Below are 72,089 nucleotides of genomic sequence, written 5' to 3' on the forward strand. Positions count from 1 at the left end.
ATAATAAAGGCAGTAGGAGAAGTGGCGGTATGGCATACCACCGTGTACACCTCCACTTCAACCACTGACTATTGGTCAATTTATGTATGCTTCCATCATTTTTCATTATTTTCAGTTGCAGAATTGAAGGGCTCTCACCCTGCTAACAACACAGAAATCTGTTTATAAGTTTTGTCTTTCCCTGGGAGATAGTTTGATGAATTTCATAAGTAAATTCAGTACTATAAGGTTGCTATGAGAAAACTGGAGGTCAGTTATACACACCTCATAGGTGCACTACAAAAAAAGGTGCATCAGTATACCTTAATGGTTTGCAAATGAAGATGCACTTCTCCTCTTCACATACAGAAGCAGTCTCCGCAAGCTAAATGTTTTCCTTGATGTGCAGAGATGCTTTTAAGAGGTGTAAAGTGTAAACATCACTACAAATGAATGAAATAAACTTATAATTTTTGTTTCTCCTTGGATGGTGCTTGGTTTAGCCTTATGGGAGTGAGGTGACATTGGGAATGTTTTATTACATATCACTTTTGTGTAACAGAAAAAGAAGAAGAGGAACTAACTGCTTTTAGTAAAATTATATAAAAAGATCCCCAATCTCCCTTAGCTCTTTGTTCAAATACTGCTTAATGTCCAGAACTCTCAAAACCCTAGCCAGAAGAGAGTGCTAAGAAGGATTAGAATATATATATATATATATATATATATATATATATATATATATATATATATATACATATTTATAAAAAGTCCCAATTAAATTTCAAATATGGTTTCAGCCATGACAGTCTAACTCAGAGCCGTTACTAGGGTGGTGCGGGCAGTGCCGTCACCCAGGGCACAAGCCCGAGGGGGGCGCAGCAGCCGCCCACTTACTTCCCCTCTGGCACAGAGTAAAAAAATAAATAAAAATAAATATTTTTTTTTAAAAAAAAATATTGTGGCCCCTCCACCGACTTGTGGCACCCCCCCCCGACCGAGTCGGACGAGGGGTGGGGGGGGGGTTGGATGCCGCGAGAGGGGGGAGGGGCTAGTGTGTTGGCTGGCTGACGTCCACCACATGACACATGACCCATGTGCTGCAGAGAGCGTGCGGCGCGGATGGGAGGTGAGTGTTAGTGTGTGTGTTTTAATAAAAAAGGGAAAGATAAATTATCTGTACAGTTGTAAATCCCATCTTATTCCCGCATTTGTGCACATTTATCCAAATAAAAATTGATGATTCTGTTGACAGCTGTTTAGTATTTTACAAGTCGATTGATGCTATCTATAGTTGTCCCATTTGATTGCTGATTGCATCAAATTCATTGTTTGATTGTTGCTTTTTTATATATAGATTGAGTGTTAAGTGCATAAAAAAACAGCAGAAAGAAAAATTTAAGTTTAAGTTTTATAATGGACATCACAGGTAATTTACTTACTTGTAAGATATGTAGCATACCTACTTTTCCACAAATATGTATATTTATTCGTAAACATAACAAGATCCATGCCAAAATTACGCATTTGGGAACTTTTTCCATGCACACATGAGTTTGCATGACCATTACTGGCGTTGTGGCACGCATGGGATTGTGCATATTAAAAAAAAATACAAATGTCAGTTCTGCCTTCTTTATTACATTTTCAGTTTTTCTCTTAAATAGCTGTGCGGATTGGTGTAAAAGGGAGGTTTTGAAGCTCTGTGAATGAAAAGAGTTGATTATGTTATGTTTTGTCAATGCAGAGTGTGTGGTCAGCATATATATGTGTGTGTGTGGGGGTCAGCATATGAATGTAGCTTGTGTGGGGGACAGTGAATTAATGCACTGTGTGTGTGTGTGTGGGGGCCAGTGAATTAATGCACTGTGTGTGTGTGTGTGGGGGCCAGTGAATTAATGCACTGTGTGTGTGTGTGTGGGGGCCAGTGAATGAATGTAGTGCGGAGGGAGGGGGGTCTTAATATAATGTAGGTAGGCTATTAATTTAATTGTGAAGTGCACGTGGAGGCTAATTATTGGGTGCTATTTTATTTGTGGGGTGATGTTGGGGCTATTTAATTTAATAGTGGGTCCTATGAATTTAAGATGGAGTAATTGGACCTTTAATTTAATGCTGGGGTGGTGAGCTATTAATTGATTGTGGGGCTGTTTGGTGAGAATGAGATCTATTTATTAAATGTGATTATTAATTATTTAATTCCTGGGATTGTTGTGGGAAATGCTCTCTAATGTCAGGGTTGGTTGGAGAGAAAGAGATCTATTTAGCAAATGTGAATATTAATATTTTAGTGTTGTGGCTGGAGGGAGGCCTAATTATAAAACGTGAGTGCTATTAATTTAACACTGGGACTGTTTGCAGTTTTCTAAATTTTATGTACCCATTTTTTTTCCCCCCAAATAGGGCCTCCAATATTCCAGAATGCAGACAACCAGCAAAAGAGCTAAAGACACCAGCAGCCACAAGTGGTGACAGTGACAAGAACAGGTAGGAGAGAGCAGGACAGTCTGCCAACTGTCCTGAATCTGGTGGGATAGTCCCGAATTTGGGTGACTGTCTCGCTTAGAACAGTTGGGAGGTATGTCCCGCTTCACCGTGTACTGCTCGTGAAGGCAGAACTGTGTGCACCTAACAGTAGTGCACACTGTATTGCCTGTTTATTTGTCTAAAATGATAACCCTGCTACATCATAGGAGCCCCCCTGCCTTAAGTGCCCCGGGCCCCCCAAAGCCTTAATCCAGCTCTGTATGTGAGGGGCCACTGTGTGTGTGTGTGTGTGTGTGTGTGTGTGTGTGTGTGTATTATGTGTATGTGAAGGGCCACTGTGTGTGTGTGTGTGAAGGGGGAGGCCCAAACCAATATCTTGCCTAGGGCCCCATGAGGTGTAAATCTGGCTCTGATAGATATATATATCATGCATTTGCAAATATGTGTAACAGAATTCTTTCAGTAAAGTTCTAGCCACACCCCCACATTAGGTTGGCCACACCCACTTGGCAAATGTCACTCCCACTTCAAAGGGGGGCGCCAGTGCCCTGTCTCGCCCAGGGCACCGAAATGTCTAGTTACGGCACTGGTCTAACTGTTCCAGAGAATAGGCTCACATGGCACATATGTTCCACACAGTGGTAGAAATTAAACCGACTAATGAAACCCCAACAACACTTACCCCGCCATGGTCAGTGCGAACCTTTGATTCACAACATACTGCTAATCTCGACTGTTTGAAAAACTGACCTCCAAAAATTGCTACCCATGAACATCCTGGCACCACAGAATAACATCACATTCAAGGGTGACACTATTATTACTGCTGTTAAGGTGGCAATGCAAGGAGGCGCCAACTATACAATTTTGTTTACAAAGGCTTGTGTACTGAGTAGGTGACGGACTCCTTGCAATTATCCCTTAACAGCAGTAATAATAGTGTCGACCTTGAAAGTGACGTAATTCTGTTGCGCCAGGATGTTGATGGGTCGCAGTTATTGGAGGTCAGTTTTTCAAACAGTTGAGATTACCAGTATGTCGGGAATCAGAGGTTCATGCTGACCATGTTGGGGTAAGAATTGTCGGGGTTTCGTTAATTGGTTTTTAGTACCCAACCCGTAACACAATTTATTGATTTAAACTCCAATTAAAAATACTCCATTATTTTAAAAAAGTCATAACATTATAAAAATGCAATGAGTAGCTGAATGAGCAAATTAGCTTCTGAAGAGAAGATGTGTACAGTAAAAAAGGCAGAGAGCCAAGAACAGAGCCTTGCTAGATTCCAAAATGTAGTAGTAATGGAGGCGGAGGATGTACCAAAGGTAAAGATGCTTAAGGTATGTTTCGATACATAAGAAGTGAACTGGAAATTAACTGTGCAATGAAGGCCAATTGAGCAAATGGTGTGCACGAGAAGAGGGTGATCAACTGTCTTGAATGCAGCAGAAAGGTCCAAATGGATAAGTGTGGACAAGTGACCCTTAGAAATGCTATAAGGGGAGAGCAATCTGAGTGGAATGTTGGGGGCAAAAACTTATAGCAGAGAGTCAAGAATGGAGCAAGAAAAGATAAACTTAGATAAGTAGCTGTACACAAGTTGCTGAAGGAGTTTGGAGCCAAAATGGAGAAGAGAAATAGTCAGTATTTGGAGAAAGAGGCTTGGTTGAGATAATGTTTCTTTAGGATTGGTGAGATGAGTCTGTGTTTAAGAAGGATGGAAATGTGACAGTTTAGAGAGACAGGTTGAAAAGGTGAGCTAGAGGTGCACATGCAGTGAGGGTGTGAAGAGGTTGGGATGGAATAGGGTCAAAGAGATAGGTTGTAGACTAAAGTGATAAAATGAGTGTAGAGACCTCGTCTTCTACTACAGATTTTGCGATCTATATTGTTTCACGCCAATGATCTAGGGTCTGCATTGTATCACCCCCACAGTTTTTGAGGTTTTTATAGCCACCAGATAGGACCAACTATATAGGCTTTTGCTCCACTACAAAAACTGAAATAATGTTGTAGGACTGAGTGAAACCTTTTTAGAAAATATGGAAAATTATTTTTTATCCTTTACTAATGTACAAGTTTCCTCCAATGCCATAGAAGATAGGTAGGGCAGAGGAGCTAGAATTATGCCCCTTCTAGATGTTTTCCCACTTCCACCTGTGCAAGGGACTAGTTTATTTGTACCACAACACATGAAGGGGAGACTTGGAAGACCTTGTGGTCACTAGATATCTAACTCTTATGCATTATGGTTCTTGTGCCACTTTTGCAGAATGACCAGTGCTTGAATTAAACCTGACACTTACAGATCTGTAGAATTTGATAGAAAAGTAAGTGTGTTTTGAAAACCCCTACCCCCATTGAAAGTTAAAGTAAAGGAGTGATATTACAATCCCCCCAATACAATTTTTTTTTTAGAATACTACTGGTTGTATTATTGGGTAGAACTTTATTTTGCTAATAGTCAGTGTTCAAAGTGAGGGGATCACAGAGGTATGCAATACCGCCACTTCTCCTACTGCACTAATTGAAAGACTACCACTCACTTACATTTTTTGTATATACTGCCATTTCTAAATATCCATGGCAGCACTGCTATATATCCATACTGTCATTTCTAAATTTCTTGTTGACCACTGCGAGTAGTGCAATATTACATTTAACACTTATTACATGTTTCATCAAAAAAGTTATGTTTTTTATTAAAAAAATAATGCATAGTAATCAAAATTATTACTTTAAATTATGGTTATGGTAAAGTATTGATAAATCGTGGTCAATAAGGTTCATTTAAGATGTAACAACATAGTTCATTAATCCCACAAACAGCAAGGTGATAGCATGATTTAACATGTACAAGGAGGTGCAAACTTAATGAAGCTGCTGTTCAAATTGAGAAATTTCTTCTGTTCCAAATTATGATACTAGCTCAGATAAGAATTTAATTTACTTTGCCTTATCATGATCATCACTTATTTATTTAGTTCCATAAAGTCTGCAGTGCTGTACAAATATTTCACATTCACATCAATCCTTGCCCATACAGTCTAAATTCCCTAACACACACAGACTAGTGTTAATTTTGTCAGAAGCAAATTTGCCTTGCAGTATGGTTTTGGCGTGTGGGAAGAAGCCAAAGCACCTAGAGGAAACCCACTCAAACACAGGGAGAAAATACAAACTCCACACAGACAAGGCCCTGGTCATGAATTGAACTCTTGACCCCAATGCTGTGAGACAGAGGTGCTAACCACTGAGCCACTTTGCTGCCCCTGCTTTAAAAATTGTGTCAACAAATGCAATATAGCAGCTCTGATGCACTAACATTGACAATAGACAAGAGAATGCAATGAGAAAGAAGAAAAACACTCGCCAGCCTTCTTTAACACTATAAACATGAAGGTTTCAAGATATCAAGTTCCTTTTTCAAGCTATATATATTTTGCAGAATTTTAAAATCAAAGTGAAGAAAATATCCCCTGGTTAGTAAAATACACTAAACTAAATAGGTTTCAGTTTTCCAGAAGAAAATTTTCTATGTTGCATTTCAACACTGGCCTTAATAAGACAGTTTTTACCTTCTGTCATTGCTGTGAGATTCTCCTGATAAATGGATGTGAAAACGTATCAGACATCTATTTCATTCAAAGTCAGCATGGATACTAAAACACCTAATTTACTCACAGGCAGGCAGCATTTATCAAACCTGCACATTTTAGCTGTACAACATATAAGAATAGGGATTACAAGATTTCCTGTGGGGGAGATTTGCATGCTTAGCAGTTGATTTACCCATGTTGCTGCTTTTCATAAAAAAATGCCCATAAGAATTTTTTTTATTTATATTGGATTATACTTTAAGGAACATTTTGATAACTATAGTTATAGAAATATATTGTGAACAATCTTATTGTTTGCTTAGTGACATATTTTTCCTGACAAATTAGGTATTTTATGAACTCATTTACAGTCTAGAAAAAAAAATACAAATGTTCTTTGCAATCAGATATATGGTATTTCATATATACACCTGAAACAAAATCCACAAAATTCAGAATATGATGATAAATATCCTACTTCATTTGCAGTATTTCAATGTATGCAAATAAAGATGATCAGAAACTTCTCTAAATTAAGGTCATCTTTCTTATTCAGAGACTAGGGGCCGTCAACAGGGATTCTTTCACTTGTCCAATTTTCCACAATAAGGGAACTGAAAGCTCAATTCTGGGCTTTCAGTTCTACTGTGCAAGCACAAGCTGGCTTGCCCATGCGCACATCAGCAAAAGCTGTCCCACCAAAGTGGAAAGGAAACCCTTAACGCTCCAGGCCATAACTTATCGGCACAATCTGAGCTCTATTAATCATTAGGTCCCTTAACCACTTTAACTGAACACAGACTTTTATTTTATTTTTTAATTTTTTTTTTGCTTTGCTCTGTTGCTCTTTTTCTTTCTTATATTTTGCTCTGTGTGGAGAGATTTTAGTACAGGCTGAACATTAGAGATGAATAATATGATACAGCAAAGATCACATTCCTATGAATTTAAGTGTTTTTCAAAGGTTACACTGACAATTAACTTATAATTTGCGACAAAATTACTTAAATAAGATTGTATGTCAACAGCAAAATAGTAGAATTTGGAACAAAACTGTCATCTTATAAGGTTGTATGTGAACAACAAAATGTGTGAAAAAATAAAAAATAACACATTGAACAACTTTGCATCACAAATATTTTCTGCACTGTTAAAGTATTTTAAATTACTTTTGTATTTGATTGTATTGAATCAATTTACTAAAAGTAAAGCTATAGATCTAATATCACGACCCATAACAAATTTTCTCATTGGTACTAAATATTCTCATGAACTGCAGTTGCAACAATGATGCATAAGAAGTACTATGTAACAATTTATGCAGGAGGATAATCAGACCAAGAAATAATGTATTCAAATGTTTTTTAATTTTACATTTTTCTAAAGTAAAATATTCTAATGTTTAATGTCATACTTATGACTTGTATCATTAAAGGGTTTGTCTAACATTCTTCTTTATATGTTAGAGTGCATACACAATGCAGAATTGGAACAACATTGTATCATTCCTGAATGAGATTTTCAGCTCAGTTGAACAATCTCATTCAACGATATTATGTACTTTGGAACAAGAATTGTTCATCGATCCAGGGTACACACTACTGTGATATGGGGCCAATCAGTCGTTTATCGACTGATTGGCCCAATCATCCTCAGAAAACACTATAGTGTGTACTGAGCTTTACTCTATACTTTTGAAAGCAATTGGTGGGAAACATTTTGAAGGGAAGGGTAGGGGGGGTGAGGATAATCAGTGCCAGAGATTGGTTGTGCACACCCTTTAACAATTTACTGACTGCCTATCTATGTCTTCTGGTCAGTCTATCTATTTCCACTCTTCTATAGAAGGCATATATAGGCATCAAGTATTGATCAGCGGTGGGCACAGCTCCTGAAGAAACCGGCAGAGCTCAAGGACTGAATCACCAGAGTTTCACTCCTCTGCAAAATGGCCTGTTATACCACAAATCTAGTTTTGCTTCAATTTTGCTTATCACTAATTCCAAGAAATCTTGCAAGTTGAATGAATTGAAATATCTGATACAGAATTTATTTGTTCTAACTGTAATTCTAGGCAGGATGCAAGGTTAGACACAACCAATTCAGAGTTGCTTTTACAGTATATTAGATGGAGGGATCACTATTCACATCTGCTATGATAATATGGCACAGAATTAAATTTTATCACAATTAACTTTTTTATTATTTATTAACCAATAACTAGGAAATTAAAGTTTTTTTATTCTTTAAGAATCACAAAGAACTTTACTATGCAATTGAGAAAAGTAAGTCATAATATCTATGGAAGCTGTGGTCTTATTTAATCTGGAAGAAATAAAACAGAATTTCAGAATATTGTATTACAGTTTAACAGCACCTCATCAGGTGCAGCTCCTGATTAATAGCTACTTGCTAGCTGATTGGAAAAACCGTAATGGGCATTATGAATGGAACCCGTCTGTCTCTCTCCATTAATACCCCAGAGACCCTTAAACCGGATCTTCCCACAGCTAAATACAATCTTTTGGGAAATTACCTGGGCCCATGGAGATAATGGGGCCTGCTTCATGGGGAATTAGCGAGCTGTGGGTCCCGCTTCCCTCCTCTCGCTTCCCTGCCCATAGATCGCTAGTTCTGCCTCGAATTCCTACGGTTGTTAAAACACAAATGATAGAAATTCAGGACTTCTATACCTGACATTTACTACTTTCCCAGTACATATATATCTATATAAATGTGTGTACATTGTGAAAGATTATCAAATCAATGAGAATGCAGACTGCTACAAGTAAAAGGAGAAAACCAGAATTTGGGGCATATTTAAGATGCAAAAACTTATTGAAAATGTGTGTTTTCTCTGGAGACAGGGCTTCTCCCTACACATGAAGAGCTACCTCTGTGCTATCACAAGTGTTTGCCCGACGGGCAAAGATTCTTAGGCTATCACAATGCAAAGTAAAGACAGTGGGCCTGATTCATTAGTGATCTTGTCTGCCATTTTTTGCTTAAGCAAATCCACTCTGTGCATGCTCAGAAAAGGGAGATAAGAAGCAAAATCCACTGCGTAAGTGAAGAATTTCTTAAGTTAAGATGAAAATCCATCTTAACTTCATCTTATCTCCCCGTTTCTTCTTAAAAATAAGCATCTTAATTTTTGCACAAGATAAGATCACTAATGAATCAGGCCTTGTGGCACTACAAGTACCACCACAGCCCTCTTTTTGCTATTGCCATCTGAGGGTGGTGATAGCAGGGAATAATGAGAGGAAAAAACATTTTATTCAAATAAATATCTTTTCTAAAGGGAACTATTTTAAAATCATTGCTTTTTGCTATTATTTTTATTTTTTTCTATTTGTTTTCTTTTTTTTTTTCCCCAAGTGGAGCTGGAAGCCCAATTCCGGGCTTCATGATAAATCTTGGCAATAATATATTTTCTATCAACGCAATAAGCTGCAATAGATTATTTATGCTATTGTCACACATTGAAGAAAAGGGACCTTAACCTTAAAAAATATCTGCATATTTATATCTACTCAGCTTTTATCTGCACAATTATAACTAACCTGTTATGCACAATTTATAGCTAACCATTCAAAATGAAATCCACTACAATAGAATTTGCTGTACTTTCAAAGAGATTCCCACCTTCAACATACATGCTTTTTTTAAGTTGTTGCTTTATTCGTGAAAATTCTCAATATTGCACAGTTCGCAAATCACTTTGTAAAGTTGTCTCAGACAAAAAATTTGGAACAAATTTGGCTTTTAATGTGTTTTTGAACAACAGATTTTATTTTTTTTATTTTTTTTAAAAAGAATAAATAACAAATTTACAATTAAAATTATAATTATTCATGCAATTTGTTGAGGCAGCGTGTAGGCAGTTCTTGGTCCATCAGAATCCTATGTCTGCAATCATTTTTTTTTTTAGGAACTTGAAATGTCTTTGCCCACTACTAATTAGGAACATCTCTTCTTCAAATTAACTTTTCCACTGCTGCTCTTATCTTTGTCTTCTCAGCTCACATCAAATAAAACAAAACAATATAAATATGAGCTGATTGTATGAATATTTGTATTTAGTTTGCCTTGAATTGGCAATGTGTATGACCTGTTCACATTTGTACCTCTTGTATGACAACATATTTTACCATGGTTTTAAAGTTTATCTTCAAGATTTATATGAACTAGTAATCATTCGCATAGTGTATTCACATTTTATTCTATGTATGGTGTATTTACAGCTAGTGCTCAAAGTGGGGCAGTATGATATATCGGAACTTCTTCTCCCGACCTACGTTGGGTTCTACCCACAGAGAACAGGAACAAAAGTTGTTGTCTTACAGGAGGAAGAACTTGCCTAGTTGTTAGTTATTGAGAGCTTAGTACCTAGCTGCAATTATGTCCAAGATAGTTATTTTATTATAATATATATATATATATATATATATATATATATATTATTAATATTAGTATTATTATTATTTATGAGACACCACAAAGGGTCCACAGCACTGTACATAGAGCATGGAACAACAGTACAAGGTACCAGTACACAATGGGCGCCACTAACAGGATCAAGGTAAAGTTGGAGATGTAAAGGCAGGGGAGAAGAGGAGAGACAGTGGCAGGAGTAGAGTGATTAAAAGGAGAAAATAAGAGGACATAAGGATGGAAGGCCCTGCTCAAGGGAGTTTACAATCTAAAGGAGAGCCAGAGACTGATAAGAGACACACTGAGGGAAGAAAGGGTGAGGGGTTAAATACTGTAAGGGAAGAGATGAGCATGAGAGAGAAGGAGCAGAGGAAGAGTGAGGGGGAGAAACAGAGGAGAGGCAGGAAGACACCTTAATGGAAGGGGAGAGAACAGGAGAAGAGAGGCAAATTTTGGTGTCTACAGCATAGAGGTGACGAAGGAACTGAAAAGATCACCTCAGTGAAGAGATGTACAAAAAAAAAATCAGAGGGCCAGAAGAGGAGCCAGAGGAAGAGTCAGAGAAGCAGCAGTTAGAGAGATAGGAACTGAACCAGGAGAGGACAGCATCAGAAAGTCCCAGGGAGCAAAGAGTGTCAAGCAGGAGAGGGTGATTGACTGAATCGAAGACTGCAGAAACGTCAAAGAGAAGGAGAAGGGAGTAGTGGCCTTTAAATTTGGCAAATAAAAGGCCAATACTGACTTTAGCTAGGCATATTCTGTGGAATGGAAGGGACGGAATCTAGACTGGAGAGGATCGAGGAGAGAATTGCCAGAGAGGTGGCTAAAGATAGGGCTGTAGACTGATCAAGTAGTTTAGAGGCAAATGGGAGGAGAGAGATAGGGCGGTAATTGGACAGAGTGGTGGGATCAAGATTTGTTTTTTTAAGAATAGGCAAGACTATAGCATCAATGAAGGATGAGGGGAAAATACCAGATGATAGTGATAAATTGAAAAGGTGGGCTAGATGGGAACAGGCAATGGGCGAGAGGGATCTGAGGAGATGGGGGGGATGGGATCAAGTGGACATATGTAGAAGGGAGAGGATAGAAGTGAAAAGTGGACTTCCTCACTCGAATTGGTGTGGGAGGACTACAAGGGATGAAGGTTGGAGGGCAACGTAGGGAGTGAGGCAGGGGGGAAATGAGAATTGTGGGATGATGAGATTTTGGTACTGATAAGTCGATTTTGAAGGAGAAAAATGTAGTGAAGTCAGAAGCAGAAATGGAGGATGGGAGATGAAGAGGGGATAGGGGAAACTAAGGAATTAAAAAAGTAGTGAAGAGGCGGTGGGTTTGGATGACTGGGAGATAATGAGAGATTTAAAGTAGGATTGTTTGGCTAAGGAGATGGCAGAGCTGTAGGAGGAAAGGATAAACTTAAAGTGGTGATAGTCGGCCAGGGAGCGAAATTTTCTTCAGTGACGTTCAGCCGTCTGTGAACATAATTTGAGATAATGTGTGAATTTAGAGTTTTGGATTGGCAGAGGGAGACAGCAGTGGTGGGTCAAACAGAGTTGAGGGCAGAAGAGAGGGTGTGGTTGTAGAGGGAGTTCACCAGGTTGGGACAGCTCTGAATCTTTAAGGGGGAGAGAAGAGCTTCAAGGGAGGAGGAAAAGACTGCAGGGTCAAGAGTGTTAAGATTACACTGAGTGAGAGTGTGTTTAGAATAAGGGAAAGGTAAGGGAGACAAGGAGAGGGAGAAGGAGAGGAGGCAATGGCCAGAGAGGGGGAACAGAGATATTTCAAGGTGGGAAAGAGTGCAAAGGTGGGTAAAAACAGTCAAGAGCATGACCAAGAAGGTGGGTGGGGAGGAGGCACATTGTGATAGGTCAAAAGAAGAGGAAAGAGTAAGAAGTTCAATGGAACCAGGGTCAGTGAGGTTATCGATGGGGATGTCAAAGTCACCCAGCATCATGGAGGAGAGGTCAGATGAGAAGTAGTTGGGGAGCCAGGCTGCAAAGTTATAAAGGAATTGGGAAGTGGGGCCAGGGGGGCAGTAAATGACTGTGACACAGAGTTGTAAAGGAAGGAAGAAGCGGATGGAGTGGACCTCAAAGGAGGAGAACATAAGGCAAGGCTCAGGAATGATGACGTTGAAGGTACACATAGGGGAAAGGCGGAAGCACATACTACCCCCAGGATGGTCGCCAGTGGGTAAAGGAAATATAGAAGAAAGCAGCAGGGGAAGCTGTATCAGAGGAGAAGAGCCAGGTTTCAGTTAGGGCAAGAATGTTAAAAGATTTGGAAATTAAAATATTGTGAACGGAGGGCAGTTTATTGCAGATGGATCTGGTGCTGCAAAGGGTGCAAGAGAAAGGGATAGTGAGAAGTGGGAAATGTGAATGAGATTGTCAGGGTTACAGGTGCACAAGAGTGTACAAGGTTTGGGATGCAGACTAGGGCAGGTAGAGATAATGGGTATAGGAAGTGAACAAAGAGGAATGGTGAGAGGAACAGGAGGGGGTCAGAGGAGAAAGGGGGAATGAAGAAGCAGAAAAGGAGGAGATGAGAGAGAGAGATACGGATGGAGTAGCGTTAAGAGAGTGATATCGCTAAGAAGATCTCTAGGGTATGGGGACGCAGTATGGAGGAAGAAACAGAAGGAGGAAGTGAAGAGAGGCAACAAGGGAGGGATGGGGGTGAGAATAGTAATGAGAAGATATAGAGGTTAGGTATATGGTGACCATTGGCTAGTATCAGACAGTGCAACATACAGCACAGTAAAGAGTGGTAAATTAAATATGGCAAACAATTATTTAAAGTGCATAAATGAGTACTTAATCAAACAGTAATATACAGAGCAAATGACACATTTTAACTCTTATGAACAGTATATCCCTTATCGTCCACTCCTTCCTTACCCTTTCCCTTCTCCACGCTATTATATGATGCCTCTTAAAAAAATGGCTAGATGTCCCATCATAGATATTAGGGAAGTATTCAATCCAACCTCCCCTCTCCCTAGCCCACGGAAGCTTTAATTCCACCTTTGTTTGTGTTTACAGTATTTGTATGCAGCATACAAAAACATACATTTTCTGACAGTGCACTTAGCTTGTCATTTGCTAAGCTAAATTGATTGGCCTCTTTAACTACATATATACTTTCATGTGCTTGGACTACTGTTGACTTTGGTTTTCTTGGTTTCTATGTTACTGTCACCACTCCTCACAATGCAGAATCATTGTCATAAGAGAAAGCTATGATTCCATATGTGGAGCAATGTTGCAGCAAGAAGACACTATGTACATTACTACCTATAGGTATTAATTGAAAAACAAGAAATCTACAGGAAAGGGGCAAACAAAACAATCAGGTGCAGTATACCATAGACCAGAAGTTACCAAACTGTGCGCCTCGGCTCCCAAGGGTGCCATGGCGCTGCCACAGGGTTGCCGCCGAGGCCAGAAAAATATTCAGTGAGAAGCGTCAGGAGAGAGGTGGATGCTAGGTCACGGGCGCCGCCGGATTGGTAAGAAAACAGAAGAAAAGAGAGAAGAAGGTCAAGTATGGTAAGTAAGGAAAGGGGAGGGGAAATGGTGATAGGAAACAGCAATGGAGGAGCAAAAGAATAAAGGAAGGGGCAGAGTGAGGATGAAGAGGGACAGAGCAAGGATGAAGAAGGGCAGAGTGAGGATGAAGAGAGGCAGAATGAGGATGAAGCAGGGCACAGAGTTTGTGGATGAAGGAGGGCACAGAGTGTGTGGATGAAGGAGGGCACAGAGTGTGTGGATGAAGGAGGGCACAGAGTGTGTGTGGATGAAGGGGGCACAGAGTGTGTGGATGAAGGAGGGCACAGTGTGATTTTTGTACATGATGTTGTTTTATTTAGTTTGATCTTATTCCTCTTAATATTAGCTGTAAATTATTCTTTGACAGAAATATAATTGAAAATATATATAAAAATATTGTTTTCCCTTGGATTTATGTGTGTTAATTTTGCAAACAACTTACTAAGTATTTCTGTCCTGACCTACATACTTATTACGTTATTTTGAACCAACTACTTATAAAACAGAACTGCTCGGTAATTATTTTGGAGGGGTACCTTGAAAAAATTATGGAGACTCTAAGGGTGCCGCAAACTGAAAAAGTTTGGGAACCACTACCATAGACATATGAACCTTACTCTGCCCCTCCCAATTTTGAGGGTAACTGGACCCTGTTTATATAAGCTCATTGCCATAAATACAACAAAAGAAGTGCTGAATATGGTTAAACAATGCTTGAATTTCTAAAAAAATAAAACAGTAAAGGAAAACTCTAAATCCTGGATCAAGGACGCATCTAGGAAGAAAAAGGTCAATACTCCTTTATTGTATAATCCAGAACTGAACAGCCCCAATCAGTGTATATCTACACCCCATATAACCAACTCACTTCTTAAATTGGACTCCTGTGGTCTCAGAAAAAGTCCCAAGTAATGTACAGAGATATCCACTTACAGATGTTAATATGTCACTGTGTTAGGTCATCAGCAGTGGAGTCAAACTTACATAAGTCAGGAAAAGTCTGTATCAGACTACTACCCACACCTCAACTATATTACCCTCCTTCTGGGGATTAAGATGTTAGTACTAGCACTAGGGTCCCATTGTTAGCAAATAGGTTATCATCTAAGTAACAGTACTGTGTGCAGATATGCAACCATATGGAAATAGTACCAGATTTCAAAGGGATAATCAGAAGTGACACCCACTTGTATATTCTCACATTTGCCCCCACCATCTATTCTCACACATGCCCATCTGCCCAATAGCGTTCCTCAAATATGCCCCCTGTCCATTTGCAAACCAGCCTTTTCTCACATACCCTCTTGCTTAATTTAAATTTTTAAATATCACTTAGGTGAACTTTCAGTATTTATCTGCATGCTTAATGTTTTCCGCAGATTTAAATGAACTACTACAACAGACGAGACTAATCTACTACAACGGAGAAGACCCAAATAATGGGCAAATATAAAAAAAAAGTGGGTACTCAACCCTAAAGTTCCTTTATATTAATGTGTTTCCTCGGCCACCGTGCTGCCCCCCCCCCCCCCACACCCCCAAGACCCCAGCACACTAAGCAGTTACCTAAAGCTGCATAATGGTGGCGCCGGCCCTGAACATGAAGTGAGAGGCTTAACTGACTTATTATTCCTGTGTCAGGCATCACAAAGAGATATATGTGCTACCTTTAGATGTCCTCTCTGCAACTGGGCCTGGACCTTAGCTGCTGCTGCAACTTCTCACGCTGGTCCAATATAAATTGGCTCTCATGACTTTATCTGAAACATGAACACAAAGGACAGTGGAATAATGTTATGTATGTGGGTTATGCAATCAAATTTGAAAAACAAAAAGTAAGTGAAAATTCTTAACATAAGCAACATTTAATGCAGGGAACGCTTCACAATTATCATTTTTCACAGTGAGTAATGTGTTTGTAAGCAATCATAGGAACAGCCCTTAAATTTACATTGGAATAACTCTTATACAAAATAGTAAAAATAATAATATGGCTTTACACTCTAAAAACATATCTGTTCTCCTATAATGAACAGTTGTACAGACACAACAAATGTTAATTTATGCAATAAAACTGCATTAACATTCATTTTGATCAAAAAGTCACTCTGTAAAAAAAATTGCACAGGTGTGTCAGATACACAAGGCATAATAGAATGTTTACAGTGTGCTGTAAATGCAAAAGCAGCCAGCCGTACACAAGTCATACATACTGTTAATTTATTTTCCTGTTTTGGACAATAATATTATAAAGAAGTGTCAGGTGCATAAGACATTTAACATGTAATTTAATACAAACACCCCTGTACACATCTTTTTGCACATAGATACAAATGCAATGCAAATAGACAAATGTAATTTAACATAATAAAGTCTTAACACTAATGTACAAAGTAAAATCAGCCGGTGGGGTCAATATGCAAACAGCCAATTAAAAGTGTCTAGATAGAGCTTTTGCTGCCATCATTTAAACCAGGACTCTTGTCCCCACAAAATCTATAACTACTAAAAAAACATATCTTGTGATGTTTACAAGTTTAATTGCATAAGGGGTGGCAAGTCTAAGACATGATTAAATCTATATACGGATACATTGTATGTTTAGATTCATATATACATATCAATTAGACTTAGTTTGTCTTTCCTTTATTTATACTTTAAATCAATATCTACATACCAGATTTTTGCTTTACGTTTAGATTGCAAGCTCTTTCTCTTGGAATAAAAGCCAGACAAATATCTTACAACATTAGCCATTCCTTGAGCCAATTGTTTCTTAAATATTTTTGGACATTTCTATATACTATGTTTTTTTAACTTTTGGAAGTTGTTCATTATTGACAGAAAACCTCTATCTTGGCAGACTATGATGCAAAATCTGCTAAAGTGGATTTACAAGATTAGAGTTTCAAAAAGTGCCTATTTGTTAATTACAAAATGTTTATTAAATTTTTTTTTTTTATGTTAAGATGATGGATTGCCTGTATTTTTATTCGTTGATAGTTTAAGTCAACATTGCAATTACTTTTCAGAAAAACATTTATCATGCACATTTTAAACATATTTACTGCTTTATTAATATCACGTAATTGAAACCTTCAATACTTCATTCTAAAATAGAAAAACATGTGCAATTGCATTAAAAAAACTAATTTCATTTATTCATTTAAGTTTTAGTAAACTGTAATTAAGAGTTGCTTACCTAACTATATTTGGATAGTAGGGCTTATTGCTAACAGTATACAAAAAGTCCAAATGTGCAGTTTGTTTATAGCAGCTAGAGATGCACAAAAAGTTGTTACGCAAATTGAGTTTTATGGGGATGCGAATGTCCAGTATTACTATTGTAAAATTCTGCATTGCCTTCGCCATTCTGCATTGCATTGTGGACTATAAAGTCTATGAATAGAACTGGGGTGATAATGATCAGTTTATTGTGCTGTGTGGTTCGAGTGGAATTGGGAACACCTAAGGGCAAATTCCATTACCAAATATGCAAATTTTATTTCCCAGATACAGTATGAGGCAAACATTCGATAACAGTTTTGAAAATGTCACTGAACTATAATAACAATCAATTTAATTATCTAACTAGCATTGTATCAATAATAAATAATTTCAGATTGGTTTGTAAAACCAAAGTAAAACAAAATAAAAATCCTCAAATGGAATAGAGTACATCATATACTTTTTATCTCAGGTGGGATTGCACCCACAATTTTGGTGAACATTTATAATTTTTAATCAAAATTTAATTTAGTTCATATTTGGACAAGAATCACATTTTTATATACATAGGGACTTATTTTCAGTGCGTCTGGGTTTAAATATAAATGTACATACAGTAGTTTATACAGTAATATATAATTTGGCACTACAGTCTCTACAGTGAGGTCAGAGTTCTGAAAACTATAATATATCAAATGGATGGTACACTGTTGTAACTGGCTATGTAAAATACAAATTGAGGCTAAGGGGCACACTTTGAATACTAAAAACATAATAAGCACAGTAAAACATATATGTTTAATACATGATGCAACATAACTATGTAATATAGTATGTGTAATAAATATGATTTTCTGAATTCACATCTACCTGTTAGGAATCAATAGATTCATAGCACTTTCAAAGCACATATGTTCCTTTGGTCATCAATAATTGGCCATTTTGCCTGGTGCCAAACTGGAACACTGACTGTGGAGCATACTGACAATAGTGCTTAACTGAGCTTATTAAATCAAGCCCATGTTCTGTATATCTGGTTGCTATTCATTTGCTTGTATTCTCATGATCTTAATCGGACTGTTACTTATCTTTTCTTTCCTTGACTGCCTTGATCTATGGCTTGTATTTTGACACTTCTCTTGGATTCTGTTCCAGTACCTCAAATACTGTGTTGTTGTTGATATATGGTTACTGCATTTCATTTATTTTATGGCTAAATGTTACATTGACTTGCCATTGGCCCTTGTTTATTGCCAGAGACTCCTATTCTGTTCCGAATTCCGCCAGTGTGTAATTTATTCAAAATTGAATGATGTTGCTTTAAAGTCTCAATTCCTAAACACAATAGGAAATACTTGTATAATACATTCTGGAACATTGTTATTCAATATATCTTTAATAAAAATGAGGGTATGTGGAGAAGTGCATGTGAGAGCTCTGTGCTGTCACAAAAGTAAACAGATTAATGCTTGTTACAAATTTTGCAAGGATAAAATAAAATTGTAATACAATTAAAACAAGTTTACATGAGTGAAATCAAAATCTGTAAAGGGAATGCATTTAGATGTACAATATCATGAGTACACATTTAAACTAATGAGCTAATATAAAAAAGATAAAACTTTAGAAGTCAAATGACTCTTCCTGTAATATGTTTCCCAAGATTCACACATAAACATTTGCAAATATGGAAAGGAAGAAATTAAATAAAAGTATTATAAATTGTGTTGTGTATTAAAACGAAAGCAGTTTGGGACGTAATGAGCCCTATGTTTTCTGATGATTCATTTATCTGTCATGAAATTCATTTTGTTGTTTACTATGATTAATTTACTGGTGCAAGAACATGTTTATCTCCTTTCTTGCAGTGTTTTTAACTCTTCCTATATAAATCAATATGTTTTACTCCTTATCCATATAGGATATGTGAATCATTAATCTATTCTATAGAAGTAGAAACAAAATGGAGGCTCTGCACTATACCAAATGCATAGTAACAGACTGTACATTGTAAAAAGAGTTTTGCTTGGTAATTTGAAATATTGAGATCAGAAGCAAATCTTAAGTATGAGCACTTTTTGAGAATATTTAGGTCTTAAATACAAATGCTCTTCCTGTCTTGCTTTGCCCATCAAAAACAATCTTAAATAGAGTACACAAAGGGTCAATTTACTTTTCATTACCACTGTGCTCTTCTATGCTATATGGAGACTAAACTAATTGTAAATTCAACAAAACACTGGATGGCAAATTAACGAATACCAGAAAGGTTATTCCTATTGTAGAATATGATGAAAATTCAATGTCTAATGAAAAATATAGTACAGCTACCTCTATAAATAGTCAACTGGTCAACTACTGAACACTTTTATCAGTGCTTACATTTTACATAAAAAGTAGTTGGAGTTCCAATATGTACAACACCTGGATAAATAATGTACGGTATGCTAGGACCAACTTAGGGAGTGGGCATGGCCAGTCCATGGAAGAGGCATGACTTACAAATTTCTAGTCCTCCTCCAGCACCCTCCATTGTACCTTCTTATGTTGTATACACCAGTTCCATGCATTGCAAAGTATTAAGACAAAGTCCTTGCTGTGTTGGACAGTAGGATTGAGTGACAGAATTACCCCCAACACAGAATTAATATCCAGTACTCCCTTTCCCTAGTTTCTGATCATTACACAGGAAACTAGGAGTCACGTAGGTTGATAGCCATACATCAATGCTGCTTGCAGTTACACTTATTGTATATCTACATTTACATACATATAGTGCAGCTACCTCTGGATGTATACACATGTTTCCACTTCCTTCAGTGAAAGGAGGTCACATGATCCTTGGCAAACTGACACAATGTGTAACTTGGAGCAGCCATGGAGATGAGTGAGCTGTTTTATGACATTTCCAAATATGTATTGCTACAAATCTATTATCAACTGTAAATTACATAGGTGACATGAATATGTCTGATCATCTCTTCTCCAGGTCCTGACCTAATTTTGGTGTTGGTAAAAAGTTCAGAACTCCATTCTGATATATTCTGAGACAAATGAAGTCCTGACTTTTAGTTTAATATGTTCATTGAATTGAAATAAACATTTAAATAAACATTTTTATGTTGTAAGAAAGGGTTGTAAAAAACCCCATATATGCCAGTATATGAAATTGCATGCAAATAATTTCCGAAAGCAAATGATATTTACGACAGCCTAAGACTTGAGGGGCGTAAAAGGGGAAAGAAGGGGTGGACTAATATAGGCAATTTACAATAAGGGCCAGCTGAATGCGTTCAGATACGGCCAATTCAAGTAATAAGTCTCATATTTTTGGCTTCGGCTATATCACTTACACCAGCTACCGGGCAGGTGTACGTGCCAACTGATAGCGATGACTGACGCAGCATAGTTGTTTTTTTTTAAAACCATACATATGCATGCCACTAGCTAGCACAGAAAATGTGTATGCAAATAAGATAGACTTTAAAAATGCAATGTATGTATAGTACACATTGAAAGCACCTTGATTTCTGTATTGAATATCACAAACATTAAATTAAAATGTATTTGAAACTAAACTCTATATTTATATTAAAATCGTACTGTTAAACAGTTGTTAACTTCTTTTATAATATAATATTTTTGTATGCATTTTGTTCAGTCGGTCTACATAAGGCAAGTATAGTTTAGGTAGAGCGTATTTACACCCAGATTCAAATCAAAATGCATCTGAAGATCTGCTTCAATTTGGATCTTTAGGAGCACTGAACCAAAGTTCAGTGCTCCTTTTTTTAAAACATGAATCAAACCTTCTATTTGAGTCCCCATAGTTTCACTCAAACTTAACTGTTCTGCTTATGTGTAACTACCTCATGTATTTGTGATTTTGCTTACTGTATTACTTATGTCCCACTTGATTGTATGATTATACATATGTTTCTATGATTATAAAGTGTTACAGAATCTGTGTTGCCTTATAAATAAATTAATAAATATATAATAATAAAAATAATTAATGTAGCCATGAAACATTAATATTAATATAAATTCTAATTTTACCCCAAAAAAACGTATACCCCTATTGGCCTGTGCTTGTTAGAGTTGCATGTAATATAAATTGTAACATTTACTATGCCAAATACAAGTATAGAAAGGTTACAGTTTCTATTTTCAGTTGCAAATGATAAAAGATGGTAAAGATGGTAAAGCTTGGTAAGATAGTAAAGATTAAGTATACTGTATTTTCAATTTGGGATGAGTAGATAATGCTTTCAACTGTGTGAAGGAATATCAGTTAAACAGAAGATAGCATCACTCTATGACATTAAGTGTAACCCTGATCCTTTATGCACTGCATATTTATTGCAACATGCCAAAAGTTGTTACCTAATTTCCAAAAAACAAAATCAACATCTGAGTTATTGTTTACAAAACTATTACTCTCATCTGCCTTTGCTGCACAACTTGAGTTTCCCTGAAGACTGCAGCCAAAAGAGAACTGTGGTTAAAGGGCTTTCTAAAAGTAGTTCAGAGATAGAGCCACAGCAATATAGTGCAATATAGGAGCCAGAAGCTAGGGAGAGAAGTGTACAAATCTGCCCTGTGAGTGGGAGCAATCTATGCACTAACTCAATCCTTAAACTGGGTGCTACAGTGATGGAACTGTGTCTGTAGTGTCTCCATCTTGAAAGTTGTCCTAATGGCAGTATGTTTGAGTGGGTAAGTTGTGAAAAATCTGGATGCATCATAGAAATAGAGTACTACATTGTGGTCATAGAGCAAGAGGGTTTACAGCCACTTCTTATGCAATATGTTTTGGCATCACCAACATTTTCAACACATCAGGCTGATTCCTCTTCAAACAATATCTGGCCAGTAACTAAATCTTTCTGTGTAGCAGTTGTAGCAGAAGTGCTGGGAAAGAAGTGAATGGCATGTATATAAGTCCTAGATTCTTGTCATTTGTATTTTAAAACATCTGGCAAATTGTTTAGGTGTGTGGAAAAAGCTTTCCATTGTAGGTTTCACGGCAGACTAATTAAGAGTTGCAGCTGTGTGGTGCCTGTAAAAGGCTGCAAAAGACTGCACCAGGTATCTTAGGTATTAGCAGTCTTGGTGATGTTGCCTCTGGGGCTCCTCAATGGCTACCTGCTGTCCCCTGGCAACTTCTAATATCGCTTTAACTAGATTCTCCATGTTACCTCCTGGCGCAGGTAAAGGGCAGGACGTAGCACATAACTACCAGTATCCAACTTCTGGATTTCCCTTCTGTCCTTCTGCACTGCCCAACGCAATTGTCTTGAACTTGGACTCTGAGACTTTCCTTACACAACTTCCACTATGCTGGAAGTTAACCATGATCTGTGCGTCCTTTGCTTCAAACCTCCTTGCAGGGATCCCTGGTCGTGCGTTAAACTCCGTGCCTCCACGTTCAGTAGTGTCAATCCCAGCAAGTAGGCACAATCCACTAACTAGTCCGTGACAATTACAAGTGATATACAAATCTGTTACATATTAGGTGTCTGATATTGCTTTCTTCCCTGATAACTTCACAAATCAGTGTAGGGTCAGTGTTCTATTAACCCCCTCAAAACTATTGTCTCCCATGTCCACCATTTTCACAATCATTATTATTTAATTTAGAAATTATGAATTTTGCTACTTACCTCTGATAGCAGCTAGCGGTCTCATTACTCTTACTGCAAGTTAAAATAATTCCTTGGGAAAGTTTTTTAAAATTTGTCTCTACTCCAAGTATTGCGCTCTATATCAAGTGTTCCCTTGCATAGGAGGCATCAGATGATTCAATGTGTTCATGATCACTGCCCCTCAATTTACAAAGTGATCTCATGGATCCAGCAGCCAATTAGATAGGATAGAATAAGATAGCATTACTGAGGAAAAGAACTCTTCACATATGTATATTAAATGAGATCTCTCTAAATGCAATGCCTATGAGGAGATCACCATTTGTGGGAAAAACTTCCCCATGTTCAAAATGTTGTAGCAATTTCTCCAGGAGCAATACTGACCTATAATTATCATTAGGTATAATTCAAAACTTGGATGGTTTATTCTAAAAATTAATAAGTATGGATTTAATGTTGTAACACCTGTAGTCCATGCTGCACGGATGTGCCGCTTGAGCTTTTCACTGGGCCTAATGCATGGCTCCAAATTTTAGTGGTGTAGCCTCGGCTTTGGTCTATTGCACTTACTGCTCCGAGGCATTTACTTCTCCTCCGCTGATGATTCTCTCCTCAAGTCCCTCCAGTGAATTCTTATTCTCTAGTCCCCGACTCCAGCTTAGGTGCCCTCTCTTCAATTTTTCCAGCCTCAGTCTCTAGCAGTTTCTTGGCTCCGCTGTCTCCCGAGGACTCCTCTCCTACTTCCCGGAGACTCCATTGGGTCCCCCTGCTGCCTGGTCCATTCCTGTGGCCTACTTCCGATTCCAGTCCCCTGTCTCAGGCGCCGCTCTTTACTCCGCTGTGGCCTACTTCCAGTTGTATCCCCAGATTTTGATCCTGCACATCTCCACACTGCTACCGATGTTACTCCAGTGGCTAGTGCTACTGATGTTACCTACTAACTACCTTCACTAATGTTACTCTCCACACTGCTGCCATCTCTCCACTGTCCGGACACAATACTACTGTCACTGCATTGATGCACTACCACTGCCACTGCCATTGCCTGGACGCACTAACACTGCCTTGATGCACTACCGCTGCCACTGCCTGAATGCACTACCGCTGCCACTGCCTGAATGCACTATCACTGCCACTGCCAGAATACACTACCTCTGCCACTGCTTGGTGCCTTTCCTCCCCACTGCTGCCGTCTCCATGGATTTCAAGCTGTCTGTTTCATACTGCTGTCCCTTGGTCTACAGGCCTCATCTGGCTCCTCTGCACCATGATCTGCCTCCCTACTCTGACGATCCCTAGAGCTCTCCCCTTCGGTTGTTGTCCCCCAGCCAGTTCTGATGCCTACATCTTCTACTCACCCTCCACTGATGTCCCTGGTTAAATAATGTACAGTATGCTCCCTGCCCACGGCCCATTCCCATACTGTTCCCTGGCCCCGTATCATGCCCTATCTCCAGCACGCCCCCGTGCACAGCAATCCCTGCCAATTTGATCCACATCTCCCCTTTTACTTCTATCCCCTTCTCCTGTGCCCTCTGGAATGCTAGATATGTCCGAAATAAACTGCCCTATATCCACGACCTCTTCTTATTCAACTTTCTTAACCTTCTTGCCATTACTGAAACCTGGCTCTCCAACTCAGTCACTGCTTCCCTTGCTGCTCTCTCCTACGGTGGTCTCTCCACCCACTCCACCAGACCTGGAAACCGTCCAGGTGGTGGGGTGGGCATCCTTCTATCCCCCTCTGTCACTTTTAGAGTTATTCCTTCAGAACCCTCCCTCTCCTTTTTATCTTTTGAAGTACATTCTATCCGTCTTATCTACCCCATCCCTCTTTGTGTCTCTGTCATCTACCATCCCCCTGGTCCCACTTCTCAATTCATCGACAATTTTGCAGCCTAGATTCCCCACCACCTCTCCTCTGACCTCCCCCCCGTCATCTTAGGCAACTTCAACATCCCAATCAACAACCCCACCGACCCCGCTTCCATTAAGCTGCTCGCCCTCTATTTCTCCTCTGGCCACTCTCAACACTCCCTCTACCCACTGCCTTGGTCACTCCTTTGACCTTGTCTTCTTCTACCTATGTGATCTTTCTGACTTCTCCATCTCTCCCTTCCCACTACCTGATCACCATCTCCTCTCATTCACCATCTCCTTGTCTCCTGCACCCCTCCTCATGTCCAAATCTACCCAGACTAGATGTAACCATGACGTTCTTGATCCTGCTACTTTATCCTCTTCTCTCGAAACTATCCTCTCACCTCTATCCACCCTGACCTGCCCCAACCAGGCGACCTCCCTCTTTAACCATGCCCTCACCTCTGCTCTTGATGCTGTCGCCCCTGCCTCCTCTGTCCACTCTCACTGCTCTAAACCCCAACTGTGGCACTCCAAACTTACCTGCTTTCACCAAAAATGTACACCACTGGAGAAAATCTGGTTCCGTAGCTGATTTCCTTTAGTTCAACTGCATCCTCTCTTCTTACAGTTCTGCCCTCTCCCTCGCTAAACAATCCTTCTTTAAATGTCTCATCTCTGCTCAGTCCTCCAATGCCTGCCGCCACTTCGCCACCTTCAACGGTCTCCTATGCCCCCCTCCTCCCCTTCCATCCTCTCTTAGTGCCACTGACTTTGCCTCCTTTTTCTCTTCTTTAATTGAGGCCAACAGGCTTGAAATCTCCTCCTCCTATTACTCTTCCATCACCCCGTCCACCCATCCCTACTCTCCCCCCAGCCACCAACTCCTGTACTCGTTCTGCCCAACCTCAGGTCATGAAGTCCACTCTCTCATTTCATCCTCTCCCCCTTCAACCTGCCCCCTGCATCCTATCCCTTTCCACCTACTCCACTCCCTCTTTCCCACTGTCTGCTCCCTCCTCGCTCACCTCTTTAATCTGTCCCTCTCCACTGGAATCTTCCACTCTTCTTTTAAACATGCTTTCATCTCACCTATTCTAAAAAACCTAATCTTGACCCTACTTTACTCCCTAATTACCACCCCATTTCTCTCCTCCCGTTTACCTCCAAAATACTTGAGAGGCTTGTCTGGAACCATCTCACCATTTACCTTTCTGAACACAACACTCCCTCCTTGATCCCCTCCAAACTGGCTTCCATCTCCTCCACTCTATTGAATCTGCCCTGGCTAAAGTCACCAACGATCTCCTCACAGTCAAAGCCCTTCTTTTCCTCCAGGGCCTCTCAGCAGCATTCAATACTGTTGACCACCCCCTACTGCTTCACATTCCCCAGTGTATTGGTCTCTCTGGCACCATCCTTTCCTGTCTTTTCTCCTACCTTTCCAACCCCTCCTTCTCTGTTTGCCCCTCGGGCTCCCTCTCCCCCCCGTTCCACCGGAAATTACATATCACAAGTGCCAAAACCTTAAATTCATAAACGCTGGCTAAAAATGTTATTTACATCTCCCATGGGTATATTAAAAGGAGACAAGCAGGCAAGTTATGCTGCCCGGACGCTCTGAATCAGAGGCGCCGGGCAACATACCTTGTCTGCTTGTTGCTGCAAAACATCACTGCTAGGGAGCGGGTGGAGGGCTATTGCCCCAGCACCCTGAAGCACATACTGTTAAAAATTAAAAAATTGGGGCCAGGGACTAAATCACCCCCCTAAAAACAATTCTAGATCCGCCCCTGTCTCTGGGAACCTTGTCTTGTCTGTTTTTGTTTTGTGTATGTCCTTGTTTTCCTTACTGTATGGCGCTGCGGAGCACTGTGGTGCTTTACAAAGCTATGCCCCAGTCCCAGGCCTCTGCACAAAATTAGGCCCAGGTCAGCCGGGAGGAATCGCTATTTCTTTTTTTTTGTTATTATTTGTTCCCCCTTTTTAGCCAATGGGAGGTGGTGGAGTTAATCTGGGAGGGGTGGAGCTAATCAGGCTGCCCCTGTCAGTCATCTAATGGAGACAGGCAGCCCAGCCACATCAGACAGCTGCCAGGCTGCCTGTGATTGTGGAGCTTTTAGCCTCATTTCAAGAGGTTCTCTTTCCTGCTCTCTGCACTAACGGATGTCAGCAGGTAGGTACAAGGTGTGGGGGCATTAAATGGCTGGGGGAGATGGTGTTCATATGAACATGTAATTCATTGTGCATGTCTGTGGAACTGGGCATTGCGTTTGTCTTTGGCACTCTGTGTATTGATATTGCATAGGATTTTGTGTATGTATATGGTACTTTGTGTATGTATATTATATTGTGCTTTGTGTGTGTATGTGGCATTGTGTGTGTGTGTGTGTGTGTGTGTGTGTGTGTATGGCACTGTGTGTATGAATATTGCAATGAGTTTTGTGTATGTATATGGCACTGTATGTATGTCTGTGGCACTGTGTATATTTATATTACATAGGGTTTTGTGTATATATATGGCACTGTGTGTAAGTATATTATATTGGGTTTTGTGTGTGTGTGTGTGTGTGTGTGTGTGTATATATATGCCAATAAATGTGTGTATGGCACTGTTTGTAAGTATTTTGCATAGGGTTATAGGCAGCACAGTTGCCTAAGGGGTTAGTACTTCTGCCTCACAGCACTGGGGTCATGAGTTCAATTCCTGACCATGGACTTACCTGTGTGAAGTTTGTATGTTCTCCCCATGTTTGTGTGGGTTTCCTCCGGGTGCTCCGGTTTCCACCCACACTCCAAAAACATACTAGTAGGTTAATTGGCTGCTATCAAATTGACCCTAGTGTCTCTGTCTCTGTCTGTCTGAGTGTGTGTGTAAGCTCCAATGGGGCAGGGACTGATGTGAATGAGTTCTCTGTACAGCGCTGCGAAATTAGTGGTGCTATATAAATAAATGGTGATGATGATGTTGATAGGGTTTTGTGTATGTAAAAAGCACTGTGTGTATGTATATTGTATTGGGTTGTGTGCGTGTATATGGCAGTGTGTGTTTATATTGGGTTGCATGTGTGTGTGTATGGCATTGTGTGTGTATATGGTTTTGTGTGTGTGCATGTGTGATTGTGTGTGCATGTGTGATTGTGTGTATATGGCATTGTGTGTGTGTATATTTGGTATTGTGTGTGTATGCATTATGTGTATATTTGGCACTGTTTGTATGTGTATTGCATAGAATTTTATGTATATGGCACTGTGAATGTATATTGTATTGGGTTTTGTGTGTGTATATGGCATTGCATGTGAGTGTATATGGAATTGCATGTATATGGCACTGTGTGTGTGTATAAAAATATATGGCACTGTATGTGTGTATATAGCACTGGGTAGGTATATTGCATTGGGTTTTGTGTATGTATATGACACTCTGTGTGTGTGCAAATGTACAGTCATGGCCAAAAATTTTGAGAATGACACATATATTATTTTCCAAGTCTGTTGCCTCAGTTTTTATGATGCCAATTTGCATATACTCCAGAATGTCATGAAGAGTGATCAGATGAATGCAATTCATTTAAAAGTCTCTTTTTTGCATGACAATGAACTTTATCCCAAAAACAACATTTCCACTGCATTTCAGCCCTGCCACAAAAAGACCAGCTGACATCAGGTCAGTGATTCTCTTGTTAACACAGGTGAGAGTGTTGACGAGGACAAAGCTGGAGATCACTCTGTCATGCTGACTGAGTTAGAATAACAGACTGTAAGCTTTAAAAGGAGGGTGGGGCTTAAACTATTTGTTCTTTCTCTATTAACAATGATTAGCTGCAAGAAAACACGTGCAGTCATCAATGCTTTGCACAAAAAGGTCTTCACAGGCAAGGATATTGCTGCTAGTAAGATTGCACCTAAATAAACCATTTATTGGATCATCAAGAACTTAAAGGAGAGATTCAATAGCCCAAGGAAATCCAGCAAAGAAGGCCAGCAAAGAAGCCACTTCTCTCCAGGAAAAACATCAGGGACAGACTGATATTTTACAAAAGGTACAAGGATTGGACTGCTGAGACTAGGGTAAAGTCATTTTCTCTGATGAATCCCCTTTCAGATTGTTTGGGGCATCTGGAAAAATGCTTGTCGGGAGAAGGAAAGGTGAGCGCTACCATCAGTCCTGTGTCATGCCTATAGTAAAGCATCCTGAGACCATTTATGTGTGGTGTTGCTTCTCAGCCAAGAGAGCAGGTTCACTCACAATATTGCCTAAGAACACAGCCATGAATAAAGAATAGTACCAAAACATCCTCCAAAAGCAACTTCTCCCAACCATCCAAGAACAGCTTGGTGACGAACAATGCCTTTCCAGCATGATGTAGAACCTTGCTATAGGGCAAAAATGATAAATAAGTGGCTCAGGAATCAAAACATCGAAATTTTGAGTCCAAGGCCAGGAAACTCCACAGAACTTAATCCCTTTGAGAACTTGTGGTCAATCCTCAAGAGGCGGGTGAACAAACAAAAATCCACAAATTCTGACAAACTCCAAGGATTGATTAGGCAAGAATAAGTGGCCATCAGTCACTATATGGCCCAGAAGTTGATTCACAGCATGCCAGGGAGAATTGCAGAGATCTTCAAAAAGAAGGGTCAACACTGTAAATATTGACTCTGTATAAACTTTGACACTTAGAAAATGTGTGTAATTTTACTTCAGATTACAATAGCAACATCTGACAAAAAGGTCTAAAAATACTGGAGCATCAGGCTTTGTGAAAACCAACACTTCTTTCATTTTCAAAACTTTTGGCCATGACTGTATTTGGCATTGTGGGTGTGCGTATGTATATGGCACTCTGTGCATATGTATATGACATCATGGGATGTGAAGGATAGAATCCATGTCAGTTTTAATTGGCAGCATACAGCGATCAGCTGTATTTCAGTATTCCACTATGGTGATAAAGTGATCTTCTCTACTTGTCAGTCTGTCCATTTGACTGTGGAATGATAGGGCTAGAAATTGTGTGCAAAATATGGACATATGGGTAAATCACGCAAACTCTACTAAAGTATTCTCAGGGTGGTTGTCTGATACAAACTCTTCTGTTATTCTATGCCTAAAATATATTGCCTTTAGTTTATCAAGGACATTGGAGGTCAATGTGTGTTTCAAAGGTTCCAGTTAAAATAAAAACAAGAACCTCCCAATGCCTCAAACTGCTGAGATCCCTGTTGAAAGTCAGAGTCTTTCTTTACAAAAAGAATATGGGGACAAAACACCTGCAACATGTCAACATTTTTTCCCCCTTGATCTATTGCCACTATTTTATCTGGCTCTTGTTTTAAGTACATTGAGCTGGTGATCACCAGGTTGCCCTCTGTATTATTTTGTGGTTACAAGGTTGCCTTCTGTATTGTGTGATGGCCATCAGGTTGCTCTCTGTATTGTGTTGTGGTCACCAGGGTGTTCGGTATTGTGTATCGGTCACAAGGGTGCTGTAGTACCTGTGCATTAAGAGATGCTCTTCTGCATACCACCCATGGTTAATTGAGTTACTGTCACCTTCCTGTCAGCTGTAGCCAGGCAGGCCATTCTCTTCTGTTGTCTCTCATTAACAAGGCGTTTCCACTCACAGAACTGCCACTCACTGGATGTTTTTTGTTCTGAGCCCCGTTCTCAGTAGATTCTAGAGACTGTTGTGTGTGTAAAATCCCATGAGATTGGGTGAGGTGGGCCTACCTGTCTGGTTATATTACACGTTAACCTAGATACACTCATGTACTGTAAGATGTTTCTTTGCTTGAAGTCATACATATATATACACTCCTTATTACGCTTAAATCACCAAAAGAACTGGAACTGTGTTCTGTCTTTGTTTTTGATTTTGTTTTATTCTATGTATTGTTTAAAAAACGTGAATAAAAATATTTGATGAAAAAAGATCACTTATATAACATTTCTTCTCCATTCTGGTGTTTGGTCTGAACATCAATTGTAATTTTTGACCATGCCTGAATGCTTTCATGCATGGAGTTTCTGCCACATTATTGGCTGATTAGATATCTGCATTAACTAGCAGGTGTTCAGGTATACCTCATAAAGTGGACAGTGAATGTGTGTGTGTGTGTGTGTGTGTGTGTGTGTGTCTGCACTTGCATTCATATGTCTGTGGGAACATTGACCTGTTTACACACCAACACTGTGGGGACCTGAGTCATAGTGGGGACAACATTTGAGGTCCCCACAAAGATTCTCAAGGCTAATCAATGCAGGGGACCTTGCTGACATGCTCAGCATAAAAATCTGGTATGTTCCCACGAGTCATATTTGTCGGAACAAAAGTGTGCGTGTGTCCGATGGGGATGGGAGAAAGTGTGTGTGTCTCCTACCACTGTAGGCCAGTATTCTGTTCAACTGTATAGCAGGAGAAGGAAATGGAAGTGACTGTATCCTGTGGCACCTTGGACGCCAAGCGGATAAATACACAGTCAAATCAGTCTGCTGATGAGGGTAAAGCGGGGACGCTAAAGCATGACAGAGCCCACTGGTAGCTCCGACTATAGCCCAGAGAGCAGTGGAAATGATTATTGCTCTGGCTCTTCGGAGGAGAGTGGTTCAGACACCAGCGGTGATGCCTCGCTGCCCACCAGAGCAGCAGAGTGCGGGTACCCAGAGATGAGTTTTATATATGACGATTATCGACTTTCTGTTAGCTATGTTTTAAACACACAGGGTCGGAGAGATGACGCAATGTCTGTCCAAACGTTATCCAGAAACAGTGATGGCTACAGGCCATATAACAAGATGCAATGCTGCCTGTACTGTGAGAACCCCCTCTTAAAAATTTCCCAGCACATAGAGCATGGTCACCACAATGATACTGAAATAGCCTGGACCCTGAAATTCCCCAAACACTCAAAAGAAAGGTGCATGCAATTGGCACATCTTCGCAATAGGGGCCACTTTGTACACAATGCTGAGGCAACAAGGGCAGGCCATGGCGTTCTTGTCCCGAGCAAACTTCCAGACAAAGAGATGGATGCTGAAGGCTTCATGCACTGTGTTGCCTGCCAGGGCTTGTTTGCAAGGAAATACCTGTGGCGACACATGAAGAGATGTAAGCTAAACTGAAGGGGCAAGAAGCTCACACCTGGCAAGAACAGAGTCCAGTCACTGTGCGCCTTTGCTCAGCCTGTTCCTCCTGACATCAGTGATGGCTTTTGGAAGCTCTTGAGTGACATGACCCATAATGAAGTCTTCCACTCAGTCAAAATTAATCGATGCATCATGCAGATGGGACAGCATTTGTTCAACCGGGTCGGATCAGATGTTGGCAGGCACGAGTACATCCGTCAGAAGCTTTGAGAAATGGGCAGGCTACTGCTACAGGCCAGAAGAGCTAACCCTTTGGAGAGGATGGAAGACTTTATTGCCTCATCAAAATTTCTGAACGTAGTAGATGCTGTGAAACTGGTAGCTGGCTATGACGAGTAGAAAGGTACATTTAAGACGCCCTTGCTGGCACTTAAGATCGGGCACGGCCTGCAAAAGATAGCGAGCATTGTGGAGTGCCGAGCCATGATGGAGGGCTGCACTGCTGCGGTTGCAAACACAAGAAATTTCAGGAAGCTATATGAGGCGAGATGGAATGAGTTGATCTCATGGGCTGCCTTGAAAATTCTTAAGAAGTCCAACTGGAACATGCCTTAGTTCTTACCTTTCACGGAAGATGTAAAAAAGATGCACTTGTACCTCAATGAGAAGCAGCAAGCCTGTCGAAGTGGGCTATCCACCGAGTCTACTGTTAACCACTGGGCACTACCTGCAAAAGTCACCCTGGCACAGGTGATCTTGCTCAATCGAAGAAGGGAAGGGCAAGTTTCAAAAATTTTGCTGACTACCTTCTACTCAATAGATATTTTGGATCTCCACAAAGATGTGTCCCTAGCGCTTTCCGAGGTTGAGAGGAAGGTCTTCCGGCACTTCACACTTCGTATTGAAATCCGAGAAAAATGAGGGAGAAAAGTTCCCTTCCTGCTGACACCAGCCATGCAAGTTGCAATGGAACTTCTCACAGAAAAGCATGACACATGTGAAGTGGAAAGCCAAAATGTCTACATATTCGCCAAATTGCATACGACTGTTTGCCCGAGAGTGTATGGCCAAACATCCCCACACACTGTCTTCCACAAAGCTTTGAAAGCACATTGCCATTCTCTCAAAGGTCCTCAACCTAAACGACATAGAAGTGGATCAATTGACAGACTTCCTTGGGCACGACATCAGGGTGCATCAGCAGTATTACCGCCTCCCAGAAGGTACTCTCCAACTCGCCAAGATCAGCAAACTGTTATTGGCTCTCAAGAGTGGCAGAATGGCCGAAGTTAAAGACAAGAATTTGGACTAGATGCACATTGATCCCGGTGGTAAGTGGAAAATCTGGTGTCTGATGTATACTTTTGACTTTTAGCTTGGTCATTTACATATCTGTTTCTTTTCAGTACTGGTCCAGTAACAGAGTGACATGTCAGATAATGAGCAAGCCATTGTGACAGAAGAGAGTCAGAAGAGAGGTGGTGTATGGACCTGGCAACACGGGACCAGTGTCCAGCTATGGCTTCCACAGGTAGGTGTGGCACGCAGTTTTGCTAGGCAGAAAAACTTTGCCTTCTCTGTATTTTGCAGAGCCATAATGGACCACTATACTTCTGTCAGGTTGCAAAGAAGTGCAGAGGAAATCCTGGGATAGAGAGGACTTTCCGGCTGTGGAGAAACAACTGATGAGATTTAAACAGACATGTCGGGTACCCATCCATACTCAAAGATCGGAACTGGTTGGGGGTGAAATTCAACATAAAGAACCATATAACAGCTTTAAAGAGGTATCAAACTTGTTGAAATGATGCAAAGTGGTTGAACAGGGCTGTAGCCTCCATGGATAAGGGTCGGTGTAAGTGGGCATGTGGATGTCCTCAGATGGCCAGGATACACAAAACATTCCTTACCATTGTTATTATTTATTCATTTATGTATGCGGGAATGTGGATGTCCTCAGACAGTCAAAATACATGAAACTTTCCCCATCTTGCAGTCCGTGTCAGTACTTTTATGCAAAGTCAAAGCGCAAATCTCAGTGGTAACTATGATGACAAACCGCTCCTACACATACCTCTATGATTGTTTACATGGGTCCTCAAGATGCAATAAAAACAAGTATGTATGTGTGTGTGTGTGTGTGTATATATATATATATATATATATATATATATATATATATATCAAAACACAAAAGAGAAGGGGCACCAGACATAATGCATTAAATGTAAATCACAATGAATAAATTCCACATGTGTGCAAATTCCCGTACCAGAGATCCAAATAATGACAGCTTGGTAAATATGCTGGTAGATCTTCTCTAGGTACCGTCTAAGGTGGACTACTGGAACACCAAATGATGACTCAGTTAGATAATCCTCCCAATGATGTTATCGGAAATGTGACTCCGGAGTGGCTAGAACTCAAAAATTGGCCACAATACTGTAATACCATCAGACATAAATGTATATAAAACAACCTTTAATAAAAAGAGGCAATAGCTTCACACAGCGGCTTAGATACAATATGAAATGAAGTGAAAAAACAGCTTATCTGTCCTATCCTCGTGCGATGATGAACAACAAGTAGGGCAAATCTGGCCAGTAAGCCCAAACTGACACACGGATCCTGGACAGCGATAAAACAACACCCAACGCGTTTCATCCTCAAATACAAGACTTTCTCAATATATATCTCAAGGATGGGCACCGTCCATGGTGCTGGCCATGCCCACACACAACACACATCTACACATCACTGGCGACACTTCTGGCAGTGCGGCACTCTCATAATAGGCCTTTAATCATTTTCAGCCCCAGGCCCATGTGGCCCTTAATCTGGCCCTCCTGGAAAGGAGAGATGGTGGAGCTACAAACTTGTGAGAGTGATCTCTCCAGACTCCAATTGTGGTCCACTGTACATTCTGAACACACCAATTTTAACTTTGTAGCACAATTGAAGGGGTTGTATCCACAGGATATCAAGGACTCATGGCAGGTGCCTGGAGTCTCAGCAGCCTCACTCATGTGCTAGACAGGCATATGAGTGAGGCTAATCAGATCAATGTAATGCAAGCAACCATGCATACAGTTGAAGCACCATTTCCTCTCTTCTTTTGTCACTTGCTCAATTGGGAGAACAACAGACTCTTAAACTTAGAGAGACTTCATCCGGTGTACCATATATTATTGCTCCCAATCTTTTGCATATTTCTGAAACCGGCAACGATGTTGTTTGCAATGTTTTGCGTCTGCAGTTTTTCAATGTCTTAATGGAAGATCAGCAATGGGCCATTGTCAAAGTTTTTACTTCATTGTGCTCCACAGTTTCCATTGACAAATGCAAGACAAATTCAATAAAGGGCATTCATCCTATGATTGCAGATCTACTGACAAAAGTTAATTGTGTCCAGATTTATCCCTGTCATTATCCCCATAAGAAACCATATATAAATACCTGAGGTTTGTTCAGGATTTGAGAGCCATTAACCTCTTTTTCTGTCATTGAATTTCTTTCTGTTTCAGTACCCCTTTGCCTTCAATTATGGAGATCATCAACAGTATGGATTAATTGATGACTATAACTCTGCCCTTCATCATAATCATCATCATCATCATATATCACCACCATTTATTTATATAGCGCCACTGATTCCGCAGCACTGTACAAAGAACTCATTCACATCAGCCCTTAAAAGACACTTGCACTTACATCCTGAACTAATTCAGTCCACACTTGCTTAGTATGTGTATTATTTGCACAGTCATAGTTTTGTTGCTGAAGCATCTAAGAGTATTATATTGAACTTAAGTGGTGACTATATTCAAATTCCATCCATAATTAAAAATTAGACCTCTGAAACACCATTGTGATCAGTTTGTGGAGCACAGCCTTGCCATATGTAAGACTTGCTTTATATAATGCAGGTCTGCTCCAAAAACAGAGCGAGAGAGTTGACCTCTGATATGGTGGAGAGTTTTGTAACACAGAGGAGGGGGTGGTGTAGTGCACATGTTGCATGGTACATATAAATCTCATACCCTTGCATGTGTGCTGTCAGTGGAGGCTGGCTATGCAAAGCGACAAAGAGGCAATAATTATTGATGATAATTAGTATATAGAACCCATAGCTTTTTTGTGGAATGAGGTGAGATATGTAAGTGGCATGTTTAATTTTGGGTAGAATTTTCCTTTTGACAGATTAATATATCCTTGTTCCCTTGGGTCAAAAAATAATTACAAAATGTCACTTGTTCTGTCTTTATTTCTAAGTCATCCACGGGTAGCCAAGCTATATGCAACTCAACATTTTATGATAAATGTGTCTACTGCAAGCAGACATCTTTAAAGCTGATGAGATGTCAAGTCATGATGATGATGATGACTGGTGTTTTAATTTTGAGCAAAAATAATAAAATTAAAAAATAATTTAAATAGAAAATGGCATGTCAACAAGTAATACCAGCATCAGTGCTCATAGCCTGGGCTGATTGCAGACATTTTGGAAGACAAACAGAGTGTGGCTGCCAAAAGAATAATAAACCAGCAGCAAAATATGATAAGCTGGGTTGGTAACAATATATGAATGAAGTAAGATGTATCAATATACTTCATTAGGGCTGAAATCCACATGTTTTTTTTCCCCAGTCTCCAATGACTTGGGAGACTGAGATTAATAATTCCACTCCTCACCAAGCATATAGAACTGCCATCACTAAATTGAAGGCATAATTTATAGCCTTTCTTCATCACATCATCCACATACATATGGCCCAGAGACTAATTTTTCATCTCAGCTCCTCTAATGGTGACTGATAGGGCCTCCATCATTAGATTGTCCTGTTCAACACTGCCTCCAGTGATCACAGGTTGGGGGTAGTCTGTTACCCTGTCCCTTATCAGCTCCAGGTGTTCATCTAGAACCCTCAATGACATGAGGAAATAGGGGTTTCTTACCATTGCATTTTAATTATGCCAGCTCTATCTAATGCACCCGTTTAACAGGTTCCACAGAATAGAACCCCCAGGTTTAGCCTGGGTGCTAATTTATAGATTTGTTTTATCTCTTTTAGAAGCAATCTGTTTTTACATATTACTATCCATCTTCAGAAGCTGGTCAACAATAACATAGTTATGCAATTAGTAGCTCAGCTTTGCTGGGTTTAAAACATAGATACCATGCATTTGTTTGCTGTTTAACCTTCTTCTCATTGAATGCTTTTGTGATTAAATGTGCCTCTCATTGCTCCTGAGCAAATCTGTTAGTTGTTCAGTTATCTACCTTTGCTATAACCAATGAGCAATGAGCTGTAATGATAACTTCTTAATACGAGGACATCATAGGGTTTAAATTGAGCTTAAGAGCAAATAAAGCCATCATGTAACATAATTCTATATTAAAGGTGTTGTTTTACTGAGCTGGATATGAACATACAAGAAATAACTGATGTGTTTATACTTAAAAAAATCTGCACAATATGTTCATGTTCTTTTACACTCTTCTATAACAAGTTGCCATGTTAGGAGGGAGACAGCTAGACTAACAGTTACTAACTAATATGTAGGCTTGCTCTACCAAAATGTGCTATGTGCCTTGGTGGATTCATACACTAATATAAGGCCAAAGATCTCACAGGAGCTCAAATGACTGTAGCCTCAGCTTTTTGACCTTCATCAGATGTCATTACAATGATGTCCTTAAGATGCTTAAGGGGATTCAGCTGTCTGTAATGGAATATTAGGTTCTCAATTCAGATAGCCAGTGTGGCACTCACTATAGCTTGAGATTTTGACTCTTTTATTTCCTGATTGCTTATCTTAGAAGGAACACAGGTCTTGACTTCTGATTAAAAGATTGGTACCCAGAGTATACAGTTTAAAGTTACCTTCTCTTATATAGATTTTTCATGTCTGCTATTTTTACCAAGAGTCAAATATTTTATTTTGCTCTTGAGTCAATTTTAATGCATTTTCATATTTCTATAAGTAAAATCTCTCCATCATTTACTAAGAAATAATATTATTAGCTTAGCAATGTGAGTATACAACATGTATTTTGTATTCAGTCCCTAAGGCTGTATAAAAATGTGCTACTTATCTCACTATTTCTTGCTCCAAGTTCTCTCTCAGCCTTTTGAAATGTCACTGCAAAATATTTCCAGGCATCAGCAATATCAGTTTTCATTATGAACAATGTTGCATAGGAATACATATCAGTTTATCTTGTTTTGTTGCAAAAGTAAGAAAAGATTATTAGAAACAATGATGTTTGCGCTAATTTTGTTTCCCATCTCTAAGCTTAAAGAAATGTTTCTCAAAGCAATGTCTGTTGGGCTGCAGTCAGTCCCAATTCCCAAGCAGATGAGTTTGAATGCCATATGGTCCAAAACATTCAAGAGGAACTCATTTAGAACCATGTTGTTGTATCCAAATGTTAAGTGTAAATATTTTGTACTGCAGTATTTCAACTCGCCAAACAGCATTTCTGGAGCAGAAGACGTAATTTCAACATTGGCTTCATCATCATTTTTAAAAGCCTGTTTGTGTGTGTGTATTTGTTTGTTACAGTCAATTCTTTAGCATTAAATTAAATTTACACAATACAAAGACTTTGATGTGACCAAATTACTCACAGATGTTTAAACAAAAGGATCACATTTTCACCTGAAAAAAAAAAATCATGTTTAAAAAGTTACTATGTTAACAGCGTATGTATATATCTCTGAAGACATGCACAAGTCATAAAATACAAATGCAGACAATCTCATAAAATGTTAATATGTGGCAGTGTTTCCAGTCAAAATCGCTTGAAGAATGACCTAGAGCAGTGACACTCATAAAAATATATCTTATGTGGGGTCTTTGTAGTTTGTTGTAGTACAGAATACAGTAGCTTCATTTCAAGACATGAAAATAACTATACTGTGTCCCTGTCCATCTCCTAATTTTAAATTACTGTAATAAAATCAGATACTTAATCTAATAAGTACAAGTGGTCCAGCAGAATTCAAGATTCTTTTTTTACCGAATATTCTTTTAAAATGTAATGCTTAACAAATTAAAACATATATTATAAAACACTTTAAATTTTAGCTAATAATAACAAATTTGTGAATCAATTAATTTATAAAACAACCATTGGACCAACAGTAAGAAGTGCTACAAAGCCCAGATCAAGGAAGATTTACTTGTCTATATACATAATCTACTTTCAAGAACTGGAATAAGTTGAATTTTACTTCAGGTGTCCTCACTTCCCACAAGTGTCAATGAAATTAGAATACAAGGAAGTCAATGTTCCTAAAGACTGTGTGAGCACATTGCAGAAGAGAAGGCTGACAAAGTCTGGATCGTTGTGTAGCATAAATCAGTGGTTCCCAAACTTTTGCAGTTCGCGACACCCTTACAGTCTCCAAATTTTTTCAAGGCACCCCTCCAAAATAATTATTGAGCAGTCCTCTTTTAGAAGTAGTTGGGTCAAAAAATTGTAATAAGTATTTAGGTCAGGACAGAAATACTTATTTAGTTGTATGCAAAAATGCCCCCTCTGCATCCAGACACTCTGCCCCCTCTGCATCCAGACACACTGCCCCCTCTGCATCCAGACACACTGCCCTCTCTCACACTGCCCCCTCTGCCCTCTGTCACGCTGTCCCCCTCCTCTGCTCTGTCACGCTGACCCCCTCCTCTGCCCTCTCTCACAATGTCCCCCTCCTCTGCCCTCTCACACGCTGTCCCCTCCTCTGGCCTCTTTTTAACGCTGTGTCCCCCTCCACTGCCCCTCTCACGCTGTGTCCCCCTCCTCTGCCCCGCTGTGCCCCTCCTCTGCCCCACTGTGCCCCTCCTCTGCTCTCTGTCCCCCTTCTCTGCCCCGCTGTCCCCATCCTCTGCTCTCTGTCCCCATCCTCTGCTCTCTGTCCCCATCCTCTGCCCCTCTGTCCCCCTCCTCTGCTCTCTGTCCCCCTCCTCTGCCCTGCTGTCACCATCCTCTGCTCTCTGTCCCCCTCCTCTGCCCTGCTGTCATCATCCTCTGCTCTCCCCCTCTGTCCCGATGTCACCATCCTCTGTCCCCCTCCTCTGTCCCCCTCCTCTGTCCCGCTGTCACCATCCTGTCCCCCTCCTCTGTCCCACTGTCACCATCCTCTGCTCTCCTCCTCTGTCCCGCTGTCACCATCCTATGCCCCGCTGTCACCATCCTCTGTCACCAACCTCTGTCACCAACCTCTGTCACCAACCTCTGTCCCGCTGTCACCATCCTCTGCTCTCCTCCTCTGCCCCGCTGTCACCATCCTCTGTCACCATCCTCTGTCACCAACCTCTGTCACCAACCTCTGTCCCACACTCACCATCCTCTGCTCTCCTTCTCTGTCCCGCTGTCACCATCCTCTGTCACCAACCACTGTCCCACTGTCACCATCCTCTGCTCTCCTCCTCTGTCCCGCTGTCACCATCCTCTGTCACCAACCTCTGTCCCACTGTCACCATCCTCTGCTCTTCTCCTCTGCCCCGCTGTCACCATCCTCTGCTCTCCTCCTCTGTCCCGCTGTCACCATCCTCTGTCCCCCTCCTCTGTCCCGCTGTCACCATCCTCTGTCCCCCTCCTCTGCCACGATCCCTCTCACTCTGCCCCGCGCCAGGCGCCAGCCATAAAAAAAACAAAACACAGAAACTTACCAATCCATCGGGCGCCGGGACCCAGCAGCCTCCTCTCTCCTGCAGCTTGTTACTGACATCGATATTCAGTGACAGCTGCAGGAGAGAGGAGGCTTCTGGGTCCCGGCGCCCGACGGATTGGTAAGTTTCTGTGTTTTTTTTTTATGTCTGGCCCGCGGCACCCCAGTGACAGCCCCGCGGCACCCCTGGGAGCCGCAGCGCACAGTTTGGGAACCGCCGGCATAAATAAATGGCCTATTTGACATATACTTTTACAATAATAGGCAGTTATGGAAGGGATGCAGAGGAATCAATGCATAACAAGCAAGCAGATTTGTCATTGAAAAATTATGATTAAAACAAGTGGCATCTAGAAAGCAGAAACATATTCACATGTTTGCTATATATAAATACTATGTACACTTAAACAAAATAAAGCAATGTCTATAAACATCTGTATAAACAGAATGACCCACAGAGTTATTGCCCTTCTGTCTTCCTGAGAGCTCTGATATTCAAAAATATGTCTTATTTGAAATATTACCAAATACGTATTTAAGACCACAGATAACATGCAAAATGCAATATTAAGATATCAGAAATATTTCCCCACTCATTAATTGTGTCTCTCATTTTTTATTTTATTGACAGAAAGGTCAGATTGTGTGCAATATTAAGTCTAGTATTCTCACCAATTGTCCCTAATTTCTATCTTGGTAAAATGAAATTTAGGGCTGGACTTGGGCTAAAAAGTAGTCCTGGCATTTACACCATACTTGTCCAAGTGTAATCTAGGGATACATCACTTGCAGAAGATATTACTCTTGATGCCACTGGTGACCAAATACACCTCTAGGCTGATTTCACACTGTGAATCATGCAGTTGCTGCAATTTGTGATTGTTTTATTAAAATCAGGCCTGGGAGGCTGACTGAGTCTGATATTGGGAACCAAAATCTGCCCACTGACACTCTTAGGAATACTAGCCCTTTTGGCAAATGCCAGAGTTCCCAGTATGCATGTCCAGGCAAGTAATGCTTATTGAAGTGGAGGTCCCTGAAACGCATGGCAGGAACACAGGACATGGTAAATTCATCAGCATTGCTTTGTAGAATTACCACATCATCTTCTTGTTATTTCCCTGGCATGTTCAAAAAGCTAAGTTCACTTGGTTTATGTGCCATTTATTTCTCTAGCTTTTGAACTTGCTTTTGAACTTTTGAACTTGCAACTGAACTACAACTGTTTAACTAATATAACACATGACTGGATACATTTTCTGTGTGGTGCATAAATTAAAAGTATCACTGTTTTGCCATTTAGGTGGTAATGTAACTTTAAAAGAGCCTGTATAATTACAATGTAGGATTCCTCCTATTGGACGCATTAATATTCCTTGGTTCCACAACTTGGCCCTAAGTTGACATTTTCCTGCTTGCAAATCTGCAACCTTGTTTAAGTATATAATAAAAATACTTGACATTATTCAAATTAGGAAATTCCTACTTATAATGTCTACAAGATGGTTGTATTCAACACCAGTGTTGCACTGAGGCCTGAAGGGCAATCAATTGTAGGGGCCCACAAGTGGTTAAAGTGTAATATCTAATGGTTAGCCTAAACCTTGATAGATTTATTTTTTTACGGCTAATAATACGCTAGTATAAATAAAAGGCATTATAGTTAAAAAATGTTTAACTATGTACATAAAATATGCGTACTCTTCAATAAGCGACACATAGGAGGAAACCCACACAAACATTTGGAGGATATTTAAACTTCACAGACATTAGTCCGTGAGTCAGGATTTGAACTCCTGACTCCACTGTTGGAAGGTGGATTGTCTAACCACTAAGGCAGCGTGCAGATGGAGAAAATACGTGCATTATATAGACTAGAATGACAAGCTCAACAATACACCATTGCCTGCAAATCATTTAAGTGCTAGTGGCAAGCTAAAGTGCTACTGAGAAAAATTAACAATTGCCTACACCAGCAGTGCTGAATAAGCCATAGCACTAAACTGTTGTAAAACCAATGTTTGCTTTAAATACCCATAATCACAACTAACTATGCACAACATAAACCTGCATATACTTCTCTCATAACAAACATTTTTATTTAGTGATGTCAATAATTATACAATTAACTATTTTACCCCTAAATCCATGGTAGATGCACTGTTTTAATAAATTGTAATGTAAATTCATTGATGTATACTATAATAAAAGTAATACTACTAATAATAATAATAGTTAGACTCAAATTTGTTTCTCATTTTTTGGCTCCTGCAGATTTTTTTGTGACTTAAATGTTATTTACTTTTATCTGGATTTCTAAATGGTATATAATCAGTTATGGCCAATATTAATGTATCTCTATTTTAAAATGTGCTTTTATTTGGCTGTGGAATACTTTTTCACAAGCTTTATTACATGTCATTTTTTTCTTTGCTTACCTGTGTATCTTTTATCTGTGGATATTTTCTATTTGTATGGATTTTCTTTATTTTGATCAGCTGCTTGTCTCTGTTGTAGCTCCACACAAATTTCAAAATTCCAATTAGGGATATTCCCCAACAAGGGTCAGGAATCGAACTCATGACCCTACTGTTGGCAGGTGAAATGGCTAACCACTAAGGCAATGTTTAAATGGAAAAAATATATACATTATATAGACTGCAGTGACAAGCACAACCAAACACCATGGCAACACATGATCTAAGTGCTAAGTACTAGATATCACAAATGGAACACATGTGATATGATTGTTTTATGTGCTCAAAACAAACATACAACACAACACAGGCACTAGTGGCAACCTAAAGTGTTAATAAGCATAATTAAATGAACAATTGCACACACCTTCTTAATCACTGACATGAGGGATCATGTGTTGTTTTTTTTCCACGGTTAGAGGTGTTGCAAGGCAGGTCATACTGGAGCCCATAATGATTGTCTCCTTTATATGTTTAAAATATTATAGAAAAGAGATCAACATTAGGCCATTTTGAAATAAAATATTACTTGACTGTGTGTACTTTGTACACACCTGTACTTTCCAGTTGTAAAATCCACAATTTCTAATGCCTTAACTGTAACGCAGGTCCCCCAATAACCTAAAAGGGCTAACATTGTTAACTATAGATACTTACATACCTACAAAGGCAACTCTTTCATGTCCTGATCCTCCTCCTCCATGACATGATCCTGGCCACACCTCCTTGGTCCTCCAGCTGACAGCTGGGTCATAAGTTCAGAAGTGGAAGTTGCTCAATAAATCTATAGGCACATAGCAGGTGGTTGAAAGGGTGGGGTTATCCTAAGAGGAACAAACACAGAGAAAAATCCCACACATTTAGCTATTTACTAAAATGGTGTTTGTTTCTCACTTATCCACAAAATGAAAGATAATGTAAGGTATCTCCATTAGAACACATTGACAAATCAGTGCCTTAAAATCAATAAAAGATCATCATCATCACCATTTATTTATATAGCGCCACTCATTCTGCAGCGCTGTACAGAGAACTCATTCACATCAGTCCCTGCCCCATTGGAGCTTACAGTCTAAATTCCCTAACATATACAGGCAGACAGACAGACAGAGAAAGAGACTAGGGTCAATTTTGATAGCAGCCAATTAACCTACTAATATGTTTTTGAGTGTGGGAGGAAACTGGAGCACCCGGAGGAAACCCACGCAAACACAGGGAGAACATACAAACTCCTTACAGATAAGGCCATGGTCGGGAATTGAACTCATGACCCCAGCGCTGTGAGGCAGAAGTGCTAACCACTTTGCCACCATGCTGCCCATAAAGATTCCCATAGTGAGTCAGATATATGATTAACACAGACTAAGGTTGATTGCAGCACAGTGGCCTAGTGGTTAGCCTCTGCACTTCCTACCTATCTTTCCCATCCTTTATTGTTTTGGCCTCTGCCACATACACCCCTCAACTCCCACTATCTTTTGTGGACCCACAATTGTTTGTAATAGGTAAATGTTTGATCTTAGTATTTAACACCTCTTATCTTGGCCAACTATTTAGGTCATTTTGCCTCTACTACCACCTAGAAGTTGATGTTAGGCCAATCTATATATCTTCCCCTGACCTCTCTCCTTCTGGACTTTGTTGTGTAATGAAATCTGTTTATTCTATCCAGTTGAGTCCACCGGTAAAGCACTGACACTGTCCACCCTTTTCTTATTCAACCTGCTTCAAAAACTATAATCCATTCTATCATCTCCCATATTGACTTTTGCAAGCTCATGCAATGTGGCATTCCTGACACACATGTATACACACTTCAAACCATTCTAAATACTGCCTGTACACACATCTTAATCTGTCACCACTTGCACACACCAGTCATATGTTTAGAGGGTGTTGGGAAATAATTCCCCTTGTTATTGAAGGGGGAGTTATGCCTCTAGGATATATCTATAAAGAATTACCAAAAAGTCAAAACTTCGGGAATATTTGTGAGCAAAATATAGTTACAACCAGGGGACATCCCTGCTCTCCTATTAGCATTAACAGTGCCCCTATGAAGACCGTCCCATTTCATTTTGCTTAAAAAACCTAAGTTGGGAAGGGGAAAATTGTCAGTTTCTTGGGGATCAATCTAATTGAAGGCTGTCAAGACAAATATACATGGAAAGTGCTCTAATCTGATTATTCATTCCCAACCTCAGACAAGCAGAACTTACCTTGCATACGCCCAAAGTGAATATCCTCACTGCATATTCTGCAAGTGTTCCCCATTACTACATAATAATGGTCAAATATTGGTTATAACTCTAGTACGGTACTTTGATTCATTGAAAAACTTCTTCCTGTTCATCACGATTATTATTAGATTGATTCTCAATAGTACTATTGTACTTGAATTATTCACCAACAGATGTACAATTTTCTTATTATGGTATACAGTATCATCTAACAGCATATTAGTATACCTGTGGACATATACTTTGAACATATGTAGATTATATATTACATTCTATAATTAAGCAAAATCACTGGCCATTTTTGTATTGTGTATGTTAAAACATAGTAAAAAAGTAAAAAAGGAAAACGGGCCTCAGGTCTTATCGATAGACTTTGCACGGCAGCCCAGGACTCTATTACATATGACCCCTCCACTGTTGTTTGCATTTTTGAGAATATTATTCTTCTCTCTGTAACCTTCCTGCTCCTCCACCACGTGGGAACCTTACTGAACAGAACTCGAGTGCATACATTGCCAACACTGCCCTCCCCAAGCTCACTACAGCCCAGCTTTCTCTCCTGAACTCTGTTATTACACAAGACAAAGTCCTGGCAGCCATCAAAACTCTTAAATCCTCCTCAGCCCCAAGACTGAATGGTTTTACCGCACAATATTGTAAAAAGCTTGTGCGGGTCCTTGAACCCACTTCGCTACCTTTTTTAATCAGAAGGTGCTTCCTTTGACCCTTTCACCACCCGAGCTAGCATCACAGTCATCCCAAAGCCTGGAAAGGACCTTACCTTATGCGCCAGCTACAGACTGATATCGCTTCTTAACGTAGATCTCAAGCAATAAGCAAAAAAAACAGCCAACAGATTAAATCCGCTCCTGCCGCCCCTCATTCATCTCGATCAGTTTGGTTTCATTCTGGGAATGCAGGCTCCAGACAATATCAGGAGGACCATTGACTTGATCCACTCTATCCACACTGGTAAAATTTCCTCACTGATTATGGCATTAGACGCTGAAAAAGCATTTGACCGCATGTCCTGGTCATTTATGGGTAAAGTCTTCGAGTCGATGGGTTTCTCTGGTAGATTTCTGAGAGGCATATTGGCTTTATATAGATACTCTTTAGCCACTGTCTCAGCTAATGGCATCACTTCAACGCCGTTTGGGATTTCAAACGGCACACGACAGGGGGGCCCCTTCTCACTGCTCATTTTTGCCCTCATGATAGAACCGTTGGCTGCCAAGATTCATGCTAATCCACAGATCTCTGGTCTTAAAATGGGCTCTACGGAGCACAAGCTGGAGCTGTAAGCTGATGGTGTTCTACTCACTGTGGCCAACCCACCCACCTCTCTCCCCTCTCTTTTGTCTGAACTTGATTTATATGGCTTTTTTTATAGCTATAAGATCAACCCAGACAAAACTGAAGTCCTGTGCTTTTACATATCCGGATCTGACAGGTCTTACCTAGCACAAATCTTTCCCTTTAAGTGGCAGCTCAAACAAAAAATACCTTGGAATTTATATTACTAAGCAATACCATCAAATTTTCCAAGCTAATTTCCCCTGTCTGCTTTCTCAAGTGAAATCCGACCTAAACACATGGTTCCGCTTTCTTATTTCCTGGATAGGTTGTATTAACACAATCAAAATGAACATTCTCCCTAGGTTCCTCTATCTGTTTCAGACCATCCCTGTCCTTGTCCCTTCCTATGTGTTTATATTTCTCCAATTCACAACCTCCCAATATATTTGGTCGGGGAAACGTTCTCAAGTTCACCTGAAATTTCTACAGAGGTCCTCATGGGGCAGCGTCTGAGGCATTACCAACTTTGGATGCTGCTACCTTTCTGCTCACCTTGCTCAGTGTTTCCTGTGGTGTTGCTCCAATTCCTCTAGAATATGGATCCGCCTTGAGGCTCTGGGTTTATTGTCTCCTGCATCTCTCTTATGGCTTCCATGATCCTTGAGTCAAGTCTACAACTTGTTACAAGCTCCTTGCTAACAGGAAGATTGTCAAGGCCCCAAAATTGTCTCCTGGAGAATGTAGAGTTATCTACTCCACATTGGTGACTCAATGTCTCCAGGATGAAATTCATTCCTCGATATATTTGCCATTTCAAAATTATGCAAGCAGTCAATCCAGTGGCCTTCACATTGGAGTTGCCAGCATCTCTACGTTTCCAAAATGTTTTCCATGTATCTCTGTTGAAGCCCTTAATAATTAATGGGTTTTCTTCTTCTCATTTATCTCCTTTCCCCTATTTTGTGGCTTATCAAATTCTATAATCTCCATTACTAATGGCATTCTGTATTATCTTTTGGATTGGAAAGGGTATGACCCAGAAGAATGCTTCTGGGTAACATTCTCTGATGTCCATGCTCCACATCTTATCAAGGAGTTTCATACAATAGTTCCTTAAAAACCTTTTGTGGGGTGTTCGGTGCCTATACCTAAGAGGGAGGGGTACAGTTATTCGCCAGCGCCAGTATCCCTTTTTTACTTACTGGTCTCAGCACCAAGTGTTTCCATGCAGGCCTGCATCCTCTGCTTTTAGCACTTCCTGATTCTCTGAATTTACAGTCATGTGATCTCTAGTTTGACTTCCTGGTTAATTTATGCTGAGTACTATTGTGATCTCTCACATCATTTCCTAGTTTCAGTCACGTGATCTGTATCACATGACAAACCCTCTCAGCAATTTAAACCCCATTCTTTGCAGTAAGCACTCCTCTCCTCTAGCGTTCATTGCTGTTTGCTGCAGTTTAATCTTTGCTGTGAATTGACTTCATTTAACTTTCGATTTGAACCTGTGACTGTGACCCCGATTTTGGTTTGTCTCTCTTTGAGAACCTGTACTTGTGACCTTGACCTTTGACTTGCTTCTGACTCTGTTTTTGCCTTCTGGTTTGGATTCTCCCTTCTGCAATCCTGTCCCAGTTAGTCACGTCAGGTGGCAGCTAGAGGGCTGCAACCTGCGGGCTTTCGGCAGCAAAGTCTGTTCCACTTTGCTGCAGTTATTAGTGAAGACCAGGGGGTCTATTAGACTCCACGATTTCACTCTGTCAGTACCAATCCTGACTAACAGTAATTCTAATACCCCAGTTTGAAGCATGACACAAGGTCTGCAAGGCTACAAGGTTGTTTATGTTCTCCATACATATCAATTGATGTTGCAAGATACTTTCTTAGGTGCTTGTTATTTATAGGCTTTTTCCTTGAAACATGTATGCATTTGGTTCCACCCGTTCTGCAACTGCACTAGCTGGGAATCATCAGCACTGGTTTGTATGAGAACCTTTTCTCTCATGGAAAAATCTAATAGCTGTGCAATACCTCTCTCATAACAGTCTGCCTGATGTTTCTGTAGTCCACATAGAGATGTATGTGCTTTTTAAGCTTTGTAGCAAAAATGTGCTACACAGCATCCCCCACCCCCCTTAAATCCAGACACTGAAATATTCTTTACATTTATCAGTGTCAAAGATTGTTCTGGTTTATCTTTCTGTTTCACCATCTATATGGTAAGTCCAACTTTCTATTGCGTAAGCACCATTCCTTTCAATCGACTACACTTTTCAATTTTTTTGTTAAATTCTGTTTGGTTTGGCCTTATTTATTAAATAATCATTACTGACAAGACATTTTGACTATTTTATTACATGTGTCACTTTTGTTTGTGTAAAGTTTTTTTATTACATTGCTTGGAGTATGTTTGGAAATACTTTTTCATTTCCAAAGGGCAAAATGAGACAATCAGTTTGGCTTATTTACAGGAAATTACCTCCTTCTGGCCAAGTGCCGGTCCTGATTTCACAGTGCAGGTGCTGTTTGAAGTAAAATATAAATTCATTAAAATAATGAGCAAAATGGTCTATCTCCACATTCTGGTCATCCTCGACTGTTTCTACTACAACAGAGATACCATGAGCATGGAGTTCACTTGCCATACTGAAAACTATCCTGGTCAGTGAAGTCAGCAGTGGTGATAAAACATCATTGACCACTTCTGGATGCTACCCCCTATTTGAGAAGGCTAGGAATAGAACTTGGTTGGAACCTATGGAGTGATAACATTGCATCCCCAGTGGCCCCAGTATAATGTCAAATATACAAAACAAAATACTCCTCAAACCCTTGATAATCATTTTATTATTGAAAAAAAAAAATCCCTGATAACACCTAATAAAATAACCCACCTGCTCATTTGTGCTAAGTACTTAAAGCACTGAAAAAGGCTTAGGGACATTTTTATTCAATTAAAGTTTATTTCTAAATTATATATGTCATTTGTCTTTTTATAGTGCCCCATTCAATTATACTCAGACTGCAGCCGTGGCAAAGTTGCCATGCCAGCAGTCCAAATATTGTTCAAGAACTAAACCCCCACACCCCAAGAAAGTCATGAAGAGTACTAAAGCATGTCAGTTCTGGGCTGCTAGCCTCTGAGGGCAGTGCCGCTTGTTATACCCCAGATAGAGACATTAGCCCTGTGCTAACCAGCTTGGATCTAGGTCTCTCTATGGCAGAAGGACCTCACTCTCATGGTCTCCCTGTTAGTGGAGACCAGCCCAGGATGTCTAGTACTGTGGCCAATTGATGATTTACAAATGGAATCTTGCTGCCAGTTTTTTTTTTATATCCAACCAATTCCTTCAAATCTTATTTCTGCCCTGCTCTGCAATCTGTGCAACAACTTAATTAGGATATGTTTTCTCTCTGACAAACTCCTCCTATTTGTCTGTGCAAATGTATGTTCATTTGCAAATGCAATCATCTTACTCCACAAATCTGTGCATCTCGGGAGAAACTGGTGAGTATCTGGGCAAACTGAATAATTTGACAAACCTCCATTTGCACTCTGTAGTGGGTGTTTTGCACCCCATTGCTGTACCATAATGCAATATTTATCATATGCAGTATACTACCTTGATTAAGTACTTAAACTCACATTAAAAAGATTATGAAAAGTATTTCAACTTTAACACTGATATACATTTAAACTTCTGAAAATCAATCATGGATATTAACAGTTATGCATTCACATGCAAAAACAAGATTGCATTGTGCTTAACAAGAGTATTTAAAGTAGTTACATTGACTCATAGTCTATATAAAAATTGAAAGTCTCAACGTTTAAAGTATCAAATAGTGTTCTTAATATTAAGAGATTAAATAAATAGTTAACTGATTCACAACCCATATTTGAAAAAAGAATAGGAACACTCATATTTGAAAAACAGATAAGAACACTCTGAAATGTCACAAAACTTGAGCTGTATCATATGGTTTTCAATCAAGGGATGAGACAGAGCTTAAGAAACTTGAAAACTCACAAATCTTATCACCTATATTATGAAATGAGTGAGCCATGAGTCATGAGCCATGCCCATAGTACCAGTAATGAAGGAAGAATTATCCAGCGCTACCCACAGAACAATATCCGCTACCATAGATTGAGGACATATTTGCAGCTCTGGAGGGAGGTGACCGCTTTACAAAATTACATTTTTCACAAGGTTATTTGTAAATGAAGGTTGAAGATATGTCAAAGAAATACTTGACAATCAATACACATAAAGGTTTATTTCAAAATAATGGTCTTGTATTTAGAAGAGTTTCCACTCCAGCAATTTGGCAAAGAACCATGGATCAAGTGTTACAAGGAATACCTGGTACTCAATGCTACCTCAATGATATTGTCATTGCAGAAAAAGATAATGAAGATCATTAAAACAATCGTAAACATGTACTTTCAAAACTACATGAATATGGGCTGAGAGTCAATAGAGTAGACATGTAATTTAATAAAATATCTTACAAGCTTGAAGACAAAATTGAGGCAGTGCTATTAACACCAAGACTAGAATCAGTGGCCCAGAATATCACAATTTCCGTAATGTTCTTGTGAATGGCCCTGCTCTCTATAGCAGAGTTTATAATGATTTTGTAGGTCCATTCATGTATGACATGTTTCTAACTGCAGTGGATGCCTTAATTCCACAAGATGAAGTTAACGTCATCTGAAAAAATGTTCCTGTTTTGAGAACTATATTCTGCACTGTCAAATCTATAGTCATCATTGATGTAATTTTAGAGATTCCTGAAAGGTAATAGCATAAAGCACTTCCCTATAGCAACTTACCACCAAGCCACAAATGAATCAGCTGAAAGATTTTTTTTAAATAATCAAGAAACCTATCAGGGCTATGAGTCATAAGCAAATTACTATACAACACAAAATAAACAATTTATTATTTGTTTATCAAAATGCTGAACATTCTACTATAGGGAAAACTCCAGCAATGATATTCCACAGCAGGAACCTGACATCTCGTTTGGACTTATTGAAACCAAACATATATAAAGATATCGAAAACTAGCAATTCAAAAATATGTATAATAAACCAACTTGAAATTTTCTATGTTTGTCAAGTTTGCACAACATTATATATATGTTGAACCAATTCAAAAGAACTCAAATGTTATTGAAGTAAGTCAAGTGGTAAATGTAATGCTAGTTAGACAACCTCCAATTGCTTCCACAGAAATGTTAATTCAACAATATGTAACCCCAAAGACTTTAGTAGTTACACCAACTACCCAACAAGAATATGGATCTTCAACTATACTTTAGAAAAACCTAGGGGTATATTTACTAAACTGCAGGTTTGAAAAAGGGAATCTGATTGGTTTCTATAGACAACACATCTACTTTTTCAAACCCACAGTTTAGTAAATATGCCCCCTATGTCTATGAAGGAAATACAACTAAAGATAGGTACACACTGAAGAATTTTCTGACTGACGTGTTATCTACAATGACTTTCCCTTCAACCAAAGGTCCGATCGCTCGGATGATTAATGTGTACACACTAGTCACATTTTAGACGATTAACGAAAGAGCGACCATCCGGGAAACGACCTTTCATCGCCATATTGTCGTGAGCAGAGATTAGAAATTCGTACACACTTAAACGACTATGAAACAATATCCCCAAGAAATTTAAATAAGGGGCAGAGCATGTTCAATAGTATTCACCCCAATCCTCATAAAAAAAGCGAAGGCAACACGTTTTGTTCATACTATCGCTAGCATGTGTACATTGTACGATCGTTCTCAACTGCACAAAATAATTTTTTTACTAATATGGATGCTTTTGAAGAATGACAAACATCTGCTCTTTTTCTGCTCACTGTGGAAAGAAGACTGCAAGTACTGACCCGAAGGGAAGGAAGGAGAAAAAATAGATCTTGTTGGACCAAAGAGTGGTTCAAGAGGAGAGATTCATTCTCTCATATGTCCCTGCTGCAGGAGATACGGGACAACAACCACAATGACTTCAGGAATTTTCTGAGAATGAATGAACCAACATTTCAGCAACTGCTAGTCACCCCTATCATCCAGAGGAGGACACCCGTTTAAGGAGACTCATATCTGCAGAGCAGAGACTGGTTGCTGCACTAAGATTTCTGGCAACAGGAAGGACACTGGCTGATCTGAAATACAGCACAACATTTTCACAGCAAGCTCTGGGTTTGATAATATCCGAGACCTGTGATGCTATCATTGAAGTTCTCCATGAACAGTATATGAAGGTTGGTAAAAATAAATAGTATTTTTTAGATATACATGTATAATTTTATTTACATACATTAAACTTACAATCTATATTAAATTTATAAAATACAAACCAATAAAAGCAGGCAAATATATTGTTTATAGTTGTTCATATTTCAAAACTTCGCTATTATCCATTTGTCATGACCTTCCACTGAAGTGATGCGTGTTTGAGCTCGGTATAGGGCTAGATGTCAGGAATGGTTTTGGCATTAAATATTGTCCCCCCATACTACCATGCTGCATCTATGTATGCCAAAATGTGTACAATGGTGTCTGGTTGTGGTTTGCTGATGTTAGAATTGTATCTGGGTACAAATCTTCCTTGGTAGCCCTACACAAGAGGTCACACACCAAACGCTCCAAATCCACTTGTATCAGTCTACTAGCACTTTTCATTTTACTTACTAGCATTTGTCCAAGTAAGTGCGTGGTTCAGGTTTTTTGGCCATCAAAGTGTTTGCGCATTCCACCATCTTTGTAGTTAGTGCATCACTTTCATCAACCTCACGGAGCCTGCCCCTGATTTTTTGGAGGCCTCAACCTTATTTAGTTCTTTTTTGTATACAGTCCGAAGGTTCTGTATGTTTCTCTTTGCCCATTCCAAATTTGCTCCAGGATAATGTGGCAGGCATGCTTTCACAAATTTTTGCATAGCCACATTACGTAACATTATGTTACAATAGTCCTTTGATTTTATTATCTACAAACAGGGGTGCGCCCTATAAGTCTCAATGAAATCCCTTAAGAGCTCCACATTGTGGTCATGTGACATTTTCAGGTTCTGTTTAAAAATAAAAATAAAGAGTCATGATCATCTTTTGTCCTCTGATAATGTCAAAAAGCTCAACAATATATGGCACTATATTTATACTAGTACTAGTGTATCAGAAATAATACTAATAAGTATAACCAAAGTATTTCCTTATACACATATTAACATTCACAAAATATATATTTATGAAGTTGTTACGATAAGCACACTGGTACAAGAAAAACTTCATAATCACAATTTACCTTGTATGGCAATGGATGTAAGGTGTAAAATGCTTGTAGTATCAGTTTGTATTTCTCGGACCACTAGGGGTTAAATATATTGATATTCTCGCCAAACACAAAGTTATTATACACAAATGGCCTGGACCCACAATGCTCCATTCTGTACAGGTACCACCACTGATTGGTCCACAACTGAAACAAATGCCCATGTCTGAATGTATAAAATTACCGAGGAGTCTGTCTGGCACAAAAAAACTAAAACAAATTAAGGAGAAACTTGGAAAGAAAAGAAATAAATTTTAAGTACAGAAGCGTTGGTCAGACCTAATAAATAAAGAACAATGGGGACTTATAAGAATTCGTAGAAACATTAAAAAAAAGTGAGTTTCACTGCTTGAACGGCTTGCAAATGAATCTGTAGATAAATGACTGACAATAGTATATAGTATATTAAAAAGGTATTATTTCTAGAAAGAAGAATGCATGATGACGTGCTGCATAGGTAGCGAAAATGTTAAAGCAGAACACATACTTATTAAAGGTGAAAAAATAGATATCGAATTAGACGAAAAAAAGATGTATTAAAAGAAGGTATTTGAAGTCACATGTGGAAACTGTAAAATGTTTTGGCATGAAACGTATACCGCTATATTAACCAAAATGACGTCTGTTTTACAGAACCTATGGAGGTAATGGGCATCTTTGCAGAGATGCAACAAGACGAACCACAACATAAAGTTATTATGAGCAGTGTAGAAGGTGAGCACATTGGGACTTTACTTGGTGTTGGAAAAGAACTAAACTTTATTACAGATAGAGAAGTTAAATGCTATATTTTTTTTTTTTTGTCATAGATACCATCGTCATATCGGACGAAAGTTCTGAAGGAAAAAAGAATGTCGGTAGTCCTTTGCAGGGCATGGTAGAGGAAATGGAAAAGCTTGATGAATATTTTAAAGAACTGAGGGCAAACATAAATGATGTAAAAAAAACAAAATCGAAAACCTAGAAAAAACTTCATGGAGATGTTTAAATTTTTTTCAGAAGCTTATGTCACAAAGCACTACGCGCTTTCAACATTAAAAATGAAAATTTTAGAACAATGATAAAAATATGTTGAAACGCTTTTTTTTGTTTTATTTTCACTTTATTTTTTGAAGCATAATTCAACAATAAATCTGTTGGATGTACAATGTGTGTTTTATTCGGTGTATTTTATAAATATATGCATAAACAAGTAAATAAAAGTCTGAATATAAAACATCTCAAATGTACATGTATAGGGTTTTACAATATACAGGTGCAAGATGCAGAACAATTTCCACAGGTGTACTAATATGCAACCAGACATATATAAAATACACATCTACACACATCTATAGGAAACACACAAACATGTGTTATATACAAAAATGTATTTAATTATGCAGACAAATGGTATACACATATTTAACCTTTTTATTAAAGTGTATTGAATGTACAATCAAGTGACACATAGCTATAACTAAGGAGGCAAACATAAGCAATACACATACAAATTAAACTTTGTTTATTATAAGACTACACTGACAAAGGTTAATAATTAAACTGACAGATATATACTGTATGCATTAATGCAATAGATACCTGCTATTGCTTTACTGCTAGAAGCATATAATTAAAAAATGAGTGACGTGCGGAGACCACACAAAGTGTCATGATCATCTTTTGTCCTCTGATAATGTCAAAAAAGCTCAACAATATATGGCACTATATTTATATTAGTACTAGTGTATCATAAATAATACTAATAAGTATAACCAAAGTATTTCCTTATACACATATTAACATTCACAAAATATATATTTATGAAGTTGTTACGATAAGCACACTGGTACAAGAAAAACCTAATAATCACAATTTACCTTGTATGGCAATGGATGTAAGGTGTAAAATGCTCGTAGTATCAGTATCAGACATCAGAAATTAACATACACATGCCCCCAAAGAAGTCGCAGCTCAAGGAACTATCAGCACTTGGTCGTGGATCGATTGGAAAATTATACACACTACATGATCGTTAGGTGGATTGTTCGGAAAATATTAAACAGTACGACCAACCAAATGAGCTGAAAATCTGCAATATGGCCTGACTGTAGACCATCATGTCACTATACACACTAACCCAACTTCCGACCGAGCTGTCATATGTCGGGTGATTGGATGAAAGAATTCAGTGTGTTCCTAGCCTTACAGAGTCCTGTGCTCTATGGCTTCAAAAGCATTAAGGCAAAGTAGACCTCAAAGGTTCAATTTATAGTCTTTAAGTATTCAAATAATGAAGATGTGTATCTCGTTATTTAATCAGCAATTTATACAAGAAAGCACATCTAACAACCTAATAAAAACATTCAAACACACAACAATTATGAATTGTAAAAACAGCACGTTAACTCTTATTGTTAATTTAAGCCATAACTGAAACTAAGACTGATCAGTTTAGGAGAAAAATGAAGTAAGTTAAAAAAGGAGGTTGTCTTGAAGTGGTAGGAGTTTAATGCAAGTCACAATTGCAGACTCATCATCATCATCATCATCATCATTTATTTATATAGCGCCACTAATTCCGCAGCGCTGTACAGAGAACTCATTCACATCAGTCCCTGCCCCATTGGGGCTTACAGTCTAAATTCCCTAATATAGACACACACTCACACACAGACAGAGAGGGAGACAGACAGACAGTGAGGGAGAGACTAGGGTCAATTTTGATAGCAGCCAATTAACCTACCAGTATGTTTTCGGAAAAGTGATTTTCCAGGGCCAGTTCAATAAAGCAAGGTTTAAAAAAAGGGTTTCCATCTAGGGATGTGCTAGGTGGACATACAGGTATATAAGCTATGCATGCCTGCATGTATTACATTTTAAATGACTGTTAGAGCCTATGTTTTCCATGGAGACATTTTATGGGACTGTTTTTAGGTTGGTTTGGCTCTATGTGATCCTGATTCCTGAGGACACAAAAGCATTTTGTTGGGGCTGCCTTCTGGTGAAGTTTCCTGTTCATTGATATATTTATACATTGTAGTTCCTCTCATTATTCAGAACTGCTTAACTAATGTTGTTACTATGTTATTCATGAGAGTTACGACTAACCTTTTAAAGCTGTTTTCATCTGGCTACTACATTCATGTATAGTTTGTAAAAGGTAAAACTAGAATCTATATTGATATTATTTATTTTCGATGCAAATGTTAATTGTCATTGGTTGACTGGTTATCTGAGGAAATCGTTGTTCACAATAGACACCATTGCAAATATGCATTGACAGGTGCAAAAATAGTCAAACATATAAATTGCACACAAATGCTTTCACAATACTCTATGAATGCTAATTAAGAGGATATGGTAAAATGGCAATTTTATATTAGCAGAAAATGTTTAATTTGAAAGATGCCGAACAAGTAAAATAACGCTAACTAAATTGAAGGTTTGCTTTTCTAGATAACATTTACAAAAAAACAAAAAAAACCACAAGAAAAAAATTATCAAAGTCATAAAAAGCATTTAGAACTAAATTTTACTTTAATCTATATGCACACATAATGCATTCCACTTTCTTTGTTAGTTGCCAGGCTCTGCACTATTAAGCTTTGATGTTAATGGGAAGTCTTGAAATGGGATGGAAATTTATACAGTCGTTTTCCAAAGAATATTTTCTTCACATTAACATGGCCTGCAATTGCTAAATGCAGCCAATGATGTTTCTTTTAGCATTAAAAAGTGACACAAGCAAAGTACAAAAGCTACACGTCGTTAAAAAAAAATGTCTTACTGATTGCTATAGCAATCTGGTTTGTAAATTAATGAAGATTGTGAAAGGTGCTTTAGCATTCCTCCTTAATATTTTTAGATTCAGAAATATTCTGACAATGCCTGTGCAGATGTCATTTTGCAGGGAAAAAAAATATGATGTAGTAAGGAGATCACAAATACTATACTAGTATATTAGGCATAAAAATATTAAAAAATATAATGTCAGTCCATAAAATTCTATCATTTCACAAGTTAAGTTTTATAGATAAAGATACATGTTATCACTTGAAACGAGCAATTGTATGTAGTCAAATTCAGGGTTCTTACAAATGTAGCTGGTTTGCGTGCCCTGAAAAAAGTTGAGTACCACACATGGGTCAGTTATTGATAATATTTGTGTCAGCACTGAACCACTAGTAGAAGCCGTGGCATTACTTGGTTCTACAACCAAAAATGCTAGAGAGGTGTTAAAAGAATTGTAAATCCTGTATATCCTTATAACTACTTTGAACGACACAAGTATAAATGCAGATAACTCCTCATGCCAAACATAAATGCTTTTGATATGAGGTGATTAACAATCAATTGTACTTGCATTTGGGGAAGTCAATAGAGAACACTCCATTTGCCTCAATGTCTTTGACTTACATTGAATGCACAAAATGGAGCTGGCAGTGTCTGAAAAACCATGCTGCATTGCAATGGATATGAAAAGCTCTCAACTGCAAGTACAGATAGGAGTGTGTATGGTGACATTTGAAGCAATCGGTTCCAATGTCACCCATGTTTATGTGCAATGTATGGGTTAGGCAGCACAGTGGCCTAGTGGTTTGCACTTCTGCCTCACAGCACTGGGGTCATGAGTTCAATTCCCGACCATGGCCTTATCTGTGTGGAGTTTGTATGTTCTCCCTGTGTTTGCGTGGGTTTCCTCTGGGTGCTCCGGTTTCCTCCCACACTCCAAAAACATACTGGTAGGTTAATTGGCTGCTATTAAAATTAATTGGCTGCTATAAAAATTGACCCTAGTCTCTGTCTGTCTGTCCCCCTCTCTGTCTGTCTGTGTGTGAGTGTGTGTCTATATTAGGGAATTTAGACTGTAAGCTCCAATGGGGCAGGGACTGATGTGAATGAATTCACTGCGGAATAAGTGGCGCTATATAAATAAATGATGATGATGATTTAATGACTCTGATTATGCCGACATTGTGTATCCCTACAAAAACATTCAGATTTTTAGAATGCCTATAAAAAGAAAAAGCAGACTTACCATAAAACTGACAATGTAGATACCCAACATGCTTCTGCAGGATATGAGGGCAATTTGTATTCACGTCCCTTATCATAGCTACAGTGATAAATCTGTATTTAAATTGCCAATGCCAGGACCCATGTATAACATAAAAGTGTATTATGTTTGTAATTTTAAGCCATACCCTAACCCTAAACCTAATCCTAACCCTAACCTTTAAATTAGTTAATAAAGTCATCCTGGCATTGCCAATTTAAATACAGAATTATCACTATCGCTATGATAAGTGACGTAAATACTTACATTGTAATTGAAAGAGGGCACAACTGAAACAAAAGAAATGAGTGTCACTCAGAGTATAGATTGGTACAGTTGTGATGTTGCTTCAGTGGGTACTATGGGTAGGAGTAGGGTAAGCTTTAATAAAGAGATGAGTTTTCAGAGAGTTTAAATTATTGAATGCAAAAGGAGAGCATGGTTTGGTGTGGTAATTCCATAAATGGAGAGCAGCGTGGGAGAAGTCTTGAAGGCGGAAGTGAGAGGTGGTTACCAGAAACAAGATAAGGCACAGGTCAGAGGTAAATTTAAGAGGGTAAGAAGAAAAGTATTTTTGAGATGAAGAGAGGATTTGATGATGACTTGGTAGATAAGGGTAAGTAATTTGAATTGGATTCTGGAGGACATGGGAATCCTGTATAAGGAATTCAAAGAGGTGTGGCAGATGTGGAGCTGCGAGATAGGAAGATCAGTCTTGCTGCAACAATTAAGATGGATTGAAGTGGATTTAGTTGAGTAAGGGGAATGTCAGATAGAAGCAGGTTGTAGTTGTCAAGGAGAGAGGTGATGAAAGCCAAAGGTTAAGACAAATCAGTTAGCGCAGTAGGCAAAGTCAGGATCCAAGTATTATGAAGACAGTAACAAGCCAAGTTAATAATCAGGGATCAAGCAGTAAACATGATAACATTCTTAAAACAGCAAAGCTTGATACTCTGGCAGACAGAGCATGTTTAAATACTATTTTAGAGTTCAAGGGCCTGAGTCATTAAGGAGAGCAAAGGAGTAACATTGTACCTGGGCAAAACCATGTTTTGTTGAAGGGGGAGGTAAATTTAAAATGTGGGGCCAGATTTATAGTTGGGATTGGACATGTCCTAGATCAACTAGTGTTAAAAAAAAACTATAAACTATTTGTGTGTTAGATGATAAAACAGACAGTATTTTCCTTATGTGCAAAATAATAAACTAATTTGCACCCCTTGCATTGTAACATGGTTTTGTCCAGGAGAACATTTACACCTTTGTTTTCCTTAATTACTTACTTTCCTTAATGAATCAGGTCCCAACTCTCTGCCTCTATGATGTCAGCTTTCACCTGACTACATCTCAGTAAACTTGCAATTGTGCTTGCCATGCTGTGAAGTAAAATATAGATACAGAGTCTTGCATCTAACAAAGATACAGATTCCTGCATCTAAATGTATAATTTCTAGCAAGGACATTTTAGGGTATGGAATTTTTGTCATCTGATATCTTGAAATTAACATAATTTTCTCTGTTAGTTATATGTATGATACACTGTTGCAATACTCATTGTACAACACATTTTACACAATTTACAGTGCTGAGGCCTCAATTGTTATGGGCATAATACAGATTACAGAATGTTATGGTCTAACTATGACAGAATGCTCTTAAGAAACAGTTTAATCAAAATAGATACATTTATTAAAAACTCATAACACATCTATAGTTAGAAATACACTAAAAATCAAATGGACTGTAAGCACAAGTAGTCACAGAATAGCAGATAGGAAAACTGTTAACTGACTTGAAAATCCTAGTTCTATATAATTAAATAGGTAAAATCTTTTAAGTTATAATGAAATTACTGAAGGCTTGTATTGTCTCCTTTGGAAAGAACTGTGCTTGTAGCTGGTTCCAATGACAGCTCACTCAGACGCTTTATCAACAGCCAACAGTAGCTGAATAAGGTTCCAACAAAGTGCTACTTATAGTTGTATTAACTTCAAACTGAGTCATACAAAAGTGTCTTAGAGGCTATAGTTAATGCATGGTGACCAACGAGGATTGGGAATTATCAAACAATAATTTCACTCATTCAACATCTGCAGAAATAAGCTCTGAATTCTGCCCAGAACAAACAGCTCTAACGCGTTTCGTGTAGCTCAGTTAAACCCCTCCTAATTGCTGAATTGTCTCACTTCTAACATATGTGACAGTATCTGTTCAACTTCTAAAAATGCAGCTGATCTTCTGAGCACAACAATACAACTGATATTAGTATTCACACAATTAATACAATTTTAACAGTTAAATTCATACTTCTAAATAAATTACATGAATTACATAAAATTTCATAGCAAAAATATACTGTATATATAAGCTATCTAAAAAAACACAAAACTAATCTAATGAGCACAACAGTATTATTAATATAATAAGTATAATTCAATGAGATTAAGATCAGGGGGTAAATGTATGAACCCCTGGATTCTTCAACTCCGGCGAGTTCAGCGTCTTCAGCGCTTAAATTTAGAGCGGCGCTGCCTTGTAAAGGGAGACTTCCCTTTACAAGGCAGACTGTAGTGCACGGAGGCAGCGGATAGGCATCAGCTAACAGTCCCAATGATGTATGGTAGAGTTGAAGTGATTAGAAGACTGTAGTGCACGGAGGCAGCGGATAGGAATCAGCTCACAGTGACGATGATACAGAGATGGTAGAAGTGGTATGGGAACCACAGTAGTAGAAGTGGTTTGGAAACCACAGCGGTAGAAGTGGTTTGGAAACCACAGGAATCAGCTGGGCTGAATGAACGAGGAAACACAGGAACACCTTCAGAGACTCATGGGGAATGAGACTCCAAGATCAGGCAACGTGGTGTTGACCACAGGTGCTTAATATAGGGAGGTTGCCTGATCTGCCAATTTAGTTAAAGGAACATACACTGGAGGTATGGAAAGGGCTGCGCATGCGCAGTCCCTCAGGATGGAGGACGGCCACGGTTCCTAAATGTCCGGGAAGAAGCACTCACAGTCCGGTGAGTGACAGTACCCCCCCTTTTAAAGGTGGGCACAGAACGCCTGGAACCGGGCTTGTCCGGATTTTTGGAATAAAACTTCTTCAGAAGGGCAGGAGCATTAAGATCTTCAGCTTTGATCCATGAACGCTCTTCAGGACCAAAGCCCTTCCAATGAACGAGGAAACGGAGGACTCCTCGCGAAATTTTTGCATCTAATACCTCAGTAATCTCGAAATCCTCCTCCTGATGAACTTGAACTGGCTGCGGTGCTGAGGGAGGAGTCGAGAAACGGTTGATGATGAGAGGTTTGAGCAAGGACACATGGAAGGCATTGGAAATCCGAAGATTCTTAGGAAGAAGAAGTTTAACACATACTGGATTGATAACTTGAATGATCCTATATGGACCAATAAAACGAGGGGCGAATTTCATAGATGGAACCTTCAAACGAATATTTTTGGTAGATAACCAGACACGATCTCCAATTTTTAGTGGTGGAATAGCCCGCCTCTTCTTATCTGCGAAAGACTTATATTTGTTAGATGTCTTCTTTAAACAGGTTTTGACCTGAGACCAGATATTTTTGAAGGTCTGACAAGCAGTCTCCACAGCAGGAACTTGGGTGGGCGGGAGGGCAGGAAATTCCGGAAAAGACGGATGGTGACCGTAGACCACAAAGAATGGAGTTTTGGATGATGACTCATGGTACATGTTGTTATGGGCGAATTCAGCCCAAGGGAGCAATTCTACCCAGTTGTCTTGGTTGGCTGAAGAGAACATCCTAATAAAGGTCTCAAGATCTTGATTGACTCGTTCCGTTTGTCCGTTAGATTGCGGATGGTAAGAAGATGAGAGTGCTAATCGTATGCCCAAGGTTTTACAAAGGGCCCGCCAGAATCTGGAAACGAATTGTACTCCTCTATCCGACACAATCTCAGACGGACATCCATGGATGCGGAAGATTTCTTTAAAGAAATGTTCAGCCAGAGTAGACGAGGAAGGTAAACCGGACAGAGGGACGAAATGGGCCATCTTCGAAAATCTGTCTACCACTACCCAAATAGTATTGTGATTCTTACTTGGTGGCAAATCAGTAACGAAATCCATACTAATATGGGTCCAAGGCTTGGACGGAATGGGTAGTGGTCGCAGCAACCCTGCTGGAGTTCTGCGGGAGGATTTGAACTGAGAACATAAATCACAGGAAGCAACAAACTCTTTGACGTCTCTCCTCATTGAAGGCCACCAGTAACTACGAGAGAGAATCTCAAAGGTCTTGTGTTCACCGGCGTGTCCAGAAAAACGAGAGGCATGGAACCACGAAAGGATTTTCCTCCTCAGAGTAGGAGGCACAAGGGTCTTCCCAAATGGTAGCATTTTGGTGGATGAAGCAGCCAGAGAAATACATTTGGGGTCTAGAATAGCATGGTTGGGAACCTCTTCTACATCAGAGGACGTCACAAAAGCTCGAGATAGAGCGTCAGCTTTCTTGTTCTTAGCGGCTGGTTTGAAGGTTATAATTAATTCAAAACGGGAAAAGAAAAGAGACCATCTTGCTTGACGAGGGTTCAAGCATTGAGCAGATTGCAAATATGACAAGTTCTTATGATCCGTGAAGATCGTCACCGGATGGCGAGCTCCTTCCAACAAGTATCTCCATTCCTCTAATGCAGCTTTGATGGCCAGCAACTCCTTGTCCCCGATAGTATAATTTTTCTCTGCGGGCAGAAGACCCCGAGAGTAGAAGGCACAAGGGTGTAATTTTTGTTGCTCCGAGCGTTGGGAGAGAATAGCTCCTAAGCCCACATTAGAGGCATCTACTTCTAGGAAGAAGGGGAGTGTCACATCAGGCTGTCGCAGAATGGGAGCAGACGAGAAGGACTCTTTGAGGATTTGAAAGGCTTGGAGAGCCTCAGATGACCATTGCTTAGTATTAGCCCCTTTCCGAGTTAGGGCCACAATGGGAGATGCAATGGATGAAAAGTCTTGAATGAAGCGTCTATAGTAATTGGCAAAACCTAAAAAACGCTGGATGGCACGAAGAGTACTTGGCTGAGGCCAATGTAGTACAGCATTTACTTTGTCTGGATCCATCTTCAGGCCAACTCCGGAAACTATATACCCCAAGAATGGAATCTGGGGTAACTCGAATGAACATTTCTCCAATTTACAGAACAACGAGTTTTTCCGAAGTCTGGAGAGGACCTCTGCCACATGTTGGTGATGTGAAGGCAGGTCCTGTGAGAAGATCAATATGTCGTCCAGGTAGACAACGACACATACATATAATAAGTCCCGAAAGATCTCATTGATGAAACCCTGGAAAACCGCGGGGGCATTACACAGCCCGAAGGGCATTACTAAATATTCGTAATGCCCATCTCTGGTGTTAAACGCGGTCTTCCATTCGTCACCGGAACGGATTCTAATTAAATTGTAGGCACCACGAAGATCCAACTTAGTAAATATCCGAGCTCCCTTGATGCGATCAAATAGCTCAGTGATCAGCGGAATGGGATACCGATTCTTGATAGTAATGGCGTTGAGTCCACGAAAATCTATACAAGGGCGTAATGATCCATCCTTCTTTTTGACGAAGAAGAACCCAGCTCCAGCGGGAGAGGTGGAAGGTCGAATGAACCCACGCTGGAGATTCTCCTGTATGTACTCAGATGTAGCTTGAGTTTCAGGTAACGAGAGAGGATAGACCCGGCCCCTGGGAGGAGTCTTGCCAGGTAGAAGGTCGATCGGACAATCCCAAGAACGATGAGGAGGAAGACGTTCAGACTGAGCTTTATCAAAGACATCGGCATATGAAGCATACTGAGGAGGGAGTCCCGGGGAGGAAGATGAGATGGAAGATTGCTGTACTTTAAGAGGAATAACTTGAGAGAGGCAACGATGGTGACATTCAGACCCCCAAGACGTAACTTGAGGGGTGCGCCAGTCAATCTGGGGAGAGTGACACTGAAGCCATGGAAGGCCTAAGACAATCGGACTTGTCGTAACTGGAAGAATTAAAAACGAAATTTCTTCATGGTGTAGTACACCAATCTGAAGGGTTACTGGAGACGTACTCTGGGTGATGAGACCATTGATGAGGCGTGATCCATCTATAGCCGTCACAGTAATGGGTGTTTTTAAAGTGATCACTGGTAGGGACCATTGATTCACTAGTGATTTAGAAATGAAATTTCCTGCTGCTCCGGAATCAATCAATGCCTGTGACTCAAAGGATTTGGTAGCAAAGGAAATCGTAACATCGAAAGCGCAGACTTTAGATTTCATAGACAATGGAGAGGACTCCAGGGACCCTAACTTCACCTCTCCAGAACTAGTTAGGGCCTGGCATTTCCCGATCTCTTAGGGCAAGAGCTGAGCATATGCGTGGAATCAGCACAATAGATACAGAGTCTATTCTTTACTCTTCGTTTCCTCTCCTCTTAAGATAATTTGGAACGTCCTATCTCCATGGGAATCGCAGAAGATGGAGCTGGACGAAATTGAGGGTTAGAACGAAGAGGTGCTTTGACAGCCGTTGTTTTCTCAGACTCTCTTTCACGAAATCTCATATCTACACGATGGCAAAGAGAGATCAAATCTTCTAGTGACGAAGGAAGTTCTTGGGTAGTCAGTGCATCCTTAATTTTATCGGAGAGCCCCTGCCAGAAGGCGGCAACTAATGCTTCAGAGTTCCACTGAAGTTCAGAGGCTAAGATCCTAAATTGAATGACATACTGTCCTACTGTATGGGAGCCTTGTCGCAAACGAAGAATGCTGGAAGCAGCGGAAGTCACACGACCTGGTTCATCGAACACACTTCGGAACGTGGAAATGAATTTGGCACTATCTTGTAGAATTGGATCGTTTCTCTCCCACAGAGGGGAGGCCCAAGCCAGGGCTTGTCCAGAAAACAATGAGATAAGATAGGCCACTCTGGAACGATGGGTAGAAAAATTTTGAGGTTGAAGTTCAAAATGGACTGAACATTGGTTAAGGAAACCTCTACAAGTTTTGGGGTCCCCGTCATATTTTGACGGAGTAGGCAGGTGTAGCGTAGGAACTGTAGACACCTGGGATGGCACTGGGGAAACGGAGGAAAGCACAGGAGCTTCAACATTAGCTGTAACGGTCTGTCCAGATGTTCCTTGGGAGGTTAAAGATTGGTAACATTGAAGTAACAGCTGTTGGCGAGCATCCTGTTGCTCCACACGGCTGACCAGATGCTGCAGCATCTCTTTAGCGGTAGGTTCCGTATCTGGGTCTGTCATGGCCTGATCTTACTGTCACGGGCACTAGGAGTCTTTACCCAGGGATCACCAGGTGATAGGCTTACCAGAGCAGTATAGGTGGTAATATGGTACTCTGGTAGCAGGGTGATCACGGAACAGGAAATAGCAGATGATGAGATGCTCAGGAAAGTCTATGACTAGCAGCACTGGCAATATGGAAGTAGTAATACACGAGGAACTGTATGGACAAAGGACACGTGAAGGTAGTCAGTGGTCTGCGGTAGCAAGTTGTACCACTGCTATAGTGAGGAGGAATGTCCAACAGAAACGAGGAGGTGATGAGAGTCAGCGGTCTGCGGATAGCAAGTTGTACCGCTGTCTGAGTGAAGGAATGGAATCCAAGTGGAGGTATCCGGGGAGTCAGTGGTCTGCGTTAGCAAGTTGTACCACTGCTATGTGAGAGGATACTGGAACGGGTGAAACTGTAAACAGGAGTCAGTGGTCTGCTACTAGCAAGTTGTACCACTGAATATATATGTGAGGAGGTGCACGGGGAGAGACTGCAACACAATATATACACGGGCACCTTGACTTTGATCCACAGTAATATGCACAATATAACTGTATAAATGACTGAACAACACTGCCAATATAGAAAGTCTCTTGAAGTAATCCAGCATGAGATAACACAGTCAATGATGGCAATAGAGTCAGCAGATAGTACACTCCAGAGGAGAACCAACACAGTCAATGATGGCAATAGACTCAGCGGATAGTACACTCCAGAGGAGAACCAACACAGTCCAGCAAGGTATGCAATACACAGCACAGTCAATGGGAAGTATGCATACCGTGGTTCAGGAGAAGGCAGTCAGACAGGAGTGCAGAGATACCTGAAGGGCAGGAGGCCGGCAGGATCCAAAGTCCCTGGATGGGTGAAGCGGTGGTCTAGCAGGTGCAGCGCACAGGTAGGTAGACCAGCAGGGACACAGGAAGGCGTGGAGAGCGGATCAGCAGTAGATGGATGAGTAGCGCTGAGAAGTAACAGCAGCGGGTCTCTGCGGGAACACGGAGGTAGCCATTAGCAACCAGCAGGTGCAGTAACGATGGGACACCGGAGCAGAGATGAACTGGAACAGTTGGTCACGGAGAGTAGCGGGTAGCAATAGCGGCAGCAGACTCAAGGAAACACGGGAGAGTTGACAAGGGCTGAAGACTGAAGCGCACAGAGGCAGCGGATAGGAATCAGCTAAACAGTCACGATGAAACACAGACGGGTTGCAGGTTGAAGACTGTAGTGCACGGAGGCAGCGGATAGGAATCAGCTAGCAGTCACGATGATGAAACACAGACGAGTTGCAGGTTGAAGACTGTAGTGCACGGAGGCAGCGGATAGGAATCAGCCAAACAGTCACGATGATGAAACACAGACGAGTTGCAGGTTGAAGCCTGTAGTGCACGGAGGCAGCGGATAGGAATCAGCTGGCAGTCACAATCATGAACAGGTGAGTGGATGTGAATGAAAGACTGTAGTGCACGGAGGCAGCGGATAGGCATCAGCTAACAGTCCCAATGATGTATGGTAGAGTTGAAGTGATTAGAAGACTGTAGTGCACGGAGGCAGCGGATAGGAATCAGCTCACAGTGACGATGATACAGAGATGGTAGAAGTGGTATGGGAACCACAGTAGTAGAAGTGGTTTGGAAACCACAGCGGTAGAAGTGGTTTGGAAACCACAGGAATCAGCTGGGCTGAATGAACGAGGAAACACAGGAACACCTTCAGAGACTCATGGGGAATGAGACTCCAAGATCAGGCAACGTGGTGTTGACCACAGGTGCTTAATATAGGGAGGTTGCCTGATCTGCCAATTTAGTTAAAGGAACATACACTGGAGGTATGGAAAGGGCTGCGCATGCGCAGTCCCTCAGGATGGAGGACGGCCACGGTTCCTATATGTCCGGGAAGAAGCACTCACAGTCCGGTGAGTGACAGCTTTGCAGTAACCTCTCCGATAAGTACCCTTCTTGTCCGGCAACTAAGTTTAGCATTGAGGCTGTAGTTTTACACTACTTTCACTTCTATACCGTGATTTTTAGTTGGACACATGTTTGGCATAATTAGAGCAAAAAACAAAAGGAAAATAGCATATTTACATCGATATTCTGAGTATTTAGGCCTCCCAAGATGCGACCATCTCTGCATCTGCAGCATATATGCCAGGTTTCCGCATACACACAACCAGATTATAAGAATAAAAATAGTTTGTAACATTTGTTTTGATAGCGAATAACACTTTTGCTATTAGACTCGATATAACACAGCAGATATAGTACACCTTAATTTTACAGGCATTTATTACTAGGGGGTATTATATCTGTTGTGTTATATCAAGACTAATAATGAAAGTATTTTTCACTATAAAAACAAATGTTAAACTGTTTTTGTGCTTTTGATCTGGTTGAGAAAAGCACTTATCAGCTTCAGAGGTGCTGAAATTCACAATCGGCCAATCACAAGCTGATTTTTAGTGCTGGGGACCGGCATCATCTTTCTGGTGCAAAATATATGACAATTGAAACGCACATATGCTTCTCCCTGCTAGTCTACCTCAGTCACATTTATATGAACACATCTCTACTGTACTTGGCCTATGTTAAACCATCCCTTCCCTCCCCAGTCACACCTCTCCAGTATTAAGGAGCGCAAGTTGCAGATGCATGCAAGTCTATATTGACTCTCTTTGTCGGCATACATAGTGCAAATTTTCAGAATTTACATTAAGCAAATGGGTGTCCATTTAACTTAGGATCAGGCCCACTGGACTGCACTGAGCACTTTTGCAATGGTCTTGTATACTTTCTCAGATTTGTGCCTCTCTATAATATTGTCACTTACTTGTTTGAAATTTAATCTTCAGCTTCAATCTTTTCTTTTTTTTTTTTGCAAAATCTCTTCCATTCTGTAGTACTTCTCAGAGAGTGGTATATTTGTATTTACAAATTAATTGAAAACAGGTTTATTCAATGAATAAATTAGATAGTGTATTACACCTGTGCAAATTTAAACATGCTATTATAAGGGGTACAAAAAAAATCAGGGAAGGTTTTGAGATATTTATTTTCATTTGACATGGTCCTGAATATTAACACTGTTTCTATCTTTCTAAAATTCAAAAGACCTTTGGCAACAAAATATAAAAACTATTTTTTGAAGACTCTATGAGAGCAAACCAATTTTAAAATACTGCCAGAAATAAATTCAAAGCCTTGGGAAGATTTAAAAAACAATGTGATTTGTTTAATTTACAATTAGGACCTCATTTAGAGTCGGACGCAAAGTCCGTTTTAGGCACAGCCAACAAAAAAACACTACCACGCATGTGCAGAAAGCACCAAATCTGCCGGCATCTTGGACGCAATCAACACTTGCGGCAGCTTGCGATTCACTACGAGCGAATGGGAGGAACACGATTTGTGAAGGCGTAACCATGTAAACAAATCCTAGTCGCAGTGAGGCACAGACGCATTACACATCAAAACAGGGCTAAAGCTGTGTGGCAGGAATTAGGTGGCGCAAGCATTAGCTAGCTGCAGGAACTGCTCGTAGCTCCATAGGGTATTAAGAGTGGGACGCAACTGGGGTTGCTTACCACTCGTAATACCCTACCAAGCTGCGGCACACTCCCACTCCTACATTTCTTAAACGGACTTTGCGTCAGACTCTAAATGAGGTTCTTAATGTGTAGTTTGCATGCTATCCTATCTAATTTACTATTGGTGACTTCAACTGTTACTAAACAAATTATGTTGAAACAATTTGAAAAAAAAATGGGTAGAACACAACTGGTTCCTGCAGTCTGGAAGGAAGGAGGGAACAGCACATAAGGATTCCAACATGGCTGGAAATTTGGATGAAATTGCATTCTGGAGGGGGCGTATTCAGGATAAGAGCAGTTAAAAGTTCCATTTCACCTATACAGTGACCACCACTCCTGACAATGTCATACCTATTAACAAAGAGCTCTAAGCACTATAGAATTGTATTACCGGCTATGTCTTTTTCTCATTCTTATTTAATTGTAGTAAGTACCCGCTAATAGGGTATTCAAAATAGTGTGCCTATTATATACACACACACATATATATATATATATATATATATATATATATATATAAATATATATACACACACACACACACACACACACACACACACACATACATATATATATATTTATTTCACACCAAGATACTACTGTCACATACATTATACTACACACTCAGTTATTATGTATTTATTTATTCAATTAATTAATATATTTTATTCTGTTTTAGTGTATACTTTAAACCAGTTGTGCTCTACCCTGTTATTTCACAAATTATTTAGCATTTATGCTTAACTCTTTAAGAATCTGCAATTCATATAAAACATTTAGTCTACAATTGTTACATACAAATGTGTTCAACAAACTGGAAATCAGCAACAAAAATTAATACCATTCTGGTGTGCAAAGATAATAAAAATATGCTGATACCATTGAATTTGTATTTGTTCAGAAACAGGAAAAATACCATAACCAATCTCATGCAACATAGGCTGGAACAAAGAAGGGATGCCAATATAGAGCAATATTGTTTGTGGGATAAAGGGGAAAAAATATAAAGCTAGTGGTAAATAATAAAGATAAAGAAAATATGATAATGCCTTATTGTCATGGTCATAGATACCATAGCGGGCACCGACTAGTATTTACGCAACTAAACAGAGAGTCACAGAGTCTAACATACCCCCGGTCTTCACCAGGAGGTATGGTCTTTGCTGCGTGGGTTGTGTGGGTCGCGGTTCTCCAAGTCAGTTACCAGCACGGTGGACTTGTAGACAGGAATAGTCAGAGGTCAAGCCAAATAGTAGCGCAGTACACAGGGACAACCAGAAAAAGTGTTAGGGATGAGCAGAAGGCTAATAACAAATGGACTGTGCAGCACCAAATCGGGATCCAGGAGGATGAGCCAAGGAACAAGCCAGAAGTCAGCCAAACACAAAGGAGCATGCAAACAGGAAGTGCTGGAGCTGGTGTGAACCAGTACTCTGGTATCCTAATGGTGCCAGAGTGTTAGTTAAATACAGGAGAGAAGTAGCTGATTCGGCGGTCAGAACTAGCTGACCACCGTCAGGAAGCCTGCAGCGCATCCCGTTGCCTAGCAACGGCACACGATCATCTCTGCGCATGCAGGCGCAGCGAGTGCCCCGAAACCAGAAGTGCGTGTCATTGCCACAGGTAACAGGCGACCTCCTCTGCACTTAGGAGGAGTGTAGGGACGGTGCCTGACACTCATCTTTAAATGCTGCCCACGAAGCCTATGCCATCTGTACCTGTGTAACTTCTCCTTTCTCTCTCTCGACCTCTATGTTTCTGTCTTTGCCTGGTTCACCTCTTTCCTCGCTAAACACTCCTACTCGGCCTCGCTCTATACTACCTCCCTGGTTCTCATCTCTTCCTTCGGTCTTCAGTATCACATTTATGCTGATGATATTCATCTCTACATCTCTTCTCCTGATCTTAGCTCCATCTTCCTCTACAGTGTTTCCGACTGCCTCTCAGCCATCTCCTCCTAGATGTCCTCACGTTTTCCCGTGCTACCACTCTTCACTGTAACAACCTCCTTCGCCCCATCCGTCTATCCCCTAACTTGTGCTCCTTTAAACTTACCTGTTCCTTAAAGCCTATCAGCCATCCACCTAACTCTGTCTCGATCTCCTCTGCTCGCTCGCTATTAACTCCCCTCTCCTCCCACCCCCTTTGCTCTCTCCTCCTGTGCCCTCCCCTTTGCTGAATCCCTTCTGTGCCTGATGTATGTTTACCCTCCCTTAGGATATAAT

Source organism: Mixophyes fleayi, chromosome 9 (assembly GCF_038048845.1).
Source record: "Mixophyes fleayi isolate aMixFle1 chromosome 9, aMixFle1.hap1, whole genome shotgun sequence".
Taxonomy (NCBI): Eukaryota; Metazoa; Chordata; class Amphibia; order Anura; family Limnodynastidae; genus Mixophyes; species Mixophyes fleayi.